Source organism: Emys orbicularis, chromosome 15 (genome assembly GCF_028017835.1).
Source record: "Emys orbicularis isolate rEmyOrb1 chromosome 15, rEmyOrb1.hap1, whole genome shotgun sequence".
Lineage (NCBI taxonomy): Eukaryota > Metazoa > Chordata > Testudines > Emydidae > Emys > Emys orbicularis.
The window spans coordinates 21,902,430-21,964,539 of record NC_088697.1 but is presented as its reverse complement, the minus strand read 5'-3'; the positions used below and the strand labels follow the sequence as shown (position 1 = coordinate 21,964,539).

The 62,110-nt window shown below is 45.5% G+C and overlaps 2 protein-coding genes across 2 annotated transcripts; one reads left to right on the top strand and one right to left on the bottom strand.

Moving 5' to 3' along the window:
* The first annotated feature begins 15,541 nt into the window (after positions 1 to 15,541).
* On the top strand, positions 15,542 to 21,125 carry LOC135889428 (transmembrane protein 45B-like). The gene is made up of 5 exons (XM_065417299.1): positions 15,542 to 15,725; positions 17,114 to 17,323; positions 18,714 to 18,898; positions 19,967 to 20,112; positions 20,984 to 21,125. The coding sequence occupies exons 1-5, from the start codon at positions 15,542 to 15,544 to the stop codon at positions 21,123 to 21,125; spliced, it is 867 nt and encodes a 288-aa protein (XP_065273371.1).
* Positions 21,126 to 26,987: 5,862 nt separating this feature from the next.
* Positions 26,988 to 61,878, bottom strand: NFRKB (nuclear factor related to kappaB binding protein). The gene is made up of 28 exons (XM_065417081.1): positions 61,700 to 61,878; positions 61,011 to 61,038; positions 60,001 to 60,101; positions 58,668 to 58,823; positions 57,769 to 57,970; positions 57,172 to 57,299; positions 54,457 to 54,631; positions 53,352 to 53,453; positions 52,403 to 52,476; positions 51,114 to 51,198; positions 49,460 to 49,640; positions 48,057 to 48,165; positions 47,421 to 47,547; positions 46,517 to 46,582; positions 45,385 to 45,464; positions 45,242 to 45,285; positions 44,213 to 44,273; positions 42,889 to 43,063; positions 41,451 to 41,557; positions 40,809 to 40,932; positions 39,429 to 39,508; positions 38,388 to 38,608; positions 37,975 to 38,248; positions 36,051 to 36,272; positions 34,659 to 35,444; positions 32,438 to 32,544; positions 30,929 to 31,064; positions 26,988 to 30,019 (listed from the first exon to the last, which is right to left on the bottom strand). Exons 4-28 carry the CDS (start codon positions 58,800 to 58,802, stop codon positions 29,894 to 29,896), a joined length of 3,927 nt encoding a protein of 1,308 aa, XP_065273153.1. The 5' UTR covers positions 58,803 to 58,823; positions 60,001 to 60,101; positions 61,011 to 61,038; positions 61,700 to 61,878; the 3' UTR covers positions 26,988 to 29,893.
* Between the last annotated feature and the right edge of the window lie 232 nt (positions 61,879 to 62,110).

Below are 62,110 nucleotides of genomic sequence, written 5' to 3'. Positions count from 1 at the left end.
TTTATTTGGGTTTAGACCCCATTGGGAGTTGGGCATCTGAGTGCTAAAGACAAGCACACTTCTGTGAGCTGTTTTCAGGTAAACCTGCAGCTTTGGGGCAAGTAATTCAGACCCTGGGTCTGTGTTGGAGCAGATGGGAGTGTCTAGCTCAGCAAGACAGGGTGCTGGAGTCCTGAGCTGGCAGGGAAAACAGGAGCAGAGGTAGTCTTTGCACATCAGGTGGCAGCTCTCAGGGGGGGGTTCTGTGATCCAACCTGTCACAACCATGTTTATGAATTTCCAGTGCACTACGGGGGTCCCATTTTTGCTAATCCAGGTCTAGGTTTAAATGGTCAACCCAGGAGCCAGTAACTTTGAGAAACTGCAAACCAGGATCTAATGACTTCAGCCTTGTCTAGCTTAGGGGGGAAAATGGTATTTTGTTATAAAAAAAACCTCACGCTGGCTAGTAAACTTTAATCAAGTGGGGTTTAAAACGTGTTAGCACCTACCTCAGACAGTTTTTAACACCTTTAAGATATGTTCACTGGGTGTAGTCAAGCAGTGGCTCCTCCAATTGTTTTCATGGTAGCAGGGTGTCCAGGTGAGTTTACATGTCACTTGTGTAAAACAGAATTAATGATCCCCACTCATAGTTTCTCCCTGAGCAGAGTGAGAGAGAAAGAACGGATCACCAGGGGAAGATGCTAATGCACTTCGGGCAGGGGCTCAGATACTACATTGACGAGGGCTGTAAGAACCTGACTAGAACAGAACAACCCTTGAGGCAACTCCTAGAAATACCACACCTCAGGGAGGCCCAACAGTCCAAGGATCGCACACAGCAGTGGCATCTGCTACCCCCTTCCACAGGCTGCAGGTTGCATTGCATCCCCCCACCCCCCCTTCCACACACACACACACACACACACACACTTTCCCTTTGCTGGAACTTCCTTATATGCTTCCTACAAGAATTGCTAATGCTAGAGACCTCTCCTGTGCCTGCTCTCTCGCTGTGAGCTCATCCCAGAGCTAGGCACAGCCGGGCCCTCCAAGCAGCAGCAATCAGAGTAAAATGGATCAAACAACAGAACTAGCACACGTATTGCTAGTGCAGGGTGCTCAGAAGAGGGATTTCCAGACTAGATAGGCTAGTGCCTGAACCTCCCTCCCAGTAATGAGCACGTGGGAGAAGGATCTGGCAATCCAAGTTAGTGCTGAGCAACAGGAAGTACTGCATGCAGCCAGGGCAACGATATCCATAAATGCTACCTATAGTTACATCTACTGTAACAGTCTGCATCACACCAGGGAAATGATCCAGAATCTGGGCAGACATCTGCAAGGCTCCTGCAGATGTCCTAGGGACAGGGTCCTTCATGCCCATGCTACTCTATAAACATCCTGAGGGCAGTTGCTGAAGCTGTTAGGGATGCTAGTGACTAGGGCCCAGATTCTCAAAGGCGCCTACCTCCCACTGATTTCAGTGGCAATCAGGTGCCTAAATACCTTTGAGGATCTGGGCATAGGACTCCTTTCCATTTCCAGCTCTGTCATGGACCTGCTGGGTGACTTTGGGGAAGTCACCTTGTCTTTCCGTGCCTCAGTTTCCCATCTGTCGTGACATAGCGCCTGGGGCTCTCAGGCAGGTTCTCCATTATGCAGGGTGCTGTACCAACACAGTAAAAAAGAAGTCCCTGTGCTAAAGCATTTACAGTCTATGTTAATGATAAAAAGCAACAGGTGGATGAAACAAACACACTTGAGAGCTCTCAGTGAAAGCCATCTAGAAGAGCTAAGTACAATTAAAGTGAAAGCTGCTGCTGAATTGGTGTTTGGAACTTACTGTCACCCTACAAAGGCATTTGATCTTGTGTTTGTGGCACAGAATGGGGAGTCAGGAGTTTTGGGGGCAGGGAGGGGGGTTTCTGTCTCAGCCACTGATTCTCTGTAGCTTTGGGCAAGTCATTTCACCTCTCCGAGCCACAGTCCCTCTCTGTGAGATCACATACTTCTCAGGAAGGGAACGAGGGTAAATTCAGTCATATTTGCAAAGGGTAAAGTACTGAAACAAATCCATGATTAGCTACACTTCATGGTGGCCACTCTCCAACGCAGAGATTCAAAACCTCTTGTTGACAGCCTCTTCCTGCTTTAAAAGCACACACCAATAGAGCCAATAATTGACAATTGCTGTTAGCAGTAGAGGGGGAAGGTCTCTGAGATGAAGCTGAACGCTTCCTATTCCATCCTCCAGAGGGCAATAATGAAACTCACATTATTCTGTTATTGGTGGCCATCTGATGAAGAGGAAAGAGGATCTGCTTACTCAGTCATGGAAATACCAGTGATTTGGGAAGAGAAACGGGGCTTACTTGGGAGTTTTGCCTAACAACTAAGTGAGGACATTGGGGTTTGGCTCCAAATACAGATGTTCAACAGAAGAGGAAGCAGCAGCAGTCGGAAAGGAGAGGGCATTTCTCCAGGAAGACAGCATACGAAGAACGTGTCGATGGCAGCTCTAAAATGACACAGCTGAGGAGCTGGAACGGGACCCGCCAATGTGGAAGTGGGTGCTCTTTTTTGCTTCTTTATGAAATACAGCAAGGGCCTAACACGTGGCTGGGCTTTTCCTGCTTGTGCTTTTGCACTGGAAACTAGATCTCCTCTGCCCAATTTTCCTCGGAAGACTCTATGGATGACTGGAGAATTAAAAGGATTATGGGTGAAATCCTCGTTCTATTGACTTCAATGGAGGCCAGATTCACCTCATGCATTTAAATCTGAATGAGAAATATTTAGTTAGACACTGATTTTAACAATGTATTTAACTCAGAGAAACACTTGGGAGAAAAGGTCGGTGTTAAAGAGTCAACAGACTCCCTCACCCCTTTGATTAAAGAATAAGAAAGCTCACACTCCACATCTCTGAGACCTCCAGTGAGGCTACCAGAAGCACTAGGGGAGGCCAGACTTGATATTCCTAAGGTTAATAAAAGGTGGGGGGAGGGATTGAAGACTTCTGCATAGCTCATCACAAAGAGGCAAAAGGCACAGTTTAATTTTATTCCCTTTGCTTGTCACCTTTCACAAGGAGAGTGAGCTGGGGTCCGTCAGAGAATGTCCTGCCCCCTGCACCAGCTTGATTGGCAGAGGAATGCTTCAGTCAGGAAGTCAGAATATTTGTGCTGGGACGGGGTGAAGGAGTATGAGCAACATGTGTCAGATGAGCTGTGGAACAGCTGCAATCGGAGGAGAGAGATGATAAGAGGACCTGAAAGTCTTAAGAAACGATGTGGAGTTGGAACCTTGACTTCTAGATCAGGGACTTTCTTCATGTTTGGATAGGGTGACCATATTTCCCAAAGGGAAAATGGGACCCTGTGCGGGGATGGCCCGAGCCCTCCCCCTGCTGGCCCAAGCCCCCATCCCCGCAGGGCGTGGGGTGGGCAGGTAGGGCTTGGGCGAGCAGTGATGCACATACTACATGGGTGACCATATTTTCCAAAGGCTGGGGCTGGTATCACTGCTTGCCCCGCCCCCCATGTTCCTCCGCCCCCCACCGGGACAGAGCTTAAAAAGGGGATTGTCCTGGCCAAGATGGGACGTATGGTCACCCTACACTTGGAGGAATCTGGATCTGGGATTCTGGCTTAGGGCCATGAAGGGAAACGGAAAGGAAAATGGAATTAAAGGAAGAAATGTCAGTGACAGGGCTAGAATGGGGAGCCTAAGAGCGAGAGAGACAGATTTCTCTTGGCCCATAAAGCTAGAGATAAGATTGCCCAGCAGCAGAGCTGACATGGGGGAGGCAGCCAGCCTTTCCTTCTGGTTTGTTGAATGGTTTGGTAATTAAACCAGGATTTAATTCAGGGAGGCCAGCCCTGCAGCAGACAAAAGGAACTGGAAATGTGGGAAGTGCGAGCTTGCTGAGGGTGCAATCCATCCCATCATCCAGATCATTAATAAAGATGTTGAACAAAACCGGCCCCAGGACCAACCCCTGGGGCACTCCGCTTGATACCGGCTGCCAACTAGACATCGAGCCATTGATCACTACCCATTGAGCCCAACAATCTAGCCAGCTTTCTATCCACCTTATAGTCCATTCATCCAATCCATACTTTTTTAACTTGCTGGCAAGAATACTGTGGGAAACCATATCAAAAGTTTTGCTAAAGTCAAGATATATCACATCCACTGCTTTCTCCATATCCACAGAGCCAGTTATCTCATCATAGAAAGCAATCAGGTTGGTCAGGCATGACTTGCCCTTGGTGAATCCATGTTGACTGTCCTGATCACCTTCCTCTCCTCCAAATGCTTCAAAATGGTTTCCTTGAGGACCTGCTCCATGATTTTTCCAGGGACTGAGGTGAGGCTGACCGGTCTGTAGTTCCCCGGGTTCTCCATCTTCCCTTTTTTAAAGATGGGTACTATATTTGCCTTTTTCCAATCCTCCGGGATCTCCCCTGATCGCCACAATTTTTCAAAGATAATGGCCAATGGCTCTGCAATCACATCAGCCAATTCCCTCAGCACCCTCAGAAGCCTTAGATCTGGACCCAGGGCCGGCGCTTCCACTAGGCGACCCTAGGCGGTCGCCTAGGGTATCAAGATAAAGGGGGCAGCATTTTGCCGCCCTTGGTGGAAATTCGGCGGTGGGGGGTCCTTCCGCTCCGGGTCTTCGGCGGCGGGTCCTTCACTCGCTCCGGGACCCGCTGCTGAAGTGTCCCAAAGACCCCAGCCCCCCTGAATGCTCAGAGGAGGAGCGCTGCCGCCTAGGGCGGCAAAAACCCTGGCACCGCTCCTGTCTGAACCCATGGACTTGTGCACGTCCAGCTTTTCTAAATAGTCCTTAACCTGTTCTTTCACCACTGAGGGCTGCTCACCTCCTCCCCATACTGTGTTGCCCAGGACAGCAGTGTGGGAGCTGACCTTGTCTGTGAAGACCGAGGCAAAAAAAAAAAAAAAAAAAGCATTGAGTACTTCAGCTTTTTCCACATCATCTGTCACTAGGTTGCCTCCCTCCCATTCATTAAGGGTCCCACACTTTCCCTGACCTTTTCCTTGTTGCTAACATACCTGTAGAAACCCTTTTTGTTACCCTTCACATCCCAAAGAGATGGCCTGTAACTCTGCCATAGCGAGAGATGCAAAGACAAAACTGCCCCAGGGAGCAGCAGCTGGCTGGATGCTTGGAAAACTAGCAGCAGCCTCCAGTTGCTGGGACTGTGGAATGTAAATACATTGCAAAGGTGTGATCTGAAAAGCCCCGTGAATCCACCTGATCCCTCTTCCTCAAGCCTTTTCTTGCCTACAGACTTGTTCTACTATTGTATGTTTGCGTCTTGCCTGCTCTCAGTCTCTCCCAGCTCCTGTCAGTCACTTACCTGTGCATGGGCAGCGGGATTTACGTATCTCCATTTCCCATCAGAGACTCAAGACCCATCAGCAATTTCTGAACCAAAGTTCATTTCACCATAGCCAATAAAACCGTCCCTAGATCCGAGTCACTCACAGGGATTTACAAACAGTAAAGGGTAATTTATGGTGGCTGTGCATGTATGCACTAGCGGGGAGAGCGTGCAGCATGTCTTAGCGCCCCTGTGCAGGAGGGGGCCATAATTTGATTGCTGCGGACTAACAGGAGAGGTATAACCAGTGTGCGCTGTGTGACAACAAGAACAGTAACGGGAGCAAGGTTCCTTGCAGCAGGCTCAACCTGTTCCCAAGGAGCCCTGGCCATGAATCCAGCTCTGGCAGAGAAAAACTAGCCAGACTCCCAGCTTACCTTTTGAGGCTTTTCTCTGTTAGCCCTTTCCAGAGAGGGCTCTTCCTGCAGAGCGGGGCCAGGCGCCGGGTTGTGCGAGCAATCGCCCATTGCCTGGAGTCACGTCAGCCTGTCAGGATCTATTTCCACCAGGCCAAACCACAGCTAGGTGAGGGGAGAATCCTCCAGTGCTGGGAGAGTCGCTGCTGCGGGAAACCAAACCATTCGGCCCGTCCTGCCAGCATCAGGGAAAGGAACGGAAACATTAGTAGGAAAACAGTCGTCATTTTGATACGGGAAAGGCAAATGTCCAGTGTGGGGAAAACTCACAGATACTGAGCGGGATAAACCTGGAGGAACTCCACTGTTGTCAATGGTGTGTCTCCATATTCACACCGGGGTCACTTGGAGCAGAGCTCGACCCAGTCACATTTGTTTGGCTTGGAGTCAAGGGGCAGACGATTAACTTTTTTTTTTTTTTTTTTTTTTTTTTTTTTTTACAGTGGAAGGTTGCAGCCGCTGACTGCTGGGAATGCTGACATTGCTCACCATACATCTCGGTGCCCACAAGCCCCAGGACCCTACTTTAACTAGAGCTGTAATTAAGGGGTCAGAGCACCAACAATTGCTGTCACGCTGAGCTTCCTCTAACTGCTTCGCCGTTGCCGCCTCTCACAAGCAGCACAGTGAGACTGGTGGTTTGTTGGCTTGTCTTTGTTTCTAGAAGAAGTGAGATGAGGCCTGTTGTTGGCTTGACATTAATGTTCCCTTGAGTGCTGTAGTTGCATTCTTCAATATAACTCCCCCAGCAGCCCTTTGGTAAGCGTGGCTCTCCCTGGGGAACCATCAGCCCCCACTCCCACTGCAGATAGTATCCAGGACTGAGTTGCCTATTGTGTAATGGGCCCCATTTGGAAGGAACTTGTTTGACTTTTATGGGCATTACTCAGAAGTAGCAATAGCCTCACCTACACTGGGCAGCGCATCTATTGCTGACAATGGCTAGGAACCAAACCAGAGACGAATGTGCAAGCGTAGCTGCACGCTTAAGAGATAAGCAAATTGTGTTCAGAACCAGTTCTGCTGCCACCCATTCTCAGCCGGGGTGCTCTTTGTTGAGGGGACAAGGTGTCATGGATTTACAGGATCTGTGCTGGGCCCTGGCCTTTAGACAGTCTCCCGGGAGCAACCCATTAGCATGCCCAAACCCAAGGGTCCACACTTTGTCACAAAGGCAGGTCACCTTGCCTCAACAACTCCTAGACTGGGCCTTTGGGCTCCAGCAACCCAATTTCTCACCCTGAGCTCCTACAGGGAGTCCACCTTAATTCAGACTCCCTGCGCGACTTCCATTCCTTTGGGGAGTGAGGCTGTGATGTTGTGCAGTCTATATGGTTTTATAAAAATATGGTAATGAGTGAATATAACGTAACTGGAATATGCTTCATGCAAAAGGTCTCTTGTAAGGTATCATTACAAAGCTTATAATCTACTGAGTGTGATCATCCTATTTGTATAAATGTACTACTCTTGTATCTGGGACTAGAAATATGAAATATAATTCTGAGGGCCTATTGTAATTATGCAAAGTGTGGGCCATTAATGGTGGTTTGGAATCTTAATGGCTCCCATCAACCAGGACAATTGACTGGGGCTTTGTTTGCAAGCAGGCCTTCCTGTCAGTCAGGCTGGGAGGAATGAAAGCTTGGGGTCTTACAGTGACATGTGATCATGTCACATGAACTGGAATCCATGTTTAACCTGGTGCTTTTCCAGTGAGGGGGGGTGGAAACCCAGAGAGAGACAAAGGATTCCCGCCTTATGCAAAAGATATATAAAAGGGTGGAACAGAACAAAGAGGGAGAGCCATCATGAAGAATCCCCTAGCTACCACCTGAGCTGGAACAAGAGCTGTACCAGGGGAAAGAATTGTGCCCAGGCCTGGAAGGTGTCCAGTCTGAGGAAAAAACTTACTGAAGCATCTCTGAGGGTGAGATTATCTGTATTCAGTTTGATTAGACATAGATTTGCGCATTTTATTTTATTTTATTTTGCTTGGTGACTTACTTTGTTCTCTCTGTTACTACTTGGAACCACTTAAATCCTACTTTCTGTATTTAATAAAATCACTTTTTACTTATTAACTCAGAGTATGTATTAATACCCAGAGGAGCAAACAACTGTGCATATCTCTCTATCAGTGTTATAGAGGGTGAACAATTTATGAGTTTACCCTGCATAAGCTTTATACAGGGTAAAACGGATTTATTTGGGTTTAGACCCCATTGGGAGTTGGGCATCTGAGTGCTAAAGACAAGCACACTTCTGTGAGCTGTTTTCAGGTAAACTTGCAGCTTTGGGGCAAGTAATTCAGACCCTGGGTCTGTGTTGGAGCAGACGGGCGTGTCTGGCTCAGCAAGACAGGGAAAACAGGAGCAGAGGTAGTCTTGGCAAATCAGGTGGCAACTCCCAGAGGGTTTCTGTGATCCAATCCGTCACAGAGGCAAACAGTGATTATCTGTAGTGAGGCAGGCCAGCCTCTTCAAAACAAGCTAGCATTGATTAAGCAACTGGAAGTCCTTAGACTGGGGATGATAAAGCCACGCTCAAGTCACAGTCCATATTGGTAGCAGTGATTGTCCCAAAATGCCATGCTCTTCCATCTTGGGTCTCAAATCGGTCTCTGTGTGAACTGTCTCAGTTCTTAACACTGAGACCTGACTCCTCATCCCTTTGTCTAATGCTGTAACCCAGCTGTGTTCACACGTTCAGCCAGGCTCTGCTTCCCAACCGTTAAGCATGAAACGTTCAGTCATCAGGCCTCCCATGGTCTCCTCTGGATTCTCCATTCATATGCGTTGGCTCTATTCAACTCTCGCTGGCGGTCTTCATACCGACTCAGCTTTTGTGGGTAAAAAAACCCACTTCTTCAGATGCATTTGAAGAACTGGGATTTTTTTATCCATGAACGCTTATGCCCAAATAAATCGGTTAGTCTTTAAGATGCCACTGGACTCCTCATTGTCTCTATGACTGGTGATCAGCAGAGTGATAATCCAAGCAGGGACAGAGATGTGAGCTGCTTGGGTAGTGGAGCAGCATGCTTGTGTAGAGGACAGGACGGTTAGGATGAGAGGACCGGGAATGCTAACTAGGGCCAGCAAGGGGGACATCTTGCCCCAGTCCACACTAAAATGAGGGCACTTTGTACAGGCCTATCATGGGTGCCACATCATGGGGCTGATCAAAGAACTTAGCTTTTGATTGCTGTTTTAAATTAATGGAGATATCCTATCTCCTAGAACTAGAAGGGACCTTGAAAGGTCATTGAGTCCAGCCCCCTGCCTTCACTAGCAGGACCAAGTACTGATTTTGCTCCAGATCCCTAAGTGGCCCCCTTAAGGATTGAACTCACAACCCTGGATTTAGCAGGCCAATGCTCAAACCACTGAGCTATCCCTCCCCCACTACACATTTTCCAACACATTTGTAACCCTTCTGCCCATCTAAGTTGGCAGCAACAAGGGCCGGGTTCTGTATCTAGGGGTTCCGTTTCAATAACGCAATGCAAAACCGGCTCGAGCCCCCACCCAGTGACCTGGGACAATTACATACCACCCCCCTGGGTGCCTCTAAGAGGCAAAAAATGTTTAATAACATGAGGTAAACGACATCAGCATTAAATTGGAAAAACACCACAAACAGGATTCATAACACAAACCATGAGCAAAAAAAACCCACCCCCGCAAATTGGGACTGCGTCCTCTCCCTTTGGTTCTTGAATCCAGCAAACCAAAAATCACCCAGAGTCCCCAAAGTCCAACACCCCCAAAGTCTCTTGGGTCCAGCAACCACCCAAAGTCTCTGTCCCTGGTCAGTGCAGCCCCCGAGTAAAAGGGGGCACACAGGGTGTTAAGGGGCACCTTACGTGATCCGAGGCCGACCGGCGGTCTCTCCGTGGAGTTCCGCCGCAGCCTTTACCACGAGCCAGTCCACTTCCTGCCGTCCCACAAACCGCTCCGCTCTACAAGCTGCTCCGCTCCGCTCACCGACCTGTGAGCCGCTCCAGCCGTCCCCGCAAACAGCTCCGCTCGCCGTTCCTTGGGCCGCTCCAACCGTCCCCGCAAGGCTCCGCGCCACTCGCTGCTCCTCCAGTCGTCCCCACAAATTGCTCCTCCAGCTGCTTAGCAATATAGCTTCAGGCTCCCCCACTACTTAACACAGCACTCAGTGATCTCAGCTCTTAACGATTTCAGCTCATAATAGGGGAGCCCCAGTGCTGGTGCACCATTGGCCCAAAGTGAATTCAGCTCAGCAGCCTCTAACTAGACTCCTAATTGAATCAAAGTTAACTCTGACATTCAACAGTGGAGAGAGGAGGTAGTGCAATTGGTGTTTCAAACCCTCAGAGGGGGCCCATACCATCAGGTAGAAATACCTGTCCCCATCCTCTCTCTATTCACTGGGTTTTGTAACCCATGCCCCTTGTCAAGCAAGTGCTACTTAGGTAATGGTGAAGGACTGAGTGAGTCCTTCTGTCATACAACAGTTCCACTGGCCTTGATTCACAGAATCAGGGTAACAAAACTTTATTCTTCCTGCCCCAATAACAGAGAAACTGGGGATCCCATACCAGCCAAAGTAACCACTTTCAGTTGCTGTTGTTTCATGCCAGGCGAGTGGGTGTGCCTATGCAAACAAGATCAGCCCCTGGAGTTCTTTTCCACACTCGCCATAATTCACCACCAGATGTCAGGGTAGAGCTCATCCTGACTCTGCTTACACATTGATATTTAGGTCTTAAAGGTCTTGCTTTAAAAACTTTTTCAAACTAGGCAAAATATTATACGCAAATTTCACATTCTCTTCCATGCTTTTTTACTACGTTTGCCAATTACCCAAGCAGTTTCTGTTTAAACTTTCTTCTCACCTTGATTCTTTAACATTTGTTAAAGATTCAGTTCCCCTGCCCACTCAATTAAAAAAACACCTGAGACCTCCCAGAGATTCTCCACCAAAACCATTCCTGGTATTTCTAAGGTTAAAAAACAATAACAAGCCATACGTGTTCCCCCACTTCTCCTTTATGCCTCATAAAGCAAAATTAGGATGAGAGGCTAATTAAAAAATTATAACATTCAAGTGACATTTAAATCAGAGAGGGGAAGCAATGTAAGGAAATCTCATTAATACAAAGATCATGAATGTGGGGAAAGAGATTATAGAAGATTCAGCAGTTCTATGGATAAAGTGTTGCAAAAGAAGGGAACACCCACAGATTTTGAAATTTGGAATGTTCATTCACATGGCTGCTCCACCTTATTACCAGGGGAACAACCCTGAGCCTGCCGTAGCTCATACAGCATCCTGAGATCAAGAGGGGGCAGATGCACCTTGCTCTCTGCAGCCAGGGGGACAGACTGTGAGCAGAGTGGCGTAGGCAGCACAGGTAAGTTCCTCCTGGCTCCTCCTCATCCCACAACGGGGACTATAACTATCAGTTGTATACTTAGGTACTTATGTGGGGCCGAGCCACTCAGAATGGAAACTGATGATGGATCAGAGGGGGCAGCATCATTTGGATGCTAAAGAGGTGGTCACAGGGGGACACCACGAAGCTTGGTGCGGTCTGTTATCCAGACTTTGCTGGTAGGAGGCGGAGTGCAGGTCCTTGGGGAGGGAAAAGACCCTGGGAGTGAGTCCGGGGGCACAGCGATTCCTGCAGTTACATGCCTTCTCCTCACCTCCCCGAAGTCTCTTGGGAGGTCTCCCTCAAGCCCCTAAGCAAATGGATAGTGTTGAGGATGAGAATAGAGAGTTAATCTATGTGGTGGTGGAAGATATAGAGAGTTAATCTATGTGGTGGTGGAAGATACAGAGAGTTAATCTATGTGGTGGTGGAAGATACAGAGAGTATGACCAATATTTTGGATCCATCAGAACTCCCCCATCTCCAGGAAAACTGACTTTAAGCCTCCTCCTGCTTCAGGTTTACAAGCAATAAATAATGGAAAGAGAAATATCACTGAAGTTATTAAGTTAACTAAAAGAATCTGACACTTCCACCGTGTTGAATGAAACCCCAGGAGAGAGACGGGGTGGGGAGGTGAATATGCAGAATACTGTATAGAGCCTTTGCAATACAAAAGCTTTTTAATGGGTTAAACTCTAGTCCGAGGCCAAGGAGCTTCAGAAAAGCTGCTATAATCATCTCTGCTAAATAATACGTAACATTGCAAAACAGGCGTCATACGAGTTTGAGGCGGTTATTACAATAGCAAGGCTAGATCGTCATTACTGGTGTGACGGGTTGGATCACAGAAACCCCCTTGGGAGCTGCCACCCGATGTGCAAAGACTACCCCTGCTTCTGTTTTCCCTGCCAGCTCAGGACTCCAGCACCCTGTTTTGCTGAGCCAGACACTCCCGTCTGCTCCAACACAGACCCAGGGTCTGAATCACTTGCCCCAAAGCTGCAAGTTTACCTGAAAACAGCTCACAGGAGTGTGCTTGTCTTTAGCACTCAGATGCCCAACTCCCAATGGGGTCTAAACCCAAATAAATCCGTTTTACCCTGTATAAAGCTTATGCAGGGTAAACTCATAAATTGTTCGCCCTCTATAACACTGATAGAGAGATATGCACAGTTGTTTGCTCCCCAAGGTATTAATACATACTCTGAGTTAATTAATAAGGGAAAAAGTGATTTTATTAAATACAGAAAATAGGATTTAAGTGGTTCCAAGTAGTAACAGAGAGAACAAAGTAAGTCACCAAGCAAAATAAAATAAAATGCGCAAATCTATGTCTAATCAAACTGAATACAGATAATCTCACCCTCAGAGATGCTTCAGTAAGCTTTTTCTCAGACTGGACACCTTCCAGGCTTGGGCACAATTCTTTCCCCTGGTACAGCTCTTGTTGCAGCTCAGGTGATAGCTAGGGGATTCTTCATGATGGCTCATGATGGCTCATTCTTTCTTTGTTCTGTTCCACCCCTTAATATATCTTTTGCATAAGGCGGGAATCCTTTGTCCCTCTGGGTTTCCACCCCCCCCCCCCCTCACTGGAAAAGCACCAGGTTAAAGATGGATTCCAATTCAGGTGACATGATCACATGTCACTGCAAGACTTCATTGCCCACTTGCCAGCACACACATATACAGGAAGACTCACAGGTAAACACAGCCATCTGCAGACAATGGTCCTTGTTAATGGGAGTCATCAAGATTCCAAACCATCATTAATGGCCCACACCTTACATAATTACAATAGGCCCTCAGGGTTATGTTTTATATTTCTAGTTTTAGATACAAGAGTGGTACATTTCTACAAATAGGGTGATCACACTCAGTAGATTATGAGCTTTGTAATGATACCTTACAAGAGACCTTTTGCACGAAGCATATCCCAGTTGCATTATATTCACTTATGTTTTTATAAAACCATATAGACTGCACAACGTCACAACTAGGTAGTTTTGAAATTTTTATATGATTCACAACTGCTAGCTGGAAAATTAATGATAAGTTGATAAAAACTAATAAAAACTTGAGATACGTTTTTGGGTTTTTATTTTATTTTATTTTTTTTTAACTGCTCAGAGGTATTATTATTATTAGAGCGGATCGGGAATTTTTTGATAGTGGTTTTTCAACGGAAAATGCCAATTCCTTGAGCTAGGACAGGCGTACCCACCAATAGCTTGGAGGGATGGGCACCCATCTGAGCTGTGGGAGGCCCAGTTTCAAGTCTCTGTGGTGCCTGATGCAGACAAGAGACTTGCACCAGAGTTTCCACCATCCCAGGTGAGTGCTGTAGCCAGCAGACTATTGGCTGTTCCGGGGTGACTTGCACGCGCTTGCTCTCTGTCTGGGTTTTTCTTTGTAAAAATACTTGGTAAGCTCTTCATTGGTTTCCTCCCAATGGAATGTGAGAGGTACAGGTGACAAATAGGCCTGCAACGGTTAATAATAACCATTAATTCTTCTTGGCCCTCAAAAATCAGAGAAACTATCCTCATCTGTTTACTCAAAAATAGGATCCACCGACCTAGTCCTGAACGCCACCTAGGAAGTAAAGACAACAAGGGTATGTGTACATGATAAAAAAAAACCCTGCAGCATCGAGTCTCTGAGGCCAGGTCTACAGGGGCTCATGTTATGGCACTATAAAAAGCATTGTAGATGTTCAGGGTTGGACTGGAACTGGGGATCCGAAACCCACCCTTTGCCCCAGGCTTCAGAGCCCGAGCAGGAATGTCTACACGGCTATTCTTAGTGCCGTAGCGCAAGCCCAAGCCTGTAGATATGGGCTCCGAGACTCCCTGCCTCGGGGAAATATGTAGACATACCCTAAGAAAACAATTGACATTGTATAGGATGCTTAGTCTAAGGAACCACAGATGAGTGAGAGGTTCACTTCTCCAAGAATAGAAACTAAGATGGGCAGATAAGACTATTGTTCTTCTTGCCTAAGCAGGAAACTCCTGATTTACAATATGGCCAAATTTTCTCTCCCCCTCCTCCTGGCCTAGGTAACAAGAACCCCTAAAAAGGACAAAAGCTCTCAGTTCTGGTACCTGGCACCACAGCACCCCTAGAGGCTGAGCAACAGTTGAAGGGAAAGTCCAGCCCAGAGCTGGCTGCCCCAAAGACAACGCATGCTCAGTGGTTCTTTGGGAACGGCACGTAGTCTATTCAGCACTACGAGCTGTAAGGAGATGGCGCATGCTCTGCGTAGAGGAAATCTTTGGAGAGTTTAGTTGCTAGACTCTAACAAGTCTCTGCTGCATGTGTGTGAACAGAGATTTTCCAGAGACTTCTAACTTGGATTTGGATAAATTTTCACAGGGATGCCCAAAGGCATATCCCTGGCACTATAGCCACCACCCACCTCTCCCCCGCTAAATTTCAAGTATTTGCTCCAAATCATGGGGGAACTATAGCTTCTCAACAAAACAGTTGAAAGATTTTTTTTTTTTTTTTTTTTTAAAGATGGACAAAATGTGTTTTTTCCTAATCTTGTTCTCAAAAATGGCCCAGCTGTTTTAGCTGAAATTTCCCCCAAAAATTTTGCCTGAGGCAGACACCTAGCATGGGAAATTTCAGCTCAAACTATTAATGTCTGGCAAAGTTATAAGCAACTGAAAACAGGGTCTTATAAATAGGAAGTGTTGGAACAACCTTAACTGTACACAGTCCTACCTACACTGGCTATAATATATAATAATAATACAAGTTGTCACCTCATTATTCACCTGCTCTTCCATGTCACTAGAAAAACATCAGTCCTAGAAACAGGCATAGAAAAAAGCCATCATAAGAGCCTCTTTCTCATGAAATAATTGCCGCCTGCAAAGCCATACCCCATTCTGGCTTCAGAGCCAAAGTCCCCATAAACTATTTTAAATACAATCCTTTCCAAAGCCAGTGACGTTTTACTCTCTATGATCACGTTGGCTGGAAGCCTACCTGGGATCTCAGAAAAAGCGGAAAAGATTGAGGTGGGAATTAGTATTATAAACACAATAAATCCTGATTATTGAGGTCAAATTTTCAAACCTGGGTGGGTAAAGGAATCAACAGGATCTGTAGGTGCTCAGGACTTTTGAAAAACAATCAGCCCTTTATGAATAGGCTGGGAAGAATTGCTCATTTTGCTGGCTAGTTATAAATGCTGTAATACCATACAAATCACAGTTACCTGTGTAATTAAGAGCATCAGAAAACCTCATTTGCTTTCCAGCATGAACACTGATTGCTTTCTCTTTTCATGACACTCAGGGATGAAAAACTTTGAAGGTCATGCCCTGCCAGGGTGCTACTTCCTGGCAGTTGGGGTCCTGTGGTCTGTGAAATACCCCATCAAGTATCTCATGCAGAGGGAGAATGAAAACATCAGCAAAAATAAGTGGTACCAGTATCTGGAGCTCCTGGAAGGGATAGGCAAAGTTATCACTGCTCTAGTGGGTAAGGATTGGAGCTCATTACCTTCCTTTCAGCTAGTAGCAGTGTGTCATTCCCCCAGCTGCCCGATGTGTCAGCACCCACACTTGTCGATCAGAATAACAAGCACCAAATAAGTTTTCTCCTATAGATAGGGCCCTACCAAATTCACAGCCATGAAAAACGCATCACGGACTGTGAAATCTGGTCTCCCCCGTGAAATCTGGTCTTTTGTATGCTGTTACCCTATACTATACACATTTCACGGGGGAGACCAGCATTTCTCAAATTGGGGGTTCTGACACAAAAGGGAGTTGCAGGGGGATGGCAAGGTTACTTTGGGGGGGGTCACGGTATTGCCACCCTTACTTCTGCGCTGCATTCAGAGCTGGGTGGCCGGAGAGTGGCGGCTGTTGACCAGGCACCCAGCTCTGAAGATAGCTCCTCGCCAGCAGCAGCACAGAAGTAAGGGTGGCAATACCATACCATGTCACCCTTACTTCTGCGCTGTTGCCTTCAGAGCTGGGCAGCCGGAGACTGGTGGCTGCTGACTGAGGGCCCAGCTCTGCTGTCAGCAGTGCAGAAATAAGGGTGGCAATACCATACCAGGCCATCCTTACTTCTGTGCTGCTGCTGGTGGCGGCGCTGCCTTCAGAGCTGGGCTCCCAACCAGCAGCCGCCGCTCTCCAGCTGCCCAGCTCTAAAGGCAGTGCCACCATCAGCAGCAGCGCAGGAGTAAGGGTAGCAATACCGCACCCCCCCCCTGCAATAACCTTGTGACTCCCCCCACAGCTCCTTTTTGGGTCAGGAGCCTACAATTACAAACAGCGTGAAATTTCAGATTTAAATATCTGAAATCATGAGATTTATGATTTTTTAAATCCTATGGCCGTGAAATTGACCAAAATGGACCGTGAATTTGGTAGGGCCCTACCTATAGACCATGGGAAAGCAGGCAGGATCTGCTCAGCAGGCTCCAATAGCCTGCCCTGTCCTCCAGTTAAAGTTCATAGTTAGGCTGTGTTGGGCTTTTGAATAGTAATAGATCTTTCTGAAGCTAAAAGAAGGCAGATGCACTGTAAATCGTTTGCAGACTTAAGACAAGAGATCTCACTATGCCCTGCAGTAGTACAGACTCCATGTCACATCTAGGTTAATACTGATAAAGTACTTACCTCTGTCGCAGCTGCACCTGCCTCCCTGTACCACAACAGTGCAAAGGGGGAGAGAGGGGGGCGCCACAGGCAGAGCTGGAAGGCTGGGGTAAGGGGATCCTTGCACAGTGCCTGGATTCTGATCCTTTACTCGCCTACATGCCAAACCTAGAGCAGAAAGGTGGTTAAACGCTAATAGCTTTCTCAGTGACTTGGATCCTGTTCTCCCTTCACACCTGCCCTTTTCCTGTTGGATAGGGATTCTTGCTGGACAGTTTATTCCCGAGGGCCCCCATTTGCATCTCTACACCCAGGATCACACTTGGGTGGACCTGCTGACTTGGACACATGGAACCATGTACTTCGCTTATGTCCTCGATGGCCTAGTGGATATTCTCATCTCCCTCCCACTTGGGCTGCCCCCAGGGCTGGATCGCTTCATGCTCTCCCAGGCGCTGTTTGTTGAAGGTTAGTAGCAACAGCACTACTGACAAAAGGCTGCGGCAGCCTAGGTAACAGATGAGTCAGAAGCTCTAATAGCAGTGGTCCCCAAACTTTTTAGGGTCACGCCCCCTCTTACCCCTGTCTGTGCTCCCCTCCCCCAAGTTGGGGCCGGGAGTGGGTCTGTGGCTCCCGGGGGGAGGGGATGCAGACGGGGTAAGGGAGCCAAGGCCAGGACTGCAGCTGGGGGCAGGGCCAGGGCCACGGGCTGGGACCGGGGCCAGGTGCAGAGCAGACTGGAGCAGAGCTGGGAGTGGAGCAGGGAGGTGCTCCCTCCCCATCCCGTGGGAGCTGGCTCAGGCCCCGCCGCGCCCTCCAAACATTCCTCTGTGTCTCCCTCAGGAGGGTGTGACCCACAGTTTGGGGATCTTTGTCATATAGGTTTCGAAATCCTGTTAACGCTTCAGATCCATCAGCAACACTATGGCTATATCTACGCTACAAGCACTACAGAGGCACAATTGCAGCATGCTGCTGTAGCATAGATGTTTCTTACGTCGACAGGAGGAATTTTTCTGTCTATGTAGGTAATCCACCCCCCGCATAGCAATTCTTCCATCGACCTAGCCACATTTACACTGGGGATTAGGTTGGCTTAACTATGGTGCTCAGAGGTGTGGATTTTTTCACATCCCGGAGCAATAGAGCTAGGTCAACTTAAATGTTAAGTGTAGACCAGGCCTATGTGGCTTAAACAAATATAAAATCCTTCACATTTGTAAATTATTCACTTGAGATTTTCATTTCAGGGGAGGCTCTTGGCTCGTTGTTTCAAATCAATGGCTAAGAGAGAAACTTTGAAAACCTCTGGGCACATGGGCATAGTTTCATTGTCAAAAGGGAAAAAAAGAGGGAATGAGACATTTTCAAAGAATGGGCAGAAACTCAGGCATCAGCACTAGAAGAAAAAGAGAGACAAAGCTCTGTTCCAAAACAGTGTGATTCAGAACAATCAGTTATTTACAGGAAGAAAGGTACTTCACACAACCTGACTTACCAACAGTCACTTATCAGTGACTTGCCTTGTCAACTGGGGACAGACTGTTTGCCTCATACTCATTTGGACAATAGGACCTGGCTTTTCCCAGAAATTCTTCCTTTACTTGCTTGCCTCAAGTTTTTAAGTGGCAACATCTCCTTTCAGATCAATAGGTCCTCTCTGTGATCTGCACTATCAGACCCAAATACGTAGCAGGCACCTTTTCCTTTAAAAGCAGTTGCATGTGCCCAAAGTAGGGAAAATTTCTTCTTCAATCAATCACAGCCTAGGCTCCAGGGTCACTGGTTGGCTCTTTGCGTCCAGTTCTTCACTAATCATTTAAGCAGTATTAGCACAATTTGGTTTGAATTTTGGCAGGTTTTCTCTTTTATTTTCATGCCCATCACCGCCCCGCGCTGGATCAGCACATCCACTTACTGATGCTCATTGCCATATTTGGTGGTGCCCTCTGCTCCCTTCTGGAAGTATTCATGCGAGATCACCCAATCCTGGAGCTCTTAAGGACTACCATGTTCCTTCTCCAAGGATCCTGGTTCTTGCAGGTTTGTAATTCTTACTCTGTACTTTCAGCCTGATTGACTAGTATCTTGGGACCAGCACAACTAACAGCTCTCCGGGTTACAGCAGTTCTCTCTCCAGGTTATAATTGTACGCATTGGTTCTTAAAACTTTACCTCCGATTTGGTAGAAAAAAAAACCACAGACACACATTTGTAAGACTAAGAGCGGCTCAGCCTGGGAATGTTGGTCATTTTGTTGCATTCACAACTTAATAGAATCAGGACTCATCTAGAAGCCAAGCAAGTCTTGCACTGTGCTCTCAAGGTCAGCAGCCTTGGGCTCTGTGAGACAAGCAGGGAGAGCAAATTCCAGAGGTTAGAACCTAAGTCCTGCCCCCTTCTGACTAAATTCAAAGGTAAGGACAGTCAGGACAAACACCTCAGATGATCTCAGCTGACCAGCTGGTGCATCAGGAAAATAGGATAGGCTAGTGGTTAAAGTGCCAGCCTTGGACTTGGGAGACCTGGATTCAATCCCCTGCTCTGCCACAGACTACTTGCGTGACCTTGGGCAAGTCACTTAGTGTCTCTGTGCCTCAACTTCCCACCTGTAAAATGGGGATATTAATACCTCCCTACCTCACAGGGGTATTATGACGATAAAGAAAAACTGGATAGTTCCCCCATTACTATACTAACGTCAGTACTCCAGATGGGCTGTCTCTATAGCCAGGACCCAAACCATATAGTGCTTTGCAGATTAAAAACACACTTGAAATTTCACCTGGATGCACACAAGGACCCAGTGCAATATGCTCATTGTAGTCAGTCACTAAGCAAATTCTGCATTCCTTGAAGTGTCTGGATGGTTTCCAATGGCAGTCCCAAGCCAGCACGTTAGAACAGTCTCATCAGCAGGTAAAATTGGTGTGCAAATCTGCAGGAAGGCACAGGTACAAAAGAAGTGCAATGTCCTAGACAGACACTAGAGTACAATGGGGAGCCTTTGGTCAGTGCATCCATATTTGATACTGAAGCTGTGTAATAAAGGAGAGGATGGGGTGTTGGAGGAGCTGGCCTGCTCATCATATCACCACTTATTCTAACTAGATCGGGTTTGTGCTGTACCCACCATGGGGAGGGCCAGGCTGGGACCAGACTGATCATGAAAACATCATGTTCCTCACCATGTGCTTCAGCTGGCACTATATAGGTGCTCTCCTCCTCTTTATCATCAACTACACCATCGTTTACTGGTACGTAGTGGGGCCAAGTGGTGGGAGGCAGGATGGGAGAATGGTCTGTGCAGACATGACAGTAACTAGCCCTGGTTTGTGTCAGTGACACACAACGATAACAGATAACAGAACTGCTTATATGCAGTGGGCAAAGAACTCCCATTATTTGTACTGTGGTAGCACCAAGAGGCCCCCAGTGAGGGATCGCCCCCCCCCCGTGCACATTCCTAACAAAAATATGACCCCCACCCCACAGAGTTTATCATCTATGTATCGGGTGAGAGAACAAATGGGGGAGTGAGATGATTCTGACTGATGTAATAAGCAGGGGTTCCAGCACTGCCTAGCCATTGTCAATGGTGGGTATATGGACTTATTCCATAGGTGAACAAGCCCCTAACGTAGCAACTTTAGATGTTCAATCCAAAATAAAACGCACTGAACATTTCGCCCTTCTGAACTTATTTAAGCACTAGAGCAGCAAACAGAGGTGACATTTAACTGCTTCACTGCTGCCAAAATATAAATTCACTCCAGATACAGTTTGGTACAGAACATCCAGTCCATTGAGTTACATGTTGTAGATAGGCAAGATGAGCCTAGGGTACCCTGGAGAAAACATGGCTACTTGGCTATCCAATATGTGGTATACTCAGCACCACAGGGGTTAAACTAATGGCTCACCATTTGGATAGTCAATTTAGGACCTGCATAATGAGAGGCAACCCTTCACAGACAACAGGACCTTGTTAAAATTTAACCCTGAAGATTAAAAAATATGCAAAAAAGTCATATAAATCTTAGTTCTCTCACTTGATTCATTTCCTGAAGGTGGGAGGCTGTCTCATAGCTTGTTAACTATGCCTGTATCAATATTAATCTGTTACAGTTGCATTGAGAGGTGGAAGAAATATGGCAGTCGGGGAAAAGTTGGGAGTTCGACGTTCGACATGAGTTCGTATACTCCCCTCCTACTGGGAACGGATAACGTGGAAAATGTTGACTCCACAGTGGGGTCTCTTCCTTCCTAGAAGCCAGGAGGATTTTCCTGCCCCCCAAATAACATGGGCTGCAGATTTGTCATGGTGTTTTTTAACAAAAAAATCACAGCGAGCTCACAGTACATTTAGTAAAAGTCTCAGGTTTAGGAAGAAATGTTAAAGTCACCGGGGGGACATGTCAGAGTGGTGTAGGGTGACCACATGTTCAGATTTTATAGGGACAGTCCCAATTTTTGGGTCTTTTTCTTATATAGGCTCCTATTACCCCCCACCCCCATCCAGATTTTTCACACTTGCTGTCTGGTCACCCTAGAGTGGTGGTGTTGGGTCTTGCCCTTGGGGGAGGATTGGGCCTACCCCCAAAGGCTGGGAGACCCTGGGGGAGGTTGCAGAGTGAGCCCATCCCACACTCACCTTGCACTGGGGCTCCTGTGCCCTGAGGCCTCCCAGAGACATCATGGACCAACGGATTAAAAACCAAACACAGTATCTGACCCCCCCCCCCCCATGACAAACGTGCAGCTCCACAAATAACTAATGAGAGGAAAAATGGATGGGGAAGCGGGAGATCGGGGTTCAATTCCTAGCTCCTCCCAAACATTCCTCTGTGATTCTAGCCAAGTCCCTTAACCTTTCTGTGCCTCGGTTAATCAACTGTAAAAATGAGGATAACAATACTTCCTTTCCACCACTGTCTAGTCTATTCAGTTTGTAAGCTCTCCAGGGCAGAGGCTGTCTCCTTATGTATGTACAGCACCTAGCACAAAGGGGATGTGATCTAGGTGCTCTACATTACAGCTGGGCAAAAATATTTCACACAATTTATTTGCTGAAAAAATGCAATACTGATCAACCCCAATTCACATGATCGCCCCCTCCGGCTTAGATGCCATTCACAAAACAGAAGAAAGGTATCACCACCTCTTCCTCTTCTGTTTGTTGTGTGAACCTAGCCCTTTAAGAATGTCCAAAAACATTTGTTTCAGGTCAAATGACGTGCTTCATTGAACCCAAAACAGATTTTTTCAGTTTTCAAATTCAGTTCAATCAGCGCCCCCCCCCCCCCTTTTTTTAAAAATCAGAACGGCCAACTGAAAAATGAATTATTCACCCAGCTAGACTCTAGCCACTACTGTAAATGCAAATGAATGTACACTAGCTGTCATTCAGTTCTCTTTCAGCAGAATATAAAGGAACTTAAGCGAAGTGACTTACAGTGGGAGTCTTAAGCACTTTGAGAATTTTGCTTATCATCATCATTCCATTCCTACCCTCGCTGTTAAGACAGAAACCCTTTCCATTAAACAGAAACAGCAGCACATTCTCCCTTCCCACATAACAACGCTGCCTGTTCTGATGCCTGTTGCTCTGGGGTGTATCATTTGTGCCTTTAAGGTGTTTAAGGCAAAAGCGCAGGCGTTGGCCTGGCAGTCAGCTCTAGAGCTACGTAAACAATACTTGACAGAAAGATGACTAAGTATTGAAAATAGGCACCAGGTACAGGACTGGAGTCACAAGTACTAATTCTGGATCTGCCATGGACACTCTCCGCTACTTTGGCCATGTCGCAGTTACGTGCTTCAGTTTCCGTTTTCTAAAGAGAGAGAGTCAGAAAAAGGTTTCCCTACCTCATCTACAGTGTAAGAATTATTGTAAAGCATTCTGAAGATGAAAAGTGGCTCCTAACATTTAAATCATGGTCTGGAAAGTCATTTTCATTAAGAACCATCCTAGCAGTATCTCCAGGGCGAGTTTCTAGCCATCAGGGTGCCCTGTACAGTTACAGAACAGACTGGCTTCATTTTTTTTAGTACATACCCACCCATCAGTTGTTAAAAAAAGGCAGACTTCGCTTCTCATTAAAGGTGTTAATATTTTATGGATGTGTGTGTGGTAGGGGAAGTTTACTAAGGCCATGTCTACACGACAAAATTAAGTTGACCTAACTTACATCAGCATACAGCCACCGCCGCAATTACATCACTCATACATGTCTACACTTTGCTCGTGTCGGCGGTGCGCGTCCTCACAAGGAGTGCTTGTATTGATTGTACTGTTAGTGGGGGGCATTGCAGGAAGGCTCCTGAAAGCCTGTAACAGTCCACATAAGCAACGCAGCATCTACATTGACTCTGCGTCGACCTAACTATATCAACCTTGACTTTACGCCGCTCGTGGCGGTGGAGTTATTAAGTTGGCGTAGCTGGGCAGTTACACCGGCAGGAGCGAAATTTAAGTGTACTGGCATTCCATAGTTAAGCTGTCTTGCATCAACCTAACTCTGTACCATAGACGAGGCCTTAGTCCTTGTGGGTGGTGGCTAGAAGTTACTCTCTTGATGAGACGTGTATCTATCCCACTGGTGGAGAGAGGAGGAATTAAGACACTCGTATAATACATAAAAATACATACCTTCTTTCTAACTCCATGTGTAGCTTTTCCACACAAAGGGTCTGTGCAGAGGTAGCTGCTCTTGCACCTCAGGGCATATACCTCAAATTCTAGTAGAAGGAGCTTCAGAGCAGCAGTAACCCAGGGAGGTCTGCTCATGTTCAGCAAACAGCTTAGCAGAGACAGGGAAGGAATGAAGAACTCTTTCCATTTAACGAGCCCATAAGAGCAGGGATCTAAAAGTTCTACCCTTTTGGTGAGGGGAGAGGAGTGTCAATTGAACACTAGTTAGCACAGGCTTTGCAATAAGAATGGCCGAGAGCAGTTTCTTGGCTGGTATAAGCTAATTTAATCATTTTAATATACACTGTACTTTGCTTTTTCCAAAATGTCAGAGGAATTTGTCCCTAAATGCCACATAACATTTAGACCTAGAGAAGTGTGATGATCTGGGGAATTTGCTTGTACACTTTATGAATTCATGGTCAGATTATGAACTCTGTATCTTTACCAAGCTGCCAACTCCATTTCGAATACAGGGCTAGTCGTCGTCTTCTCTGTTGTGCTGTTGCCTTCCTGTTGTTCTGAAATTCCAACGTGTAGCGGCAAAGGCCTGATAAGAGAGTCATTAAACATTGATAATCCTCCATCTAAATGATACGGAGATGGCTGCTGCCCAGAGCAAACTGGTTTTTTTTAAATCTGAAGTCGGGGAGATGGTCACATGGGCAATGAAGTCACTGGCAGGGATCTGATCACCTGAGGAATCTGAGGGCTGGCCTACACTTGAAACGCTACAGTGGTACAACTGCCACAGTGCTTCACTGTAGACATTACCTCCGCCAAGGGAGAGGTAATCCTAGTGGGAGCAGGTCGATGGAAGAATTCTTTCATCGACCTAATACTGTCTACAGTGGAGGTGTGGATGTGGATGTTTCACAGCCCTGTGTGATGTGGCTGGGTTGACAAAGGAGGGCTGAAAGTTATAAAAGGGCAGGAGCTGCTCTACTCTGGGGGACTTTTTTCTCCACTGGAAGAGGAGGGAGACGCAACCCAGCATTGAGAGCCTGATGAAGCAGGGGTCCCTGCCTACTTTCCTGAACATAGATGGACACCGAGCAAAGGTGAGCTAGCGAGTGGCTTGCGTTCAGCATATTTGTTGTTTTCTATATGATCTGTACTCTGTGTATTTCTCAGACTATTGAAGAGCAACAGTGTTTGAGTAGTGTTGTGTGTTACAACTCCCACGGGACCCTTTGGAAAGGTAAACCAGAAGGCTCGCCTTGTCGGGTAGAACAGAGAGGGTGCGTTTAATATACCCAGGGGTCAGTACTGGTCCTAGGGGCCTACAGCAGGTGGACAGAGGGGCGTTATTTCCGTGAAGGGGTAGCAGACATAGTCGGTGCCCAGGGAATGCGTCAGAAAGGCCAAGGGAAGAAACAATGCAGCCTGCTGAGAGCCATGGAAACTCAAAGTACCTGGGGATCCAGAGGTGTGGATTCCCTTCACAGCAGGGAGAGCCAGACTGTATCTGTGACAAGGTGCAAGTGAATTAGAGACCCAAGTTCTTAACTGCAGAGAAACAAAAGTGCCTCAAGTAGAGTGAAGTACAAGGTCCAGTTTTAATCAAATGCTACAGATGACCCCAGCATTTCAAGTAAACAGTGAAAAAACATGGAACATTGTCTGGTAGGAAAGATCTCTTCAGAGCAAGCCTAAGAGTAAAGCATCAGACTTCTACAAAAGCTCTCTGGGAAGGGGTATCCCCTCTCTTATCCTCAGTGCTACTGGAGGTAGGAAATAGGGTAGGCTTGAAAGGATTAGACAGTTAGTAAATATCAATTTCACTGTTTTCAGTGTTGTAGCCATGCTGGTCCCAGGATAGTAGAGAGACAAGGTGAGGGAGGTAATAGCTTTTTTTGGATCAACTTCTGTTGGTTAGAGAGACAAGCTTTCGAGCTCTTCCTCAGGTCTGGGAAAGGTACTCAGTGTCAGAGCTAAACAGAAGTGGAAAAGATTGTCAATTCAAGGGACCATTCAATTTCTCCCTTTCCTCCCTGTTAACACCTCTCTAGTCACAGGGAGGAAAGGGAGAAAACAAAACAAAAGAATAGGGGTGGGGGGGTTAAGTGGAAGGATTGTTGGAACAAACCATAAATCCACAATCCCACATTAGCATCAACTTCCTGGAAACCACAATCAGCTTCAGCAATGGAACCCTACAAACAATTATAAGCAAGAAAACTATGGATCATCACATCTACCTTCACAGATCCAGTAACCACCCCAAAAACACCAAGAAACCAGGCACTCAGATACCACAGAATATACTCCAAAAAAGAAGTCTGGGATATATACCATAACACACTTAAAAATGCCTTCACCAATCAAGGACACTCCATCAGAGAAGTAGATTGCATCATGGAACAGGCCCCCCAAATACCCCAGGAGAACCTGCTTCAATACAGAAATAAAACCCCCTTTGATGCATACTCTTTAGTTGTCACCTACCACCCCACACTGGAAATCATCAAACAATTACAACCCACATTCGATGGGGACCACATCCTGAAGTCTTTTCTGAATCCCCTCTTCTGGCCTTCAAACAACCCCTCAAGCTCATCAGAAGCAAGCTCCCTACGGACCAGGACACACCAATTCAAAGCGGCACCAGACCCTGCCAGAACAACAGGTGCAAAACCTGTAGATGTATCTCCACTGCTACGATAATCAACACCCCCCTGAAACACAACTTTCAAGATCCACGGGTCCTACATATGCCTATCACAACATGTGGTGTACCTCATCCAGTACACTAAATGCCCCAACAACAACTATATGGGTGAAACGAGACTGTCACTATGCTCTCAAAGAGCTCACACAGAAAAATGATAAAGACAGAAACACCCTATCACCTGTGGGTAAACGCTTTCCACAAAGTGATTGTTCTATATTTGACCTCTCAGCCCTCATCCTCAAAGGAAACCTGGCACAGCTCCTTCAAAAGACAAGCCTGGGAGCTTAAATTAATAACTTTGCTACACACTAAAAACCATGGACTGAACAAAGACACTGGATTTATAGCTTATTACAACAATCTGTAACCCATTTATCTCCCTCCCGCCCCACCCCTCCACTTCCCTTCTATGACTGGAAATATGTTAACAGGCCACTTCACCTTGAATGATCCCTTGAAATATGAGTTAACTACCTATGCTATGCAATCTATTCTATTCCACCTTGTAACACTGAGTACATTTCCCAGACCTGAACAAGAGTTCTATGTAAGCACGAAAGATTGTCTCTCTCATCAACAGAAGTCGTCGGTCCAATAAGTTATTACCTCACCCATCTTGTCTTTAACTTCACTGTACACACACAAACGACACACACACAAAAAAAAATATTTCCACTGATAAGAACCAAAGTATACAGAGAGGCAAAGTAAGAAAAATGCTGCTTGAACGTATTAAAGTTTGATTTAAGGATATTTACTTTGTACATTTTGACATACTGACAATTGGTGTTTTATTGGTTATAAAGCTTTAAACTTTTGAATAGCAACATCTACGGTCATTAAATTGTCTGACCCTTCCCATGATTTCCCACAACTATGAAAATTTAAATTGATAAAAATAAAACAAAAAAATGCTTAAAGATAAATGTTGAATTATCCATTGAAATTATTTTTTTAAAAGTGAATTCTGCCAAGCCTAGAAATAGCATAGGCAAGCGGAACATTTGTCTAAACTGCTAGAATGGTTTGGCAAAAAACCGAACAAATAAATTGTTGTTGGGCGAACAAGGTTTGGTGAAAATGGCTTTCAAGCTCTCCCTGGGCTGGCAGAGCCGATGAATGCTGCATGGATACACCAAGTATGTTGAGTGGGTAAGTATGTTTTAAACAGAATGTAAACTCTTTCAGGGAGGGGCCATCTTTTCATTGTGTGTGTGTGTACAGTGCCCAACGCAACAGGGCCCTGATCCTTCACTAGTAGGTTCTAGGTGCTACCACAACACAGATGATAAATAACTTATCTGTGGCACCAGCTGGTAAAAGGAAAACAAGCTCAAAACCATCAAAAATAATGTGGGCAAGGGTTCCAAGAGGGTGGAGTTTAATGGAGCCTGGCTGGCCCAGAGTAAACCCCTCCATCCTGCAGAAGGAGGGTATCTCCCACCACAATAATGCACCTGATTTGATGCTTGGGTATAGTTTTTTTCCCCCCGTGTAATGCCACGAGTTCAAGAGTTACAAACCATGTCTAATTACCAGTAACGGGCTACATTAAAGCCGCAGTGCTGCACAGTGTAAGAAAGACATTCAGCACGTCTCTAAGGCCTGAGACATAACTCTGTTAAATACGACTAGCAAATGGGGATTACCCTGATTTGGGATAGGATTTATATAAAAACAATATTTCAGGAGTATTGTGGACAGCACTTCAGTTTAGCTCTATATTTGACTAGCTTTGGTTACCTGACTGAGCTAAACTCGGGTTAAAGAATTCAGCTTCAAAACCAGAAGCCTTCCTGTTCTCCATCCTGAAGGAAAAGGGACAAAGACACAGGAAGTGACTGATATGGGGAAGAGGGGAAAGGCAGCTTTATCTTTCCAGATCTTGTTAAGTGCACAAAAACCATGATTCAAGAGAGTATTTTAAAATGCTGCATTTAGGTACCTAGCTCTGCTCAAATGCAGCTGCCATCTGCTTCTTGATATATTTTTTGTATCGGATTTTCCCAAGTGGGTTGGCTATAGTTAAAAATAAAGAGTGCACGACATACAAGGTCTCAATCTAAATTCAATCAAAAGCCTCATGCTGCCCGGATCAACAGTACCTGAGCCAGCAATGAGTAGCTACAACTGAGTCTTTCAAGCAGAATCCAGCCTCAACAATTCAGCTAAACATTGGAAGACCATGAACAGCAGGGCTTTTTTTTTTTAAAATAGACTATATTCAATGACGGTATCAATCAAAGGCAAACAGTGTATTAAAAAAACAAGAGGAACAATGTTAAAGAAACCTTCTTATAACAGTGTCTATTAGCCCTTAGCAGATCAGATGATCACACTACATTTCATGACAGTATGACAGAACTCTTTCCTTGCCAAAATGAAATGGTCTGTCTAGAACTGAAGGGAGATGGCAAGTCGGATCTAAGCGGGAGGGTGGTTAGATCTCTGGAGCATGGGTTGTAAATAAAACTGCTTTCTGCATTGTTATTTTTTTCCTACCCTGACACTTCTTCTGGACTCATTCAGAGAAAGAATTCCAGTGATGTCAGAGTTGGGAGCAGAAGTCAGTTCATCTCCTGATCTGTAACATGCACAATCCCAACAACTTGTATATCAAGATAAAAATCAGAGACAGATAAAAATCAAATAAGGCCAGGCCAGCATCAACTTGGGTTAAAAGTAAAACACTTCTGCTTGAGTCAGAATGAATGCAGCGTGGACAAAACTGAAGGCTTGTTCTCTTTTCCTTTTAAACAGGCTGTAGTCTTCTCTGGTTGATGATTCAGTCACTGAGAAATGTAAGGGAAATTCCCTGGCAGACTTTTCTTCCTGTGTCCTTTCTCTGAGCTCATTCACAGCCAGACTCTCATACGTGCAGATACATACATACAATAGTTATTAGCTATTTTACAGCAGAGGTTTTCTTCATCAGGCATGCTATGGGACAGGACTCTTCTATCTGGCCTTTGGAAGGATAACAAACGGAAAGTTTCTCCAGAAATCTGACACGGTGATGACAGTCAATAAAGAATCTGGGTTGGGAAGTGAAAGGAGAGGTCTTAAAAAGTTATAAAATAAATAAATATATAGAATTTGTATTGCAGACAGATTAAGCCCTAACAATAAAATCAGCCACCAACTACAGCCACCTCTACAGGATATAAAGAGAACTGATAGCTGGACTTCAAGACCAAGAATGAAGCTTGTCCATGACTTTAGAGAGTCACTGAATCCCTCTTCCCCTAGCAGCAAGTTTCACCGGTAAAGGAAGAACCCAGGCGGACTGCCTGAGGCTAACCCAGAACATAATGCAATGACAGCAAGGCACACTGCCATTTGCAAAAAGGGCAATTCGAATGAGAAGAGAATAAAGACGCGTAGTAAAATCTCCAATTAGTCACTGCTATAGAGCTTGATTTTACAACTCTGGACTGAGATGTTTAGGTTCTTAAATACAGAGTCTTGTGTTGCTGTACTGAGGTTTCCACTGGATACCACAATTCTGGCTCCAGGCAAGCCATGTTTTGCTTTTGGCACAGGTGAGGCTCCAGTCCAATCTCTGGATGGTCTGTGTTGGCAACTAAGAAGCCCTGACTGGTGATGGATGGGGGAAGGATAAGGCGGCCAGGGAAGCTCTTGGAAAGTGATCCCTTTTCACAACTGATGTTCACTGTTGATCCTGTGTCTGTTTCGGAGATGGTGCTGTTGTCACAACAACAGTAGAGACTGCCTTGGTAGAGCCCGACACTGTTCCCTGCTGGAGATGGGAGGCCGATACTGTTTGAATTCGCACCTGTTTGAAATGAAAGAGCATTTAATTCACAGCAGAGCACAATATGTCGTCACACTGCACACACACAGCATCAATCCCAATGGGCCAGCAGCACTAATTCAGGGCACCATGGTAGTCACTTCACCTGATTCAGTCACAGCCAGCATTAAAGTTAGTCCAAAAGTCACCCATACAAGCAATACTGAAAGGCACTGACTGCACAGTTTGGCATCAGCAAGTTCAAAGCATCCAGTGATGGTCTGGGACAGTGCAGTGGAGGAGGGACAGGTTGGGGGGGGCGGGGAAGAAGAGACAGATTCTAATGAAAAAGGATTAAATCACCAGTTTGAATAAAATCCCAAATCTCAGCTGCTTTCAGATTTTCAGAATAAAGGCATTTGATCTGTTAGATACTCTGGACTTCTACAGGCCTCATATCACAGGCTCTCAAAGTACCCTGCAACTTCCCAGTTACTATAATACCAAATTTATGGATGGGAAACTGATGCACAAAGACTGATGTGATTTGCCCTAGGAGACAGAGGGAGTTCAATCTGCAGACCTCTGGCTGGAAGGTGCTAGAGAAGTGCAAAAGTATCAGTAAGTGTAAGATACAATCCTTTTAGCCCTAAGTCACTGCTGAGGAAGAAAAGCTGGCATGCTGCCTGACATTAATATTGTTCTTTTTCTTCGTCCTTACTATCCAGCAGCTCATTTCGTTAAAATTTAAAACAAAATAAATCCAGATGCTATAGAAGGAAGTGGGGAGATGAACTAGATGTGCTCAGTGCAAACACCAAAGACATACATTTGCAGATTGGGTACCAATGTCAATGGAACCTTGTGTCTTCATGGGCAAGACCTTCATGGAGATGCTTCATGGAGTGAAGAGCGAATGGGCAGACCTAAAGTCCTGCCAGGTATTCTTACCTGCGTGGCCTGGCCTTGTTGCTGCAGCTGTTGTAGCTGTTGTGCTGTCAGGAAGCTCACTGGTTTGTTCCCAGCAATCAGTTTTGTCCCAGCTGGCATGGTAGTCAGGATGATATTCCGACCCAGTCCACTAATGCTAAAGACAGAAACCAATTGAAGGTCAATTGTGATGCAGAGGGCTGAATCAACTGGACTTGGTGACACAACCTAGGACTCCCCACATAGCCCTGCATGCAGCTCCCGACTTAGCTCTGAGTGAGACAGTGGGACTACCCTGGCATTCAAGAATCACTACCAAATTCTGGTTATTTTCAAAAGTAGCTGGAAATGCAAATGGTAATACGGTTCTGTTGTAGTGTACCTGTATTAGCTAAATGCAGTAACTGCTAATTTGGTATGAAAGTATTTGTGTTTCTATGCCGCTCTGATCACTGACTAAACTGCTCTTCAGCTGCTAAGAGATGAAAGCCACTGACCTCATTTAGCACTGGTTCTAAATTTTTCATGTGACTATATTGACAGAGGTTAGAATGAATAGGTTATGCTAACGTTCACCATGCTGCATGGCAGAAGGTACTGCATGCTAGTCACATGACTGCAACACTGGAAGCTCTGAGGGTCACCCCGGCTTCTTGTCTATGGGTTAGTCTAACCAGACGGTGGGTAATGAAACACCCTCCTAGATAATGCAGAATGCAATCAGCATGTGGAATTTCCTGCCCTGGACGTGGTGGCTAGAGTGACGTGACAAGGATTCTAGAAATGAAAATGGACCATTACTTGCATGCTGATGGGATCTATGTTGATGCAGTTACACTTGTGCTAGTTTCTCTCACATTGACTGGGCCTCAGATCATGAATAGGATTAGATACTTCATCAGGGTGATTCTCGCTCATGTGCACGGAGCTGAGCTGATAGCTAAGTTCAGAGTAGGGAACAAATTCTCCTCCAGGGCAAAGACCTTGGGGCAGTGGTGGCAACCTGTGGTCCGCATGCGGCCCATCAGGGTAATCTGATTGCAGGCCACGAGACATTTTACTGACGTTGACCGTCCGCAGGCACGGCCCGCACAGCTCCCAGTGGCCACGGTTCGCCGTTCCTGGCCACTGGGAGCTGCGGGAAGCAGCAGGCCTCAGGGACGTGCTGGCTGCCACTTCCCACAGCTCGAATTGGCCGGCAAAGGGAGCTGTGGGGGGCTGTGCCTGCGGACAGTAAACGCCAGCAAAACGTCTTGCGACCCACAATCCGATTACCCTGATGGGCCACATGTGGACCGCAGGTTGCCCACCACTGCCTTGGAGGAATGATCTGGAGGTGCCTTCCTCTGGAGCAGTGAGCAGGAATCATGTTCGGATCATGCAAGATGGGTATATCCCCTCAAATTTCCTGTGATTGTGGTGTGTCCAACCTCTATTTCTAGATCTCCATGAACCTGATTGTTGGACCTCTCCATCTCACTTAGAGAGCAAACGGAGATGCTGCTCACTGGAAGGTTGCACATTACTCACTTGGCCCCGAGGTTGCCCTTGATGATGGGGGCTGTCACCACATTCTTGCCTTTCACTGGCTGGCTGATCACTGACAGCGGCACCGTGATTCGAGCTGGCAGTTTACCCTAGGGAAGTGGAAGATTATTAGACAATATTGGGAGTAATGGGGAGTTCAGTAAAGAGCCTGGCAACATACAGGTGCCACTTGCAGTCCTGGCATAGAAATCAACAACAGTTCTCAGCTTTGCTAATGAAATCTGTCTCTCATTTCTGGCTCATTAAAATGTACCCTACCCACCCTACCTCACAGCTTACTCAACCCTATGTCTCCACAGCAGCATTTCCCAGGGAAGGGTTGTTTGGTTAACATTTGCAGCTTGGGAGCCTAAAGTTATCAGACCACTTATTTAGCTGCCTTTATTGAGACATAGTTTTAGGTGCTTATCTTTGGGCATTAAAAAACAAGAAGTGCCGGCGTTAACTTTTACTGAACTCCCAGCTCAACACAGGCAGCACCTCATGAAATTCCAAAGCTGACACCATTCCAGGAGGTAAATGTTCCAGAGAATCCTATCAGGTGCAAAAGAGGCTTGTATGGCTGAGCGACAAGATGTAGAATTTTATGCCACTACTGTAGTAGTGACAAACTTGTCATAGAGAAAACTTATCTTAACAAGAGAAGGAAGACACTTTCCATCAGTGTTTGAAGGCAACTTTTAGCCAAGGTCTAGCATATTTCAAGGTTCTGCAGCCATGGTATTAGCCGCACAATCACATTTTATACTACAAGCCAGGTTTCTAGCCCTTATGGTTGCAAAGAAAGCTTTCCAAACATGAATCAAGAATACACAAATGCAGTGACATCTGCCGGAGTCTGCAGAGAGCCTGCAACAATGGGATCGGAGAGCTGCAAACTGCCCCAATTCACCTCAGTAAAGAATTAATGTTGAATTTAAAGGTGCCAATTTCATTGTCAAATCTACTTATTATTTCACTGCTGATCGTTTTAACATCCAGGTAACAGGGACTGTCACACAGACTGTCTCTCATACCGCCTCTGATGCCCACAACCCCATCTGTACCCTACCTTACCCAGCTGCCCAACCTTCAGCTTCTGCAACAGCTTCTATAATAGTTATGCAACTTTTACATAAAATTCTTTAGCATATTAAAAATTCAACTTTGTAGGGCAGCATAAAATATACTGAATTGAATATGAAATTAAACAGGATGGAAAACTGCAGTGACTGGATTATTCCTTTTCATATTGATTTCAGTGAAAACCTCAAATTTTTCAGTTTATCCAAAGCTAACACAGCATCTCCAGCCTGCTGCCCTGGTGGGCTGCAGAATCCAGGGATCTTGCCACATAATTTCCATCCATCTTGCCGAGTACATGGGGCCTTGTTTGCCATCTGGATGAGGATATTTTGCTGGGGCTGAGAATCAATAAATTGAATAATGTGCTGACAATTTGGAGAAATCAGCATCAAGTCTTCTCCCTGCAGCCCACCTTGGCTCTGGATTTTGTCCAGACTAAGGAGACCTATCTGGGACAGGGTGGGATGGAAAAAAAAGACTATAAACTGCAGCCATAGATGGGTTATCCTTAGAACCAGTTTAGCAGATTCATCCTTAGTCTCTTGACTCCCTTTTGTACCTTTTCCCCATCAACATTTGTTACTGGTGACTGGCACACTTTATAAACTTGTATCCACTTTTCTACAGTTGAGCTCCCAGGTAGGGTAGACTTGTGAGACCCTATCATTAAAACAGTTCTTTGTTGAAATGGGAGGAGGAAAGTAAATTCAGCTCCCATCTCCCTCCCCTTGAAACAGAAGCTCTGACCATTGTTATGGGACTGGGATGGGTAAGACCCCTCCCACCACTCTAAATCTTACTCCATAACCCACACACTTACCAAACGAGGGCGCCTTCCTGCTTCTCACCCAATTCTAACCTGCAGGCTCCTGGCCTGAGGGGAGGGTTGGGAACCAGCAGTGGGGGCAAATGACCTAACTGAACCTGCCCCCTAGTGGCCAGAAGCCACCCCTCTTTCTGGCACAATGCTTCTTAGCAGTCACTGTGTAACTCTTATGAGCTGGTTAGTCCTTCAATGCTCTATGCTTTAAAATCAGCTAGTGCCCTAATTAAGAGGGATCTGGGATGTTTCAGCAGAAAGAGGGAATGAGACTATCCCCTCTCACCCCAACCACAAGAAACAGCATGAGTTACTTACCGCCTGGGATGTAGATACGACTGTGGTGCTCACGGGTACCTGCCGCACAGCAGTGGCTCCTGTTCCTATGGTTATGGGAGTGCCAGCTGCCCCAGAGGCCACAGCAACTGCCTTGGACACCGCGGCACTCATAGTTGGTAAAGAAACAGCTGAGGTATGAACTGTGCCAGGCATGCTCACTGAAGAGGAAGAGGGCACTTGCTTGGCATGAGTGGCTACAGTAATAGTCTGCCCTGCTTTCGGTGGCATAACCCCCAGTCCTTGCACAATTCTTATGGTGGCAGCTGGCTTAGCCTCAGTGGATGCCACTGTAGTAATGGCTTTGCCCTTCTGGTCTGCCATCGTCATGCCCAGAGCGGGCATCAGTCTGAAAGCTGAACTGGTCGACTCCGCAGTCTTTAAGTCAGGTGTCACTTTAACCACCGCGGTCCCAGCAGGGCTGGGAGAAGCAGAAGTGGCTGTGCTAGTCTTGGCTGGGGAATCAGCAGACTGGACAGGATTGGATGTCACGTGCAGAGTTGCAGAGATGCCCTTCCCGCTAGTGCTGCTTCCGGCAGCTGCTGTGAAGAGGTCCTGAGTCAATTTGACTGTGGTGACTTGAGACTTGGCAAGGGTGGCCATCATGTCTGGGGTGATGCGCAGCACAGTCTGTCCCTTGGCATCCGTGGTGATGGAAGAGGGAGGCAGGCGCAGCACGTCCTTGCCTTGGATCCGGAAGTTAGCAGCTGTGAGTGGGATGCCACTTCCAGCCTGGGTCTTCATGCCAAGTTGCCCTGTAATAGCCACCTGGAAGACCAAAGAGGTACAATCATGTTACACCCAGTGAGGAAATGGCCCGAGACGCAGCCGGACACAAACAAAACTTCCCAACAGGCTGATATTACTCAGCAGATGCTGCTCTTTTTACCTCTTCCCCATCAGAATTGAACCAATTCTCCAACAAAGGTTCTAGAGAGCATTGTGCTGCTGGAAATGGTGTCGATGACTCATTAGCTGGCACCTCTTTCCTCCCCTCACACACCACACAAGAGATTGAGGGACGATAGATACTAGCTCCCTTTCAGTCAAGCTTGGGGAAGAAATATCCAAGCCTACCGGGCTGGTAACCAAAGAGGTCAAAAATGTCCATTTGGTGTCTGCATGTTCCACACACGCACATCCCACATTTACACTTGCAGCGTGACCAACTGCACACACTGGAATTTGAAAACATGGTCCAAATACAGCAAGCCTTCAACTGCCTGAACCTGCACGGGCAACAAAACCTTCCAGCAGTAACGGACTTGCTGTCGTTTTCCACGAGCCTTTCACATCTGGACACCTAAGCGCTCTGTTAAGCCACAAGGAATAGAAGAGTGAGTCACAGTCCAGCTCCCCATTTGTGCCTCTCACCTGCTTAAGGATATTCTGGCCAGCTACGTTCTGGATGACAGTGGTGGAAGAGGAGGAGGATGGTGCAGAGCTGCCTGGAGAGCTGGTTACTGGCTTTGCAGTGGGACTGGACGCCGCAGAGAGTGCTGTCACAGCGATACCTGCCTGTCCTGTCACAGATGCTCCTGGCCGTTGCACCTGCACTGGACTGGTTTGGGCTTTCACTGGTATGGTCATAACAGCCTAATGTAAAAAGTGAAGGCAAAAGACGCATGGTCACAGGCAAGACATTCACGTCCCCATTGTGCCCTTCTGCCACTTGCCGGCACACTGTCCAAGAGGCCTGGGACCCTTCTCCCTGCCCTGAATCATATGCCTCCACTTGTCATGTCCCTCCTTGAAACTGTTCTTTAAGGCCGGGAAACACAGCTACCCCAAACCCTTATTGGCAAAGGTGTGTGCTGTCAAGTTTATTGGACCACAAATTTGTACCTACAACAACAGTTTCACCTCATCGAAACAGGTTGGTGCCCATACTCCAAGGTTGGGGATTGGGTGCAGGCAGTGGCTTGTTTCAGTGTCAGTTTTTCCTTGGGCAACTTCTGAGTAGGTTAATCCATCCTTCTAAGGGCCCTGATCACGTGGTAAAAAAATCACGTGGCTCTTTTCACAAGAAAAAGCGTCAACCCTGCTGACCTAGCCAAATTCAAACCAGGTATAGTTAATGTTGCCCACCAAAAAACCTGACCCCATAACTTCAGAGGTGTTCTCTTCTATGTACCCTGTCCCCAGATGCACGCCCTTCTGTCCAGACCAACATCTTCTGCTCTCCCCTGACATTTGCTCATGGACATCCTGCCACACTCTCATCTTCTGCAGAATTGAATTGAACATCCTCCCTCCTGATCCACTCCCATTCACTACCTTCATTGATACTCCACTACCTTCTGCCTCCTAGGCTCAACCTTATTATCAGTGATTCCTCTCTCTCCTTCTCCCCCTATTTCCAGTTCCTTTGCTAAGCTCCATTACCACTTCATTATAATGAAAGTCTTCCCTTTGCCTACAGTCTCCACTGCTAAAGGTTTTGTCATTTCTTTACTTCACCACTTAGTAATAATTTGTATTGCAGCAGCACCTAGCAGCCCCAGCCAGGAATCAGAGCCCTATCGTGCTAGGTGCTGCACAAACAGAACAAGACGACTGTCTGCTGCCCAAAAGAGCTTAGCCATCATTCATCACTGTAACCATCTCCTTTCTGGCCTCCCTATTTCTCCTTTCTGCAACCTCCAGTCTAAACCAAACATTGCTGCTAACCTCACTTTCCCCTCCTGTCACTGAGCATATCAGTCATATTTAATCTGAATCCCCTAACAGACAGGAAGCCACTTACTGCACTAAACACAAGGGTCTCACATGTTAACTCCAGGTCCCTACACAATCTTGTGTCTTCTGCTTTTTCTTCTCACCTATCACTTCCCTCCATATTTTCCCATTCCCAGTTTTGTTCTCTCTGTACTCTGCTGCCTCTTAGCCCTGAAACAGTTTCCCCTCTTCTAAGTGCCTCTTAAATCCCTCCTTAAAACCCACTTCTTCCAGGAAGCCTTCTCCTCCCAATGTTGTCTCCACCTGCCACCTTTCCTGAACTTCTGCTCTATTCTTTCCTTCATTTGGCTTGTCTGTCTTAGACTGTAAGTGCTTTGGGTCTTTTATGTTTGTAAACTTCTATGTAAATTTATGGTGCCGTATAAGTGAGTGATAAATAATACTAAGACTGTTATGCAGAGGTGCTGGTCTAGCATGGCTGGTGTGCTTCACCTCAGATGAGATTGCTTATTAGCAGTTGGTGAGTGATTTGTATATATCATCTCCAGAGTGCTACGGGATCTATCAGGGTGAAAAGTACTTGAGAGCCGGCTCACCATTTCTACATGGCTATTCTCACCTGCGGTGGTACTTTTGTTTGTGTGGCTGTAGCACGGATCTGAGGCACCGATGCAGGTTGCTGCTGCTGCGTTACCACTGGGGTTTGCTGAGACACAGGTGGGAGGCTGGACTGCGCAGTGACCACTCGGACCTGCGGGAGTCCCGAGGAGGCGGCGGTATGGCTTACCACCCTGGTTGGAGGCGTCTGTGGCCCAGCCTGCGTCTGTGCACTCTGACCTGTGGAGAGCAGTGTCCCAAGCTGGGGCATGGGAGGAGATGACACCAAGAGAACGCTATGGAGAAATGGAAAGTCAGTGGGTTAATGAAGCTATAAAGAAAGACAACAAGAGAGACCAACAGTGCCCACAGTTCATGCATTGAACTTGTTCTCTGCTGATACTGGAACACAAAGGAGCGCAGGGGAAGCATTACCTTTGGCTTGGCTTAGCTGGCTCCGGTCCAACACTTGGAACAGTCTTGCTAACCACAGAGACTGGAGGAGGTGAAATGGGTGTCGCCGGCAAGGCCGGTGTGGTGGGCGTCACTGGAGTTACAGGGGTTGGTGGCATGCTGGAGTCACTGAGGCTCAGCTGGCTTGGCTCTGAAGTGCTGCTGGGGAACACTTTCACTGAACTCTCCTTGCTACTAGACTTCTGCAACAAAAGCACAACTGGAGTGAGGGTCCTTATGGAAACAAGCGCAGTAGTTCATTGCGCAGGGATATCGTGGGTGAGACCTTAAAAATGGAGGCACTTTTCTCTGTGCGGACGTAAATGAGCCCTTAAAGCACCTTCCACAAAAGCAGGACCTTGGGGTTAGAGGCTAATGATTCTCCTCCCTTCCCAATGTGGCACAGGGTGACTGCAGCTGTTTGGCTACTGGTGCTTTCAGGGGTGACTGCATTTCAGTAGTGGTGGATGTATGCAGATTTCTTCGTCTCCTATTTCCACTATGTCAGACAGACCTAACAATCTCATATCTCCCGCTGCCAACTGGCTAGTTTGCTAACTGGAAATAATTTTGATCAAAAATTATTTAGTGCTAATCAAAAATGCTGGAGTGGAAGCCCTGGAGAATGAAGTCCTCTATTTAACCAGAGCTCAAGTACAGCACGGACAATGGCAGGACAAGCGTCACACACACCATCCTGCCAATGAGCCTCAACGTAGGGAAGGATGTATAATTCCATTTCATTGGCCTCTCTGCTGAGCCCACCACCACCGATGACTATTAGCACCAACTGTGGTGCGGATTTTGTAGCATGGACAATTGTCCACTGGGAACTGGACTGAGACTCATCAATTCATTCTGTATGTGTGAATGTAACTCCAACAGATGGTAATGATTTGAAGACCTATCAATATGGACTGAATTTGAACCAATAGCCTCAAGCTGAAAAGTTCAGTGTTCCACTCCCAAAGCCATCCTATCCCCTGTATTCTTTGTACCACACACTTGCACAAAGCAACTTACTATCTTGGCTGGAGGTTTCGGTTTCTGCTGGAGGGCTTTCTTGGCCTTTGCTGCAGCAGCTTGAGCTTGGTGAATCCGTTCTGCAGACAGGAACAATTGGGGGACAATCCCCGAATAAAGAAAAACTGAGGCAGCAGACTTGAATGGCCATTCACCAACTTTAGATTGGTCTTGAGAGACACCACATCAAAAGTTGTCAGTTGCCAATCAACAAAAAATAAATCAGACTGAAAGACCTGAAAGTTTGGCCACGATGATGGAAATCCATGTGAAAAAAATGTGCACAAAAACACAAAGATAATTGCACATGCATCTACTACAGCTGTATGTACACCTGTATACATTTCTTGCACATGGATCACTACTTTTCTGGACAAACATTCAAGTCTTTCAACTTGATATATTATTCTGTTGATCAGTGCTCAACAGCTAATGGTGTGGTGTCAAACACCAGAAACTGACTAGAAAGGGAAGTGAAACCGACTATACTCATTTCATTACCCAAGATGAGCAAATAATAAACAGCACGAAAAATGAAAATTAGATTTTTAACATTTTCTAATTTCTAATAATGTAAGAGGTATTTCATAGATTCCAAGGCCAGAAGGGATCACTGTGATCAACTAGTCTAACCTCTTGTATAACACAGGCCATAGAACTGCCCCAAAATAATACCTAGAGCAGATCTTTTAGAAAAACATCTGATCTTGATTTAAAAATTGTCAGGGATGGAGAATCCACCCACGACCCTGGGTAAAATGTTCCAATTATTCCACTGTTAAAAATCTGTGCCATATTTCCATTCTGAATTTATCTAGCTTCAACTATCAACCAAAGGGTTGCATTATACCTTTCTTTGCTAGATTGAAGAGCCTGTTATTACATATTTATTCCTTTGCTTTGTTAAGCTAAGTAGATTGAGTTTCTTGAGTCTTATCATTATCAAACTTATTTTCTAACCCTTTAATCATTCTCACGGCTCTCCTTTGAACCCTCCCCAAATCATCAACATCCTTCTTGAACTGCGGATACCAGAACTGGCCACAGTATTCTAGAAGTGGTCACACCAGTGACCAATACAGAGGTAAAATAACCTCTCTGCTCCTACTCAAGATTCCCCGGTTTATGCAGCCCAGGATCCCATTAGCTCTTCTGGCTGGGGCATGACATTGGGAAGCTCACTTTCAGCTGATTATCCGCCACAACCTCCAAATCGTTTTCAGAGCCACTGCTTCCCTCGTGCTGTATTAACAGGCCAGGACATTTTTAACCTGACACCAACTCTTTCAAATATTCATCTAGAGATTTTAAACAGAACTTTAAAGTGTCACAAACAAGTCCAATCCAGATGCTTCACGGCTCCCTACAGCAAGCACCTACCAAACTCCTCTTCACTCCTGTCCCGGTGCAGGTATATCCACAGTTTGCGTCCGATATCGTATTTCACACAGGGATCTTTCTCATAGTGTAGCCGGTCCAGGGCACCGCTCACAACTGTATTAACCTGAAAAACAGAACTCACAGTAAACTAAACGTGCCCAAACTTTGCCCAACCAATGGGCATGTTCACAAATGACCAGGAATTTAAAGGCTGAACCTATCTGGCATAAAAATGGAAGTGATTATTAGCGAACCTCATTTGAACAAGGAGGTGCAGCTTTTGGAGAATACAGGTTCCAGCCTATGCTGCTGTTTGTCTACTCAGATCAAGATGAAGCTTCACATTGCTGAGACCTTCAGCTCTGTAGCAAAGATGAGAACAGGATGAACTCTGTGGGCCACATTTGGCCTGCTAGCTGTATTTTGGCCATCCAAAGCCCAAAGGGAGTGCGGGTGCTGTAGCAGCCCAATGAAATGGTATACAGCTCCCATTTCCACCTCCATGAGCCACAAGGAACCGGGCCTTATGTCCATCACCAAATAGTGCCTATCTTCATCAGTGGATTTTTTAGGAAGGGATGGTGGTTTCTGAGGCTTAGAAATGGCAACCATCCCTATATGGACTATTGTCATCCAACTTACTTGGGCACTGGTGACATCGGGAGCCAGGAACTGGGAATCTTTAAGCAGCTCACAGATTTCAGCACGTGTACCCTCTCCATTAGGAAGGCGGGCCGCAGCATCACGAACTGAGATAACAGGAAAACAAGGCTTAGTCAGGGCTCCAGCTGCAAATCTAGGCAGTTGTCTTCAAGCCCTTCAATTTATATCTTCTTGTTTTGTTTCTCCATCTTATTCACAGGCTCCCCATCATTGGCTCTTTCCTTTGACTGAGGAGAGCTTCCCATGGATATCTTCCCAGAACCCACTATACTGATACTGCATAGATGGCAAAGGGCAGCTCCAGTGCAAAATGCAGCATCTTCAACCCCTGTGGGCTGGAGGGACTAACTCAGGGGTGCAAATTCTGGCTCTGCCACTCAACTTCAGCACCCAAACTTTGCATACAGAGGGCCAATCTGGCAACCCGGAGCCCAAGAGCTGTACCTAATCTGCATGTACTCTTCTATAATGGTTTAAAGCAAAATACCTTCTGCACTAACATTTGCTCCTGCTTGAAACTTCCCTCGTAAATCAATAGAGATTGTTTCAGCAATAGAAACCCACAACTGCTAAAGATTGTCTTCAAACTGTAATTACAGGGAGGGGCAGCTATGAGTCATGGCTATCTCTGCCTGTACTGTGGACTAAGCCTTCAGGCCTTCTGCCAGAAGACTTAACACTCCGCTTCATGAAGAGGCAGTACCATAGCGCATTCAGGCATGAGTTAAATCCCCATGGCTCATAGTTCCTAACAGGCTCTTTCCAAAACTAAGAACTGATCTGTAACGGATCCATATCCCTTTCTTCACTGAGCGTAAAAATGTAGAACAGAAACACTGTCAAAAATGTTATCCATGGGAGCATATGACAAGAGCCAGCTTTCTAGAACAAAGTTGGATTCACCACCATTCCACATCTTTCCATCAACTTCTCTCACTTTGGCTACTGCAGCCCCTATTCTGTACTGCCTGAGTCCAGCATGTGCAGAATGCTGACACCCACCTTCTCATACACCTCACTCCACTTCACCCAACAATTCCCCTGGGGCCCCTTTATATCAGGATCCAGCCCAAAATACCTCTTCCCCATTTCCAAACCTTCCATGGTTTGTTCCAACCAGCCTCAAGGACCTCATCTCTCTCCTTCTCTGCTTTCCTCCCCATTTCCGGTCTCTTTCTCAACTGTAAAAAAAAAAAATCTTCTCTTCTGCTGTTCCTGCCATGTGGAACAGCCTCCCTGAATCTCTCCAAGCTCCTTATCAGCTCCTCATTTGAAACATGTTTTTTCCTTGCTTATGTCACCCAATTCCCCATTCCTCCTGCTAAGATTTTGCTGTTTAAAGCCCCGTGAGGCAATTTGTATGAAATATTTTTTTTAAAAAAAAAAAGCTGTATTGCAGAGGACACTGCCACCTTACCAAGAGACAAGATGGTGACATATGCAGGCCTGTCGGATCGCAGTAGCGAATGCTCCCGGGCTTTGTTCAGCGAGGTCTCCTTGTCAAACACTCCCTTCACGGGACCAACCACTGACTCAAAGCCATGCATGCGGAAGGTGAAGGCCTTGTGGGGCTGGCTGTAACGGTAGCGCTCCTGGATGTGGGGAGATGGGAGACGATACAGCTCAGCAGGAGGTATATGGTGAAGGAAAAGGTCTTAGCACATTTGACGATTAGCCATGTATCTAAAGAGCAGAGCATCTGCACTATAACTTGCATGAAGAATGATAGTCATTTCACCCTTCAGGGTGTGAGGCAGTACCAGTCAGGTCAGGAAGGACTATCTCCCATGATTCAATACCATGCACTATGAAGTGCACTAGGGGGTTTTAAGCCTCTCACTGAAGCATCTGACAACTGGTGCCCTTGGGTCCTAATTTAATATAACATCTCTTACACAAAGGATTATTTTTAATACAAATGAAATGTGTTGTGTTTAAATTGGCTAATCTAACAACCAGTTAGAGTCAAGGGGGGGAGGAATGTGAAGTGTGGCAAAATATTAAGCAACTACACAAGTGTTAAATCATTTAGAGATTCCAAACATGAAAGGTGAATTCCACCAGCTTATTTCCTGTTTAGTGAACGGAGTCAGTACAGGTGACAGAAACCATATTACATCCAGGTGGCGAGGATTCTCATGCAAATGTACCCCACCATTCTACCACACCTTAAGTGGCAAAGTGACCTGCTGCATACACATCACACTGCTGAACACAAGCTGAATATGAAGCCTACATATGGAAGAGGTGAAGAGAAATTCTCCTAATGCACAGGCCCTTACATGGACTGCCAGCCTGTAAGATGCATTGAAACCAACATCTACTACAAACATCTTCTACACTGAATATTTCCTGGTGTGTGCAACCATGCTTCACTGCCTGCAGGTGGATGGAATCAGACCTGCTCAAGAGTACCGATTAGGTGACCCTCAAGTTGTGGGAAGCTGCAACATGGATGCAAGCCTTAATATTACTGATTTGAATATATTCTCTCCTTTATCCCAAGTGGGAAGCACTAGTGTATGTAGAACTGAAAGTGTTGGGCTCAATTCTCAACGCAACATGCTTTAAGCCAGCAGCTGTGAAGCCCGCATGAAGGCAGCACAGATTTATTACAATTGTTCTCGTTTTCACTGTAAGTGGTTTGCAGAAGGTATCGGACTCCTGTTCTAAATTATCCTACTTGCCAGATGACTTTTAAGCACATGCACGTTGAAACAAGGGTGGATTTCTCCCCTCACCTGCTCCTGGAAAACACGTTTCTCCTCCCCAGTGCTGGGACGGACCACGTAGTCAGTCCTTCTGAAACAAAGATTAGTGTCAGCCCTCAGTGACTACAGTCAAACTGCAGGTCCAAAGGATATCAAGCAGGACTAGCCACACACAGCCTACCTGCAAATGTGTCTCACACAGGAGGAACAGATTCTGAATGAACCTACATTAATACAGAGCCTTTCATCTTTAAGGATCTCAAAGCATTCTTCAGATTGTATCCACAGAAAAGCAGCGTCATCTAAAGGTTAGAGCAGGGTTCTGGGAGTCAGGAGTCTTGGGTCCTATCCCCAGCTCTGCCAGTGAAATCCTATCTGGACTGTGGGAAAAGTCACGTCACCTCTCTGCACCCCCATTTACGCATCAGTATTTGTACTTGTCTCACAACCTCCCCGTGAGGTAGATTTCTTAAAATACGTAGAGCTCTGAGACAACGAGGGAAGAGGTGCTACAGAAATGCACAGGATCCGTAATACAGGGACCATCAAAATGCTGCTACTGCTAGGATGGAATGTAGCGTCTGTCTAACAAAGCACACTCAGACTACCGAGAAATCTACGACAAGAAGCAAAGAAGGATTTCCCACCTAACTGAAATGGTAGGGGGAATTTAAGGAGGAAGAAACTAAATTGCCAGAGTAGGAATTTGGCCAGGACAACAAACTACACCTGAGATCTGAAAACCCAGATGTGGTCTGTAGTGAAGATTCTATGGTCAGAAATGCACAAAAGGAGCACAGAATCCAGCTCATGCTCCTGGTGCTGTACCGGCGCTGCAAGACTTACTGATAAAGGTCTGTTTATGTCATTAGTAAAGTCATCAGCAAAGATCTTGACTAAGTGGCCCTTACAGAAGCTTTACCAAGAGGAAGGACAGTATGTGGTGACGGCTGCTCCAGAAGCAGCGGTTCAGGCCCAGAGGCCTGGTGACTGAACCCCACAGCTTTAGTAGGCATCACAGGCCTGGGCTTTCAGGCTGCCTCATTGCTAAATACTTACACCCGGGGAATCGGTATGGTGGCGTCTGAGCTGTCTTCATTTTCCTGTCAAGAAACAAAGAGAAATGTCGGCCTGTGATATCTGCTATTATCTGTGCTACAACCCCGCAGGTATCTGTGCTATGAAAGGAGAGATTGCCTCACCTTGAAAAACGTCTGATCTTTGGTCTCCAACCAGAGCTGGAAGAGCGCTACCAGTTCCTTCTCGTGGTCTTGGGAAGAGCCTGGTACAAAAAGTCCAAGAAGAAAAAAATGTTTAGGAGATGTTCTTTTATTCTTTATGGAGCCAGCACCCTCCTACCTGTGCATCCTGATCAGTTCCCACCACCTCCCCCACTCTGCATACATTCAGCTCCAGAGCAACTTCCACTTACAGATAAGTCACTCTCCATACATACCATGATTACGCCAGAGTTAAATACACACAGGCTGTTCAGGAAGCCCTAGGTATCCCATAGGTGGGTACAGCAGTATAGTGAAGGAAGACAATAACAGTCAAGATCCAACTCCCCAAACTTCAGCAATGGCAAGCAAGATTGTGTGGGATAAGTGCATCTGATACTGACAGATGATCCTCTCTCAGTGCTCCAAGTGAACCCCAGGAAAGTGAAACCCAGTCCCCCAATCCCTGAGCAGAAAATTCCCACGCCAAAATTCTGAAGGGAGTGCAGGAGTACCTTCCTGAGTCCAAAGCTCACAATCGGTTTAAGCCTGTGAATATGAGCAAGAATCACTGTGGTTAAGGACAGGAAGTTTTGCCTGGTGGCTAGAGCACAGAACTAGAAGGCAAGAGGTCTGGACCCTATTCTTGGCTCTGCCATTTACTTACTGACACCCTGGGCAAGCGTCTATCAAGCTATGCCTCAGTTCCCCCATCTGTAACACTGACCTGCCTCACAGAGGATTGAGGAGCTTAATTAATGTCTACAGAATATGTTGAGATCTTTGGGAGGAAGGCACTATGGAAGTGCAAACATGAAAAATGTTTTAGTCACGCTTGAAGGATGGAAGTGAAGGTCAACAACACAAAGAAAGATGCTCCATCCCCTCTGGCCAATTACTCTACATAGCTGTCCCATGTGTATCATTGAGTCTTTACTGGTGGCACAGACAAGATTTCCTTCTCGTAAGGCTTGCGGGTTATAGATGCCTTGCCATAGCTAACAGTAGAGAGAGTAGCTGACTACTGAAATTGCTGCTCTTCTCATTTCTCAAAGCTGCAGCCAATTGGGAAGGAAACACCCGGAGAAAACATGGTATGAAACAAGTTACCTACCAAGCAATTTCCACTGCTGAGTTTTTTCCTTGAATTCAACAAAGGGAGAAAAGCTGGAAGGAACATCTGCAATGGAAGAGACAAAGGCATTTCATGTCCATGTTCCACAGATGCCTTACAAAGGCACACATGCAAACTTTTACTACTGTCTTTCAAGCTGCAGTTAGTCTCATGATGAAAAATAAAGCACTCTAACAGATTAAGTCACTACATCTCTAAATATGGAGTTGATGAAGCAGGTCAGGGTGGCAGTGGAAACCTCAATAGATCAGAACAGAATACTGAGCCTTTCACTTATAGATTGCCAGTCTGAATCCTATTCAGAATGAAAGAGGCCAGAAGTGACCATAAGTGGCTGCTCTTTGGCCAACATGAAATGAATTTGGGAAACATCAGCCCAGTTCCCAGTGAAAAATCCACATTGCAAAGACCATCCTCACAAATACTAACTGCTCCCCTTTTAGAAGCCTCAGCTAAGGAGCCAGGGACCAAATGAGCCATGGAGACTGAACTCTTTGTGCCCCCAGTGTTGGGGTCTTAATGCAGGGCTGATAATGGAAGAAGCCTGCACTGCCACTACCCAGGTCGTACCTGTTCTGTGGATAATCAGAGAACTTCAGTTCCCAGGGCTCTTTCAGGCTCCTTTCACCAGCACTCAGTTCAACATACAAAGTTTATAAAGAGATCAGGAACCAAGCTGGGTCCCAAGCACTGTGGTAACAGGTTACAAAACAACTGCAACAACACTGAACTATGCTGCAGAACCCCTATCAGAGGTGCAAGCAACACTGGCAATGACTCAGTGCTTTTGTGAATTAATTGCTGACTGGGGTTAAAATACAGACCAGCACAGATTAAAAATAATAATTTTGTTTGTACTGGAGTTTGAATAAGGGAGTTTTACCTCTGCTGTCACCTGTCAGATACTGCAGAGCAGGTAAAACCAGTTCTGACCAGTTAGAGGCAAAGGAGAACCAGCTATTCAGAGTGCTTGCAGGGGAAGACTGCCAATCCAGAACTTTATCCTCAAGCTGAAAAAGAAAACAAGATGCATTTATAGTGTCTTTCATACAAGCTCTAAAGGTTTACTATATAGAATTAATAGAATATACAGCAGAGAGAAAGAAAGGGTAGTCAAGAAAGAAAAAGATGTGACCAGCTGAATTGTAAAGAGAGACACACAAAGGAGGAGGATATGTCAGACAACAGAAGCTGCAGAGGAGAAAGCTCTTGCACCAATGTGAATGAAGGCTGCATATGTGAAAAACAAGTTGCTCCCCCCCCATCTGTAGTTAATATATGAACAGGAAGAAAGGGAGAGAGAAGTTCTACAGTCAGATGGGTTCAAATTTATTATGAATGATGCAAAAGTTCACTTCCCCTGAGTTTATGAAACACATGTTTAAAACCAAGAAGGGTATCTAAAGGCTTGTTCATTTGATTCGGGTGGAATCACTGACGTGTAACTAGCACAAAATCCCCTAATTTTGCTGAGTCTAGAAAGACTTCTACAAAGACTTATCAACTAGTAGATCCTTACCACAGAGAGACTAGCAGGTCCTTCTAGAAGGAGGATCTCCAGAAGGAGAGAGAAGAAGCTGGAAGAGATTTCATTTACTCCAAGGCATGGCTTGATCTCTTCAAGAGGTCTTTGAATGAAGAAAAACACAAAATGTTAAATAATTTGGATTTAGTAACATTTTACCAGCATTTCACATACACACAGAAATGAGGATCAATGCTATATAATTACATAAGCTTATGCACCACAAGCTGCATGGAGTAGAGGCAAGCAGCCTCCTTTATGGTTCCCCCCAAACTTATATGGGGGGAAAGGCTCGTAACCAAAGGAGACAGCTGTCACTTTCCCCCAATAATGATGAAAGAGTGAAGAGCTGCTAAGCATGGGTTAGAGCCAGACACGGTACAGGCAAAGGTTATTCCATAGCTCTGCCAATGAACCTCTGTCCCGAGCTACAGCGCATCTACTCCAGCTCTGGAAACTGTACGGAGCTTTGCCAATGCACCTCAGTCAATCCACTGAACCCCACCATCATTTGACTTGAGAAGCTTTGTGACTAGTTGTATTAAAGAATGCTCCTGGTTCAGTTTACCAAATGGACTCTGTATCTCAGGTGTAAGGTTCCAAGCACCAAATGAACTTAAATTTTCACAGTGCCCTATCTCCAATGCAACTTTTAATCATGTTGTAACTGGGATTCCTGACTTGATTATACTGGGCCTGCTGGTGGGGTCCTTAAGAACTGCACACACAGCAGGAGGCACATTTTCAAACCATGGTCTATGCTTTCCCATCCCATTTCTTCCCAGAACGAGGTGCTATGGGGATTATTTTGGCGTTTCTGATAAAATAAGGGATTATTTCCACCCCATTTATCCATTTTTGCTTAACAATTGTAGTTATATAAAATAGCTTGAAACAGGGAGGACTGATTCTGAGGGAAGGCCATTAGCTCTAATGCACATGCTGCACCACACTCAGTGGGGTGCAGTCTGGATGAAAGCTAAACACAGCAGATGCCTTTTAAAAAGTTATTGGTGGGTGCAGGCACCTTCCCTGATCTGGAGCTACATCTCCACTATGACCTACACATGGGATTCCCAGCGTGCCTACCGATACTAGCTTGTTGAGAGCTAGCGAGAGTATAAAAAGTAGTTTAGCTGCAATAGCTTAGTCATGCAAATACATACAGGTGATTCAGGTGGGTTTGTGCTCAGCATGGCTTACCCATGCCACTGCTTTCGCTGCTCATGCTATCGTGGCTATACTACTATTTATACTCATGCTAGCTCTCAATGAGCTAATACGAGTGTGTGTTTGTGAGCTGGAAATCATGTCCTTAGCTTGTAGTATAGATATAGCCTCACTCACTCTCTTTCACACCCACACACCCCTCTATTCACTTTCTGGAAACCACTTACTCTTCTTTAACAGCTGACAGAGCAATGGGGGATGGGTCCTGTGATATTGGGGGGATTCCATCAGCGTTGCTAAAGGAGTCGGCCAAATCTTCCACCTCGGATTTAATCACCTTTAACTTTTTTTTCTTCTTTTCTTCCTTTTCTTTCACCTTCTTCTTCATGATGGCAAGGTCAAACAAGGCTTTGGATAAAAGGAGACAGAACAAATCTCAGTGAAACATTTCAGTGTATAACATTAGGGATCAGAAATGAACTAGATACTCAATTATGTATTTGGAAATGTATTTAACATGCATTTAATTCTACCATCAAATTATTCCACTGGAATCGAGATTAACTTTTTGGAACAAGTGACTATTTTTATATCTTTATAGGTGTTTGTATAATATTACACATATCCCCATATAACAGCAGCTCGCCCAAAACTGCTGCAAGATAAGCAGTCATTGCCACGGGCACTTATTCAATCTTCTGCATTATTTGTAGGGAGATTCCACAGGAAATCCCCCTCTCTTCCTTTCAGTGCAATGCTCTTGACTAGAGAAACTCTTTAGTTGGGGAAAGGCGTGTTTAAAAGATAGGGGACATCTGAGATTGGGAGGACTGGTGTATTTACCTAGTTCAGTGGTTCCCAAACTTTAACAACCTGTGAACCCCTTTCACTAAAATGTCAAGTCTCACGAACCCCCTCCTAAAAACGAATATTTCAAGGGATTTTCTCCTTTACCCTGAGTATAAAATATAAAAGCATTGATCTTGGAAATATAAAATTTGTTTTTATGACATGCTTATTACACACTAATAATTATTATTTATCATTACAGTATTTTTATTACATTATGAAAATGGCAACACTCTTCCAAGATCTCACTTTCGTAGCTTGTAGCACTTTGAATAAGCCTGTTATAAGACAAGGCTCCTATGTTTTATCAAGGAGTATCAGATGTGAAACAGCATGAAGGTATTTAAGAAGCCAACTCAAATCATTCCTTCTACACAAGCATTCAGGGCTTGAGCAGTCCAGGCAAACAATGGATGTTACAACAAAGCTTAAACTTGTTCTTCATAATAATTTTAAAAACAGCAAAAAATATCCACCTCCCTTTCCATTTCTTATAAGGAGTCTTGAAGTTGAAATCTCCTCAGTGTGATAGATATGCTTGCTTTGATCTGCTTAGCTCTCGGAAGTCCAGGGGCTCCGGGCTGCTGGCCCTGTGCTGCCCGGGGTTCCTAGGGACAGCTCTGTCCGCCAGTAGGGAATTTTCACCCGGAGAACCCCCTGTAACATTTCGTGAACCCCCAGGGGTTCATGAACCCCCGTTTGGGAACCACTGACCTAGATACTAACACGCCACATATTGCACTTACCCTCAGCTTTTCTTGTGCACATAATCTCCTGTGTCTACACTATTTAGATCCAATAGCCTACCAAGTAATCATTAAATTGGGGTTATTTCCACAAAGGAAATTTTTTCCAGACCCAAATCTATAGCTATGTTTATTTTTGCTAATATTCTGAGCTGTTTATTGGTAACAGACAAACTGTACTGTAAGTTGATGGACAACCAACCACTCTCTTTCCCTCTGTAGAGCTGCAGCAACAGAAAGCCCAAGGGGCACATTCCCATGACAACACTGCACCCAAGTCACTGACCTGCCAAGGAGCCCTTCCGGCCAGCATTCACACGGGTCATGATATCATCGAGAGTCAGGTCCCCTGTCACTAGGTCAGGGTGGTCCTACACAGGACAAAGAGGGATAGGGGAAAGAGGCACCGGAGAAAAAAGACAGGGTGTTAAATTAACGAAGAGGCCATGGCAGAGAACTTATCTGTGGATTGCCTACAGAAACTCAACTTACTGAAGGTGAACCGAGGAAACTACTTAACCCTTGTGGCACTCTGTACCTCAAAGCAGCCCCCTGGAACCTCCATATTCACCCCGTCATATAATTATGATATAGTTCAGGGGTCGGCAACCTTTCAGAAGTGGTGTGCCAAGTCTTCGTTTATTCACTCTAATTTAAGGTTTTGCGTGCCAGTAATACATTTTAACGTTTTTAGAAGGTCTCTTTCTATAAGTCTATACTATATAACTAAACTATTGTTGTATGTAAAGTAAATAAGGTTTTTAAAATGTTTAAGAAGCTTCATTTAAAAGTAAATTAAAATGCAGAGCCCCCTGGACCGGTGGCCAGGACCCGGGCAGTGAGAGTGCCACTGAAAATCAGCTCGCGTGCCGCCTTTGGCACACGTACCATAGGTTGCCTACTCCTGATATAGTTCATACAAGCATGGCATATAGTCCACAAACAACATTTAGTCTCCCCATAACACATCACTGGTGAGTTCTAGGAGACCTCTGTAGATGTCAGCATAAAAGACAAAAGGTAAATATCCATGTAGACTTAACTGTAGGGCATGATAAAGGTTAAATTGTGGTTATGCTTTGACAAGTGACAAAGCCCTTATGAGTTCCAGATGTATTCTCTCCCTAGGATCCCAAATCAAACTGCAGTTCAGAACTCAAACATTTAACTCCTGGCATCTCAATCCTGGAACTTTCAGGGACCATGCCTGCAAAGCCATAACTCCCCAACATTCTGGGATTTGGAAACCAAGATGAATTTTATTTCTTCCGTCCTCAAAGATTCCAAAGCCACAATCTAGCTGACAATTTTGCTGAGGATGCATGAGGAAGAATAGCACTTCACTTGGGTCTCCCCATAGCTGTTTTGACTTTGCAGGGCTGAAAGAGGTAAAAACTTTTCATTGTGGGGAAAAGGCAGATATGACAGATGGAAAGTAGAGGGGCTGTATGAGAAGGGGCCCTAAGAAATTACAATAATTTTACCAGCCATAACTGCACTATACCTTACAGCTGATGGACAAGCTAAAAAACAAACAGAGGTAATCCCCAGCCCCATGTTTCCTAGGTGTCTTACAGGCTGACGTTTCCGTTTCTCATGATGCTTCTTCAGCATCACCTTCAGGTCATTCTCCCCAAAATCAAGTTTATCTGGAATGAAATAAATCCAAGAAAAACTATTACCAGAATTCCCTGTCAGTCTGTTATTACAGTAATTTAACATACCTTTTCCTCATCCATCCCCGCCTTCAACAATCTTCAAGTTTTAATAGCTAAATGCTACTTGACAGCTTGAAATTCAGTCTGTGACCCAACCAGACCAGATCATGAAAAGCCACCACAACACTTTCTTATCCAGCTTTTCTTGGTGGTTTTCTTGGGAGTAGTGTGTAAGAGGAGTGTGCAGATTTGACTAGACAACCCTAAGATTAGCTCCCTTGATATATAGTAATATTGTTCAACTTGCATTATGGGGTACTGCTTTATCCATTAGAGAGTGAACAATGATGAACAAACACATCACAACAACAGAGAGGAAGGATGGCTGTGTGTTAAAATATTAGCTTGCCTCCACAGAAAGGAGGGAACCGGAAGGAGTATATCTAGAGACCTCCTGGATCAAGAAGAAAGTGAAGCATTACAAAAGATCACATTCATGACGTCCTTGACTTTCAGTACTTGACTTTTCAGAAGGGGCTGGAGGAAATCACCCTTCCTGAATAACGCTATGTCTATACTAGAGAGCTTACCGCAGCACAGCTGTACTGATGCAGCTGCATCACTGTAAGATCTCTCGTGTAGCCGCTCTAAGCCGACGGGAGAGAGCTCTCCTGTTGACATACTGCTGTGAACACTACCATTTACACTGGCAAAACTTATGTCACTCGGGGAGAGGTGTGGAGGAGAGCATGTTTCACATCTTTGAGTGACATAAGTTTTGCCAACATACGTGGTAGGGTAGACATGGCCTAAGTAGCTCCAAGCACCTCCTCACTACTTCACTTGTGCCTTCGCTCAGTTCTCACCTGCTGTTTTCATATCCAGAGTTGACAATGTGGGGATCACTCTGAGGGGAAGAGCTGGACTTGGGCAATGTGCTGGAGAATTTGGAAGCCAGGAACTTAGATCTGAGAAAACAGAAAGTTGTAAATTCAATTTTATTTCTACAGGAAATGCTGCCCAAATAGCCAATTAATTCTATCCCCAGGGTTCAAAGGAGCCATGCCAATGAAACATGAATCCAATAGCTACTTTTCTGTCAAAAAGACACTCTCCCCATGCCCTCACTTCCCTGGCAGCTTCTCTTCCACCAACTGGACAGGTTATTTAAACAGCCATGAAAAGCAGACCTGAATTAGAGGAACAGTGGTTTAATAGTTAGTCTGGTAGTTGAGTCTCAGTGCTAATCCCAACACTGATATGGATGCTGTGCATGGTTTTGTCCAAGTCACTTCATCTTTGCATGAATACTTCCATTTCCCTATCTATAAATGGGGATAATGATTCTTATCTCCTTAACAGCAGTATTGTGAAGCATTATTAATAAAATTTTGTGTAGAGCTCTGAAAAAAATAAGGTGTTATTGATTCCACCTGCAAATAAACAGTCTGAGTATCTACCCCAGGACAAGCAGGAGAACCATGGTCCACCCACTTCCCAACCTGCACAAACACACAAAAGACTGTCAGGGAAAGAAAACATATGAACTTTAAGAGTAAATAAAGGTGATTGTTTCCGTGATGTGCACTCCTATCCACTAGGAACCTGACTCTGAACCACCACCTAGGCGTAAAGTGTGTCAGAAGGTGGTAACCATTGATTACTACCATCTTGGACAGGACTGGAACCAGGAACCCAGAGTTGGAAGTCTGTATTATCAGTTATCCATCAGTTCCCTGAGCCATCCATTGCACTGTGTAAGGCAAGTTTATGTCAGAAAGATATTGAGGAAGGATTTATTATTCTTCAATAAAAAGTAAAATTCCTAGGAAATTGGGAAAGTCACTATGTCCAGTTCTGGCATCAAGGCCAAAGGAGGCTTTCAACTGTGCCAGTATCTGCAGAGGGCTTTCCAGCCCAGCCCACACCCCAATCTCTCATGCTATTCCGGGAACACACTGGCTACATTACCTTCTTCATCAGAGGATAAGGTGGTGTCTCCACATTCCTCCTTCACCTCCCTCAGGACCTTCAGGTAGCGCTGATGTGTCCGTCTATCCCGTTCTTCTGGGCCACATGGAGGGGATGGGTATTTTTTCTTAAGGGTCAGATCAGGGCCACCTTTCCTAGCCAGATCGAGCAGGTGCTGAAGTAAAGAGACAGACATCTACAACACAGGGAAGACTCTGGGATGCAGAGTCCAGCTTTGTGGGGAAGGAGTAACTTATACCCACCTACAGGTCAATTTAATTAGTTTAAAAATTATAACATATCATCATTACATGGTTGCTGGTATCACCTACTCAGTTCTTTATAAGCTAACTAACAGCATTCTAGTATTTAGTATGCAGGGAATCCCAAAAAGTATGCCAGTACTTAATAAAGGGGAAGTCTAATAACTGATTGTATTCCTGCATCGCTTTCCATTCTCATTATCCCTTAGTCTCATTCTATATGATCCATTTTGTCAAGTACAGGCTAGTCATTGTTCGGAAGAGCACCTGAAGAGGTTTGCACCCCATGAAGCTTAACACAGATTTGGAACACTGGCTTTAAATAAACAGGTGAGGAAAATATCCTTCAAAAGAAAAAGGAAAAAGTAGTTTAACCCTTAGGATAACAAAGAAGAGATATTTGTCCCACATGAAAACCCCACCTCCCAGCTACCATTCCCATCCTCAATGTAAGAGCTCCTCCTCCCACTCAATAGGTGGAACACTTCAGTCTCCCTGACTATCTAACCTTAGCCAGAAGCCACCATCATGGCATGTAGCCCAGTAATTATATGCCTCCAGCCTAAATTGCTGTTGTGACATCTCCTCTCTCTGATTCCTGGCCTGAGGGACAGGCAAGTTGCTTCAGGAGCACAGACCGAGCAATCTTCCCAGTAGAGCAGGGTAGGAGTGGCCCTTCATGAGTCCAGACCTGCTCTACCTGCCAGCGGCAAGAAACTCTCCCTACTCCTTACCACAGTACCTCCACTGAACTGTCTAGTTTGACTCAAACTGCAGCTTCCAAGGACTGCTTCTTCAAGAGATAGTGAAGTTTAATTGGTGTCTGTAAAACGCTTTGAGATCCTCAGATTAAAGGTCCAGGAGTCACGTAGTTAATTACGGACTGCCTAAGAAAGGTGAGGCTATTGACTAACAGCAGAAGTGGCGACGTCATTACAAATAAATGGTTTATTTGGAAGTCAGTTCCTTTTTCCTTACCTACCAAGAGACTCAAGTTCAGGTTCTGGGTTTCCCCTACTAAAGGGTATGGCATCAGTAACATCTACGTGGATAAGTTTAGGTTTTTAGGACCAGTTACAAAAGAAACTGGACACTGAACTCAATCTCAGCAGGAAAAAAACGGTCCAATTAGCCTTCAAACAACACGTGCAGCCAGCTTTAAAAGAAGGCGAAAGATTTATACAATCTGAAGAGAAACAGTATCTAATGTTTAATACGATAGTATTTTTTCATGAAGGTAACCAACTTGATGAAAACATTGTTATATTAAAAAATAACCTCAAACAACACTTCACTGCACTCCTAGTCAGATCCATTTAAAAGCCAAGATACCAGTGCCGTAACGAAAATGGAATGCAGACTAATGGTTAGAGCAAAATACTTGGAATCAGTACTAGTGGTTTGCTATCTCAGGTGACAAGAAGTCAGCATTGGGAATTGACTAGCCCAGGGAGTCCGAACTCCCTGGTTCTATTCCCAACGTTGCCACTGAACAACATGATGTTGGGGAAGTCACTTGACCATCACTTTGCCAATGCATAAAATGACGATATTTATTTTGCTGGGATGGAAGGAGCGGGAGAGAGAGGGGAGAAAGGCTGAGTGCTAAATATAATTGGTCTCTATATTTGGCCTTGGTGCAACCGCTGCTGGAATACGAGGTCCAGTTCTGGGGCCCACAATCCAAGAAGGTTGATAAACTGGAGAAGGTTCAGAGAAGAGTCACGAGAATGATTAAAGGATTAGAAAACATCTCTCTAGTGCTAGACTCAAAGCTCAATCTATTCAGCTTAGCGAAAAAAAGGTTAAAGGGTGACTTGATTACACTCTATACATATCTGCATGGGGAACAAATATTTAACAATGGGCTCTTCAGTCTAACAGAGAAGATATAACAAACTACTGGCTGGAGGTTGAACCTAAACCAATTCAGACTGGAAATAAGCTGGAAATTTGTAAGAGTGGGTAACTACCACTGGAAGAACTTACCAAGAGTCATGCTGCATCACTGGATATTTTAAGACTGGATGTTTTCCAAAAGATATACTCTAAGCATTATTTTGGGGGTAGTTCTATGGCCTGTGTTATACAGGAGGTCAGACTAGATGATCACAATGGTCCCTTCTGACCGTGGAATCTATAAATTGTTTATAAAACAATGATGTCCTCAGGAAAAAAAAAAAAGGTGTTACATAGAAGAGTGAGGAATCTGTGAAGGTTCAGGGTAAGATAGATACTTGTCAAATATCTGGGTGAGCATCCAGAATCCTTTCAGCAACTTTACATTTAGGGACCAACCAAGCCTAAAATCACAACAACTGCAGTATTTAATAAAACATTCCAGCAGGGAATAGTGGCTACATGAACACCACCGAATCCTTCAACAGACAAAGTTAAACCATGTTCTTCATGTAATGCATCAAGTAACTCACTGCACCCTGCAAGAACTTACATTGCGGGAAGCAAGGATCTGCTTGAGGAGTCGGTAGAAGTACTGCTGCTGGGAGTTCAGGTAGCGTTTGTATTGGGACTTGAAACAGAGCTGGCGGTATTTCACAACTTCAGGATTGAAGTGCCCATCTGTAGAAAAGAATAAAAACTCTTTTGACTTCCCTTCGCTGCAAGCTGAGATTAAAGCCTTTTTAAAAGTTTGCAGTTTATTTTCTCTACAGAAATAATCCAGATGCTACAGCAGCCACGACCTGTTGAAAAATTAAGTATAATATCAAAGAGATTACAATTCTCAGAGGAGTGACAAGATCTGGAGCTTTGCTGTTCTAGGTCAGATGACCAAGAGTTCTTGCCACATTACAGTGTCCTCTGAGAAATAAATCTGGAGATCTCAGCAGACAAGTGTACACATCACAAAAAAGGCACAGCTGGCACTGGTTGATACCTTGTTGACAGTCTCGGCAAACAGGTCGGTGTTGTACCAAGTCCATGAATAAACAGAGCTTCAGTCTCCTTCGCTATCAACCTGGCACCTTTCACAGATATACATTCAATAAAAAAAAAAAAAATGTTAAAAGCAGAATGAGCGAACACTGACCCCGGAAGAGTTTCTGGGCAATGTGCAGTGGGTTTCCAAAGCGGAAGTTCTCTCCGCTGAACAGAGCTGGGATGAGCTTGTTCTGGTGCTCAGGGTTGTTTTCCGGGAAATGGGGCAGGAACTTTTTTAGGTGGTCTCGCTGTGAGTCTGTCAGCACCTCCTGCCATGTAGATAGGCTGACAACTTCAAAAAAGATCTCAGGCTAAAGGAGACAAAGACAAGAATGAAGCAAAATGCCTTCCAGAATCTTTAACAAATCTTTATCCCTCAAGGCTTTCCAGAGTTAAATAAAAGTCACAAGACACTGTGGAAAGCGGTAGTCTAAAGCACTGAAAGGCGAACATATTAAAGGATTCCAGTCATGAGGACCCATAGCAGATGGAGAGAGAGATCAGGAGGTATAAAAGTAACAGAAAGATGTTCTAATATTAGATCTGAGAAGAGATTGAGAGTCACTACGTTTACTAGATAAGGAACAGACTAGAAAAAAAAGGGGGGCTTTTAAAATAGATTTGGCTAACGTGACATGAAACACCACTCAGCACCTTTAAAAATCATGTTTAGCTAGCTATGTTGTCATCTAGGAGGGAGCCCAGGCTACAACACAACAAGGTAACTCAACTGCTAGCTGTTAAAACTGTCTCTATACAGGTGTCAGGCGAAGGGAGAGTTCCAATTGTGTTGACTCAATCTGGTTAGTTTAAGCGGATTTCAAAACCCACCTTTTTTCAGCAGGGCCTGGGGCATCCGGGGATGTTACCCCTCTTTTCCCGCACCCCACAACTGCTCTGACTTTCCTCTGTGAAACAGTGAGAATAATACCCACAACCTCCTTGTGAGGTAAGTAGTTATGTTTGTCAAACACTCTGGAAATGGAAAATGCTCTTATTATTACTTACATCCTCTAGGAGGTCCTCTGGCAGGCTAACTCTTGTTGCTCCTAGCATGCAGTCCTCCATGATCCGTGTGCCATTTCCCTCCCCACATGGTCCCAGCTCCAATGGGTCTGTCAGCATGTGGTCCAGAGAATCCATTCTTTACTGTACTCTCAGTCCCTGAACAAAAGAAACTATTATCTGCTGGCATAAACTTGCCAACAACAAAGTCCAAAATTCTCAGATACAACTGAAGGTGTCTTAGCTTTTTAGAAGGTACAATTTGATGAAGAAATTGTTTTAACAGAATCCATTCAAGTTCCACAGAATTGTGTAATTGTGCCATCTGAATTTACTAAACAGTGAAATAGACAATGCAGATCTGATAGAAGTACTAGGGACTATCACTCTTTCAGGTGACACGCCTGCACACAAACATACACAGAGTATATATAAAGAACACTAGGGAAACAGAAATGGACATTTGCTGATTAATAACCATAGTTTTAAATTTTTCTTACCTGTTCCACTTACAACACTACCAATTGTTTGCATTCTTAATAATTTACTTTTCACTATATATGCAATTTATATTTTGCCTGTCACTAAAATTTAATAATAAAGACTGGCCTGGTCAGTTTCACTTTGAGTCTTATGCACTACATCATTGCTGCAATATTTGGGATGAAACACTCTTACAACATGGTTTATGGTGAATGCTCAGAAGCCTCACAACCCAGGATTCTGAAGAGGGTGAAACCTGTAAGTAGAGTAATGCAAACTACAAGAAATAGAAAAACCCAAGACAAGGGGATAGATGACAAGCGTATAAACAATCATGAAGAAAGAGCTACTGGAATTAGAGGGTGTTGCCTGCTGAGCAAACCAGACCTCAGGCTACAGGTCTGCAAAGATACTTCATGGCTCTGACCAGATGCGAGACCTGCAAATATACTCCCTTTATTTTCCATAGCAGCCTGAAGCTTTCTTACAAGTGAGTTAAACATTACTCTCATGCCTCCACTCTTGAGCTCTCTGCCACCATGCGAAACATGCCACAATAAGTAGCATTATAACATTAAAGAATTCATGACTTTGCTTCTGTGGTTGTGACTTCAATACACCATCTACAAAGGGCCAACTACTCAGCAGCATCAGGCTTGCCCAAACAACAAACATTAAGCCATTCATTAATTTGCCCTACATGTGAATCCTGATTCATGTTCAGCCACTGGAATACTGAACATAATTAATTTTGAAATCTCATTTCTATTCCAAGCTTTAGTGCAGTTTGGTTCAATATATCAGAGGGGATGAGTCCCTTTTCAGAACTAAATTGGTTCAGAGGAGGAATTACCTCTTGCCTCCAGAATGCGTGGACACTCTAGCCAAGGATTAAGAACATTAGAGAAGCGGATTTAAAGTATGTGAACTGAAGTCGTCTCAAATGTACCTGATCTGTGAATAAAACAAGAGATTGAACTTTAATCAATAAGAGTAGAAAAATGGGAATACATGTTTACTTTTTTAATATTAAAAACACAAGTTCTAGGGCTTTTAGCCTTATAAATAATCTGGTTAAACCATGTGAATTCATCATAAATTGGAGAACAGTCAACTACATTGCCAATAAAGACAATTATAATCCAATATTGTCAACTAGCATTTCAATGGGGTTTATAAAATATGCTCTATAAATTCTATGAGGTATGGGAAGTCATACTAGTTAAATAAATAAATATATGGAGATATACCTATCTCATAGAACTGAAAGGGACCTTGAGAGGTCATTGAATCCAGTCCCCTGCCTTCACTAGCAGGACCAAGTACTGATTTTGCCCCAGATCCCTAAGTGGCCTCCTCAAGGATTGAACTCACAACCCTGGGTTTAGCAGGCCAATGCTCAAACCACTGAGCTATCCCTCCCCCCTACTAAATAGTTCTACAATACAGAGAGAAACTGAGGCAAAGAGGTTAAGGGACTTGCCTAAAATCCAGTGGCAGAGTCTGGAATAAATCTCAGCAGTCCTTGCTCCCACTGCCCAAAAGACCATTTACACAGCAGATTCAATGCCTGACCTACCATTCCCTATTAAAAATATTACATTCATGATACTCTACACCAGCTACTATAAGACGCAGAGTTACATCATTCTTCCAGATCACCCTCATTTATTTTCAAAAGTGTTTTCCAAATTTATTTAGATTTCGTGGCCTATTCCAGGCTCAAAGCACTTACAAAATATAACATCAACCATTGATAAAACGCAACCAAAACAAATAAAATGCTCAAATGCAAACCACAGAGACTATAACAATATACACCTACTAACATATAACAAAACAAACTCCTCAAATGGCACTCACCATCACCCTCTAACCGCCCCAAAGAGCCCTGGGAAAGAAGGATGGACATAGTTAGATCTGTTTGCAAAGTCTAGGTATTTCTTCAGGGAGTGCTCATCCCCCCAAATAATTCAATGCTCTTTCTGCTAACAACAGAAGTTGATAACCAAAGTCAGCAGCAACACTACAACAAACAAACAGTAACTGCACAGGATGGAGAAAAAAATAGCCTGGCTGAGGGCACATGTCCACTCAAGGGATCCAGATAACAAACAGTGGCTTGGAGAGCATTGCCAACCACCCTCAACAAAAAGCCCCACTCTCTCCAAGGATCACCCCGCCCCCCAGGAACCCTCACACCATGCCAGTAGCTCATCCCTGGGAACCCAACCACCCCGCCCCATAGACCACCCCGCTCCCCACCCCCAGAAGCCCCCCCGCAGGCCCTTGCCCCCCCCCGCTCCCCATCCCCAGGAGCCCCCCCGCAGGCCCTTGCCCCCCCCGCTCCCCACCCCCAGGAGCCCCCCCGCAGGCCCTGCCCCCAGGAGCCCCCCACAGGCCCTTGCCCCCCCGCTCCCCACCCCCAGGAGTCCCCCCGCAGGCCCTTGCCCCCCCCCCGTAGGCCCTGCCCCCAGGAGCCCCCCCGCAGGCCCTTGCTCCCCACCCCCAGGAGCCCCCCCGCAACCGGCTCCAGGCCGCACGCGGCTCACCGAGCTTCCAAGTTTCGTGGGGGAGGGGCGCAGCACCCAGGGCGTTTGCGGGGTGGGGGGGAGAGGCGCGTGCGCGCGCTCCCTCTCCCCAGAGCGCGAGCACGGTGCCCGGAAGGCGGAGCCCCCAGCTCAGCCTGACGGACCCTTCGTACGCATGCGCACCTCCTCTTCCCGGCGACCTCAATGTCGAGCGTCTGCGCGGTAGCCTCTCACGCATGCGTACTGTCACGTAGCGGACGTGGCTCGGACTGGCTGCCTGCAGCCTCGCGGGCGGGGTTAGCGCCGCGCAGGGGGCGGCATCGGAAAAAATAGGAAACAAGGTTTTTTAGAGAGGAAGTGGGGTGCATAGGTGTGAAGTGTATAGCTGGGGGTGTACAGATGTGGGGGGAGGTGCATTGGTGCGGAGGGGGG

What these genes read in the sequence shown, in the direction of transcription:
- LOC135889428 (XM_065417299.1), top strand. Translation starts at nt 15,542, where the DNA reads ATGAAAAACTTTGAAGGTCATGCCCTGCCAGGGTGCTACTTCCTGGCA. An exon ending in CCAGGCGCTGTTTGTTGAAG is followed by an intron (nt 17,324 to 18,713) that starts GTTAGTAGCAAC and finishes GAATTTTGGCAG; the next exon opens with GTTTTCTCTTTTATTTTCAT. An exon ending in AAGGATCCTGGTTCTTGCAG is followed by an intron (nt 18,899 to 19,966) that starts GTTTGTAATTCT and finishes TATTCTAACTAG; the next exon opens with ATCGGGTTTGTGCTGTACCC.
- NFRKB (XM_065417081.1), bottom strand. Translation starts at nt 58,802, where the DNA reads ATGGATTCTCTGGACCACATGCTGACAGACCCATTGGAGCTGGGACCA. An exon ending in TCTGGATATGAAAACAGCAG is followed by an intron (nt 52,477 to 53,351) that starts GTGAGAACTGAG and finishes ATTTCATTCCAG; the next exon opens with ATAAACTTGATTTTGGGGAG. An exon ending in AAGATCAGACGTTTTTCAAG is followed by an intron (nt 45,286 to 45,384) that starts GTGAGGCAATCT and finishes GTTTCTTGACAG; the next exon opens with GAAAATGAAGACAGCTCAGA.